Source organism: Hermetia illucens, chromosome 6 (assembly GCF_905115235.1).
Source record: "Hermetia illucens chromosome 6, iHerIll2.2.curated.20191125, whole genome shotgun sequence".
NCBI classification, from domain to species: domain Eukaryota; kingdom Metazoa; phylum Arthropoda; class Insecta; order Diptera; family Stratiomyidae; genus Hermetia; species Hermetia illucens.
This window is the reverse complement of record NC_051854.1, coordinates 32,166,608-32,238,696: the sequence shown is the minus strand read 5'-3', so window position 1 is coordinate 32,238,696 and position 72,089 is coordinate 32,166,608. Positions and strand designations below refer to the sequence as shown.

Here is a 72,089-nt window from a genome sequence, read left to right as displayed (position 1 = left end):
ATCGCAAAGTGTTCCGCTTCGAAATTTGTTTTTCGAACCAAGAAAAAATGAAAGAATATAGTTTTATTTTTTGGATCGATAGAATACAAAATTAACGAAAATTTCGAGCTTAGCCGGACTAAAATGGGCTGAAAAATGGCAATTCTTCTTAATTAAGTACACGAAATAATTTTTTAATTTTTATTAATTTTAAAATTTTCTTCTTTGCTTCTTGTCCGGATGGCTCAAGTGGTTATACATCGATGGGCTGTCGCAATGGAAGGTCGCGGTTTAAATCTCACTGGTGGCAGAGGGATTAATTATCGTAGTTGTGAATAAGTACCTGAGTCAAATTAGGGTAATAATTTCGGGCGAGCGCAATGCTGACAATATTGCTTCCTACAGCGTACTGTAGTGTACCTTTACGGTCTAGAATGAAATGCTCTAACACACTTCAACGCCCTGATCAAATGTGGATTATTGCGCTAATGATTATTATTCTTATTCAGTTTCATAAATGCAGCTTTTGCTTTCTTAATGGTGATTAATTTTTGATAAATCGCTTTAATTGCTGCATCTCCGTATTGTCGGTCCCGGTATTTTAGAAGGAACTTCGACTTAAACTTCATCTCTTTTTTTTCACTTTCATCTTCAAGTGGGAGGAACTGATGCTTACCAACTTCTTTGTATTTCTCTACCAATGCGTTGACATTTCCCATACCCCGACCTTCTGCTTCCCCAAAAAATGATGAACAACATCCCTACATTCTTCCCCTGCTTTAAATTCAAGTTGAAGCAAACAACTCCTGAATGCATTGCCTTTATACAGCGCCCTGATTTGAGGCCCAGCGAAAATGCCACATTCAACTTTGGTAGGTGAAATTTTAAATTTCTGCTTCAGATATAACATCGCTGGTCCATCAGCTGGTAAATTTTTAGCGAAATTCGTCTCGTAGCAGCCAAGTACGTCGATTGTAGTGTTGGAAGCATGGATACTTTGTAATGCCGCCCCAATAGTATGGACACTATTTGAGATTTCCGACAATTTTCCAATCGTGTTGCTCGTAATGGATGTACTCCACCGTGGTTTCCATCGATTCGTAACTTCCCTTCACATCCCCTGCGTTTCCATATATCTCTTTATGGAGTAAGATAGCCTTCAAACTATTTTTGCCTCCATTAATAAAAAGGCGTCATTATACTGAAGAATATTGTTGCCGGAGTGCAAAAAGAAAAAAGATCGGGGATATCGGAACAGTAGTAGTAATTGGGTACCGCAACAAAAAACTTTTTCAGTTCCTTGCTTCGGTTCCAATAGTACATAACTTTTGTATCAGACGAGAAATACCCATACTGCTGCAGTCAAGATATAAGGACTTCTGCTTTCGATTTCGACAAATAGAAATAGCTGACTAGATCATTCAGTGCGTCCTGACTCATCAAGTGCGATTTCTTACTTCAGATTCTCCACTCTATTGACTCTCAGTTTCCAATGTTCTTTGCCATTTGTTTCCAAAGAAGGACCTGCCAGATTCACATTTATCCACTTGAATATCCGGCGTTACCGATAACAAGACATATAGTAGAAATGTGTTAAATGTCATTGCTCATCTGACATATTACATGTTTAAACTTAAGGATAATTCAGAACTTACAACTAAATAATTAATGAACACAAAACAGTACTCCGTATCTCTATACGAGAAGATGAGGATTTTTAGGCACCGATGGACGGGATTGAGCGATAGGATTAGAGTAAAGCGCAGTCCTTTCTTATTGGTGCTAGCATCCCGAGGAAGAGCTACCTTTCATTCAATTTGAGTGCGTACAAGGGCAAGGGCCAAAAGTAGGAAGGGATGTAGAAGATTGAGGCATGCAGGAAACGTGGATTGGAGAGCCTCGTTAGTGGAACGAGTGGCCTTAATTCAAGGAAGAGGTTAACAAAAGAGGTCTCATACTATACCAGCTAAGTGATGTCAACAGAACTACTTTAATCGATACTAAGCAATATGAAACGAAATAGGAAAACCAACACCTGCGGGAGCATTGGCCAAATGCGGTTAGCCTCTGTGAAAGTGTGTATGGAGGCCTTTGATAAAAGGATAGGGAGGGGAAGCGTGATGATTGAGAAGACAATTATTGTCCGAGAGGAGGGCCAGCCCTAACACGTAGTACCTCCACTCGCCCAACGAGACGTTATGTGTAACAAGTTTTCTTGTCAGTGGATTACGGCGGAACAGCCACTTTTTCAATCTGACCGACCTATAACAGTTTGATCATATGCGGAATAATGGGACAAGTACCAGAAAGGGGATAGAAGAGAGATTTTTTGTGGAATTTTAGATTCGGCCTTCTGTATGCGATGCACTTCCTAAGGATGGTTGTTTCGAAGCGTTGAAGGGGTTCAGCTACGTTGGGGGACATGGTAGGCCATGCTGGGAAACCATAGGTCAGAATTGGTCCAACAAGGGTTTTAGCAGCAGGGAACAGGGCCCGAGGGGAGAGGTAGTTTTTTAAGACAACTGAAGCCTTAGAAACTTTTATACGATCTGACATTGTGGTTGCATTTAAGTTTGTTGTTGAGAGAGATTCCCAGGTATTTAATCTTTGATTTTGGTGTCAGAGTGAAGTAGTTGTTTTTTACTTTCTTGCGCTGTGCATCTGTAACACTTCCCGCTGGGGTTTCTGAAGCAAAAGACCTTATACTTATGAGAATTAACGATTAGGTCCCACCCACTGAAATATACTATGACCGGAGGGTTTTTATCGTCGGGGAAGAGGACGGGCGTGGCGTAGCCTGGGCTATCTTTGGCGTTGGGGGATAAATTTACGGGAGGCAGGGGTATATCGTGGAGAAAGATGGTAAAAAGTTAGGAGGAGAAAGTTAGGATGGAGATTTGTGGAACTGCTAAGTCTACAGGGAAGCGAAGTCCGTCAAAGCGTGGAGAGGAAATCCACAAGTATTCTAAATGGCTTGACGATCACACCCTCATTCCAGACAGACTTTCAAAGTCTAAGGCGCAGGCTTCAGTGCATTGTATGTTTTCCAAGTGATTGAGGATGCAGTCTTGCAGATAAAGGGTTGCCTGTTCAGTGGACCTGAGGTTTTCGAAGCCGAATTGATTTATTCGAAAGATAGAGGATTATTGCCTAAAGAGATGAATTACTAACATGCGTTCGAAAATTTTTCCAATATTAGATAGAAGAGATGGGACTAATACCTTGAAGTCGCCAAAACAACCATTCTTAGGAATAGGTATCAGCAGACTTATAGGGAAATGCCCGTTATTGAGGCAGTTTTTGAAGTGAATGGGAAGATGTTCACTGAAGTGGGCGCGCACTTCCTTAGGATAAATTTGGAGATACCTCCAGGACTCGATGATTTTTTATTTTGTTAGATCAAATGATTGCAATATCAACTTCTTCTTGGGAAGTAAAGAGGGGGTCAAACGGGCCAATCCTGACAATGTCGGCTGGGCAGGTGGGATGAAAAAGAACATAGGAAGGACCCTTCCATGTTCACCCTTTTATCGTTGAGTTTGAGTTGGCCAAGATTTAAGCAAGGAGTGCCGCTGACTCCGTGTCGGCGTTGTCTTGGACAGTCAAATGAAGGCAATACCTAAAGGCGTGTGGGGCTGTAGGCGCAATTTGTAGATACGTGAATTCTCTCAGTTGATCCGCTGATACAGAAGGGAACGGAATTGAGAGCTACACGAAAGAAGCTTAAATTGGTATCGTTAGCTCGTAACCACGGGGTGAAGATCCTCGAGAAACGAACCGGGTAACCTGGGTGGAGTCCTTGATTTCCGCTGCTATGTCGTCAGCATTATAGTCGTGAGGGGAGATTCCTCTAAGTATCAGTGTTGGCTTTCTCTCCTCCTTAATGGTGTAAGAGTGGCCTCCTAATTTAGAGACCTTAATTAAGCGGTGTGTGGTAGGGTAGTTAAGCCGGACTTAATTGGTGCACTTTTATCTATACTCCTCATAACTAGACCCAATGACAGTCAAATCGTACAAAAATATTGAAGAGAGGAAACGAATTCATTGTCCGCGGGGAGGTGGTATCGATTTTTGCTGGCCAGTGCTTCGGTGCCCGAGTTGCCAGAAGCCGTTTGTTTGCATTTATGACCCGACACCTGAGCCTAGTCGGAATTGGCCTTGGAGTCTGTGGATAAAATTGAGAGATTTACAACGACGTTCCTGGCGTCCGGAGGGTCCCCCCAATATGAGCTGTGATCATCACCAATGATGATAGATGGACAGTCTTCGGTGCTCATGCCTTGAGCAATTATCGTGTTCCTTTCCGCTGTAAGTGGAGAACGCACATACAGTTGTAATTTCACGCACTATACGCTCAAACTGAGGTTTTTTCAATAAATTGTCAAGACACTATATTGATGGTAGGATTGGAAATTCTGTAAGTGCTGACACAACTTTTTGAAAGTGCCCAGCAAGCAAGAAGGCAAAATTTGAAAACTTGAACTTTGGTGCCCTATAACTTGGCTACTTTCAGATCTCAAAAAATACATTGTTTGAAAGATATTTTAGTTTTCTTTCTAATGCAATGCTAATTGTCGAAAATGGGTTGGATGTTCCTCCTACATGAAATCGTACCAAAAAACATTAATTTACTATTTAAAAGAAAATTGTCGGCCAATGTAATAGATACATACTAAGCTGTTGTTGAGTTGAGCCGATTGCGCGTTAACCTATTTTGCCAGCATTTTCGCTGATCTCTAATAAATCTCTGCATATTGTTTATGAGTAAGGAAATCAATAAATAAGCATCAATTGTTGGGTTTAGAGACTTTTGTTAAAGAAACAATTTTGAATCGGATTTTGGGCAAAAATAGTATATTTTCAAGGGGGCGAAAGAAAATTTGTACTTTATTTTTGTTGACCAAAAAGTCAAAAAGTGAAGAAAAAAAGTAGCAGTGATTCCACTTGAGCCCTCTTTTGAAGAATGCTTTCTAAGTTGGTTAAACTAGGCTTCCAAATTTTATTTGTTTTCTAAACTTTGGATCTGAGTGGATGTACACTTGTTAGCGGAAATTCGTCTTATGATAGGGACCTCGGTTTTTAGTCGAAGCAAAAAGCCAGGCCCTAATCCAATATGGATTCTTTTGGCAAAGATTATTATAAAAAAAACCAAACAAAAAATCAAATATTTCATGTATAAATGATTGTACCATTTATATTTGTCGTTTCAAAGGTTCTTTGGAAAGCAAAACCTTATTAAAAGCGATTCATTTTCTGTTTGACACACGTACTTTTCTCAGAAACGGTTACAGATATTGACATGAATTTTGGTGAAACGGTTGAAACTGAATTTCGACATCAATTGTAAAGGGAGGGAGCACAGGAATTGCGGAGCAGTCATTAATTATAAGAGGCGAAAATTGCTGACTAAAAATCCTGAAAAAATCATAGTGATCTCTATAAGGCACTTCGGCTTGAAAATATCCTGCATATTAATTAACAAATAATTGCCGCTAGCAACCTGCAAACTTCGAATCTTTCTTACTATTGAAAAATCAACTGGATCTCGAATAAGAACTAACCTAACAACTACGATCTTTCTGGGAAAGTGCCCCCAGACTTACCGCTTTCTTCAACTTAAGGGAGAATCTATAGGCACTTCAGTATAGGCTTCATAAAGGTGATATTGTGACCGTGATTTGAATGCCCTAGGACACTATCAAAACTGCTTTTATCTACGTCACGGGTCAAGTCGTCCCTCTTTTCCGATGCGACCGGACAAGAATCTTAACAGTGATATATGGGTCAGCAACATGAGTGGCCAATCCATACGGGATTTTATGAGCAAGTCGTATTTTGAGAGAATTCAATACTTCGATAACATGCTTCGGGAGATTTTTTTTAGGTTTTACGCAGTTGGGCATGGGACTAGCCAACGAGAGATACGAAAAGTTGAAGCTGATCCAATTGGGATGCGCTATTGGTGCAAACATGTCTTAACAGTGAAGATTATTCGCGCCCCATCCCTTAGGCAATTTGATTTCAGCAAGGGAGGGGGAAGGCGCAATGATTGAGGAGTAGAGCGCTAGCATCCCTATCTCGTCGCACTGAGTTCACATCCCAGTCGTTATAGATGTGTGTGTTTGTCGAGCATATGATTTGTACAACATTAAGTGTGAAGATAATGCTAATGAAACACGGTAAATGAAAATGGACAGAAATAAAAGAGAAGACAATAGCAGCAGAGAGATTATGTGGATGGTGTATGGGGCACCACAAGGTAACAAACGGAACACATCCAAGGGACGGAGCTTGTAAGTAACCTACAAAGCCCAAAACCGAAATAACAATAATAGCCGTTGGCGCAACAATCCATATTGGATCAGGGCCTCGAAGTGTGTTAGAGCACTACACTACATTACACTGTAGGAGGCAATGTGGTCAGCATTGCGCTCGCCCGAGATTATTACCCTGATTCTTCTCAGGTACTCATTCACAGCTGAGTCGACCGGTGTCCGACATCCAATCACGATAATTAATCCCTCTCCCGCCAGTAAGATTTGAACCGCGACCTTCCGCTACGATAGCCCAACAGTCTAACCATTTGAGCCATTCGAACACAGTATGATGAAGCACCAACAATAAATGTCTACTTCTGTAGTAGCCTGTTTGTATATTTCGGCCTCAATCTTCGAACCCAGTTTATGGAGTGTCGTTTCACAAAATTCTCCATATTGATAAGCCTTGCAGAAGAATAATATCAGTTCCACTGTCATATGTCTCCTAATCAGTGTCTTGGCAAGGGAAACGGTGGGATTTTTTGGCCTATATGCCGTAATCTGCGTTTTTCACACATTGCCGCTGTTAATTTTGGCTTTTTTGCAAAACCGTATGAGCAGCAGGCTCCCTATTGTTCTTAATTGTAATTTTGAAATGATATTTCTAAACGATAGTCTGTTCACGATTGCATTTCTCACGACTGCGTGCTCGGCTACTGTGTGCCATAATATCGTTCAATTTTTCATGAATTTTTCTTGGTGTTGGTTTTGCCTGTTTCAAAATATCCTAAATTTTCGTTTTTTTCTTCACACTCATATACTTTTTATCTTCCGTTACTGATAATAGCTGCTCTCAAATAGGTCGTCCAATAATGCAAAAGTCACTTTTATCACAAATTTTCACTTTTTAATTCCCACTATTTACATTGGCCGAAGGTTTTGTGTTTTTTTTTATTTGGGAACTTTGAACAGAACAATTCCACTTGTGCATAATTAATAATTTACTATTTTTCAAGAACCACACAACTGTTCTTTTGTTTGAAACTACTGCATCGGTAATAGTTCAAATCGATATGATCCACCCTCGCTGGTCTCACAGTAAGAATTAAGTATTGTTTTGCAGGTATACAGAGATTCGGTTGCTAAAGCAGATATAAAATAAGTTGGGAAACTTGAAGCTAAATTCTTCAACTACGAAAGGTTTTGTGTATTTCTTATATAAAAATATTTGAGTGGACATTTGTCCCATTAGTGCCTAACCCGTAATGTATATGCACATATTATGTCAGAATATTCACTTTTCAGTCTTTGAATTTTCAGTGAAACGAAAATTTTGACCTATTATAAATTGGTTAGAACTAATGCGATTTCCACCAAACTTGGTAGGATCATGCTTTATATTAGTTTATAGTCTTGCAAAATTTCATGATTCTATGACGAAGTTAAGGAGGGACTTGCAGGCAACTACTAAAAATTATAGTAATATACTATTGTTAACTTTGTCGGGATGGGATCTAGCTTGAGCCCTAAAACTCATACAGATGCGTCAACCTGGATTTTTTTCGGATGTTTGGTTTGGGCAGTTCCAGAAAATAAATGTTGCCCCCTTTAAGGAAATTTTCCTATGTGACGGTCTCCATAAATCGATTTTTTTTCTTTTATATATGTTTTGAAAGGAGGATATGCTTGAATTAAAAATACTTACCAAGTTACATCAAATAGAAGGGCACGCGACATGTTGACATGACTACAAAACCAAAAAATTAAACGCGTTTTTCTCGAAACCACATTTTTTCAACTGGTAAGAAGTACAACTAAAATTCTATTCCGATCAGGCTGTAATTTGTACACATTTTTAAGGTTTTGTGTAAAACAAAACCTTATTAAAATCGATTCATTTTCTGTCTGTCTGTCACACGCACTTTTCTCCAAAACCGCTAAACCGATCCGCACGAAATTTGGTCCACATATGGGAACTATGAAATCCCATATACAGTGACATAAATTTACGTGCAGTTTAAAGGGGGGTTCCCCATACATGTAAAGGGTAGATGTAAATTTTTTTCCATCGAATATAGTCATGTGGTACCAAATAAAAAGTCTTAATTAGTACTTTCCGTACGTGTGGTAGGTTAAGTTCTTCCAAATTGCTAATAATATGAAACCACGAGTGTGAAGCGTATGAGATTGACTATAACCAATGCAGTACTTTCCATCAAATTATATATTTAAATCGTTTTCTAAAAAATAGAGGGCGATTTAGTTTTTAACTATGTTGCACACATCCTCCTCACATCTTCTTCTTTTTCCTCAGCCTTTATCCCGTTCACGAGCAGGGCCGGCTAGTCGTGATCGGTTTCGCTTTTTTATTTTATCAAATTGCTTGTTCTGGATGTAATCGCGAAGTTTTTAAATCCCCATCCAGCGTATCAAGCCACCGTTGTCTCGGCCAGCCTTTTTGTCACTTACCATCGATTTCGATGTTCAGACCAATCTTGGCAAGTGAACGTTAACTCGAATTACCTGACCATTCCATCGAAGACGTCTCTCTCGCAGTTTTTCCACGATCGGTGCCACCCCATATCGATTGTGGATACCTTCATATCGCATGTGATGAAAACATGTCACGCCACTAGTCCAACGCAATACAAAAGCCAACATTCAGAACCATACCAACTGCATTATGCTGGTCACATAGGGAAACACAAAACCTTTCATACCTGAAGCGTCCAGTTTCCCGACCCGTTTTTTCTACACATCAGTAGTTCTGGTCCGAACCCGAATTATGTATTTTCTTTAATAATTTCTTTTTGAAGATTTGGTTTCACCACCGCCAATGTCGCCAGTTCAATTTTTAGTAAAGTTATAATCTTGGTTCGTATATAGAGGCAAGTATACAGAATCAGAAAACGTTCAAATTTTTGGAGTCAGTTTACTACAAATCTAGATATTTTTCCCACCAATCATTCAATTTTCTTCAGCAGAGCCTATTTTGATCACAAAAAAAAACAAATACAAATGATCATTAAATTATAACAAGTCGGGAAACCGGAAGCTTGACGCTTCAGGTATAAAAGGTTTTGTGTTTCCCTATGTGAGGAGCATAACGTAGTTCTCCATTGGCTTATAGCATTGACCCGAGATATTGAAATCGTTGAGTTTTGGGCAGGTTACTGCCATTGCCAGAACTGAGCGATTTAAATATCTCGAAGGGCAGGTTACCGACATTGCCAAAACTCAGCGATTTAAATATCTCGAGGGACAGGTTACTCCCATGGACAGAATTCAGCGATTTAAATATCTCGAGTCAATGCTATCTGCCAATGGAGAACTGCGTAATGAAATTATTTCACACATTAACGCAACCTGGATGAAATGGCATTTCCCAACTGGTGTTCTTTGCGCTCGACATATCAAATCTCTCGCTCTCTATAGTTCTGAGTATTGGCCGACTATAAAGGTCAATGAACGGCGTCTTGCGGTAATGCAATGGTGGCGTGACACGTTTTGATTACGTCTGAAATGAGAATATCCGCGATCGAACGGGTTTGCACCGATCGTGGAAAAACTGCAAGAGAGGCGTTTTCGATGGTGTGGTCACGTAATTCACACTAACGAGAATTCAACAATTCAAGCGACGAGTGCACGACAGCTCCGTGTAATATAGCTAAAAATTGCATTGCCCTCTATTTTCTAGAAAGCGATTTAAATAAATCATTTGATGGAAAGCCCTATGTTGATAATGGTCAACCTCATACGCCTCACAGCCTGAGTTTAATATTATTAGCAAATGCCAACAATTTAACCAACATCAAATATAAAAAAAGGGCTAGGGGGAATTAGATTCTTCTTGAATGGAATTTTAACATTTCACTCGAATTTCAATTATTCTCGTTAATTATGACGTCAGCATCTTATTTGTATGGCTTAGGATGCTGTTAATTAGCACGAAATTGATAAGTTTGAATTTCTATAACTTCGACACTAATAGTTTGATTTTCATGGAACTTGGCATGTGTATGCACGAGACTATCCTCTATGTCGGTGCAAAATTTGGTACATCTAGGATGAGTCTAAGGAGAGTTTTTTAGTCAATTTCTAAAAGTTGATAATATACTATTAGTAAGTTTATTTGAGCAGATATCGGAATGGGACATATTTTGAGGCCTAGATTTCATCTAGGCGCACCACCCTGATTTTTTTCGAATTTTTAGGTTGGGCAGTTTCCGAAAATGAGTCCTGTCTCACTTCAAGTGCGTACATTTTGACTCCTTACTCACGCACTTTGCAATTTATGCCAAAACTAATGTCAGTTTCGGAAAGTACAAATCAGTACCTTTCATTTGATACCCCACACAACTATATCCAGTGAAAAAAAATTGTTGAATCCCCCCTTTGCATGTATGGGGAGCCCCCCTTTAAACTCCACTCAAATTTATGCTACTCACTGTATGCGTGAGATTTCATAGCTCCCATCTGCCCACCAAATTTCTTTCGGATCGGTTTAGCCGTTTTGGAGAAAAGTGCGTGTGACAGACAGACAGACAGACATTGAATCGATTTTAATAAGGTTTTGTTTTACACAAAACCTTAAAAATCAAATATCATAATCCAGGACCCCAGTGATAATATATAAAAATATTGAAAAGATTACATTAATTTTTATTCCCAAAAAAATTCTAAATAGAGGTTGAAATAGTATTGAGGGTCACATAGGAAAATTTCCTTGAGTTTGAACTGTTTGACCACATATTCTCATTTTGCATTTAGAGGAAGCCCCTTAAACTCCACTCAAATCAATGCAACTCACTGTATGCTTGGGATTTCGTAGTTCTCATATGTCCTCCAAAATTCTTTTTATTATATGCGTCTGACAAACAGACATTCTTCTGACACAATCACATACATTTAATCTGCTTGTTGTTTGAAGTAGGCATTAGCCTTAAGCGTGGCTGATATGCTAGCTCCACATAAGTGTTTATTGCTACCGCAATAGATTACTTCGATTGCTGGTGGTAATAGGTAGCATCTACCATTTGTGAGTAATGCGATATAGATGTGTGTGTTTCCTTATTTCAGCTGTAAAATCCATAATTTCCGTCGTTGTTTTCCAAGTTTGAAGAATTCTCCGCGTTAATCAAAGAAATTAAGCTACCTTAAGATGCGGCTCAATTAATATGTCCCCAATTAAAACTAAAGTGGATATTTCTTCTTATTTTAGGTGACTTAGCTAAGCGAGCAAAATGAGGGAAGTGAAATCTGTTAAAGTCGACAACTGGGGAGTGTTCTTCCTGCAGAAATTGCAAAATTTCTTTAACAAGACAGACTATTGCGATCTGACATTGCAATTCAACGACAATTCGCAACTGAAGGTGCATCGTTTGGTCTTAAGTGCATGTACCGATTATTTCAATGCACTTGAACAAACATGTGATGTTATCGACGATATAGTCATCATGCCACCGGGTCTTCAGGCCGATGTCATTGTCCCCATAGTTAATTTCATGTATACAGGGACTTTGGAATTCGAGATTGACATGTATGGACGTCTCCTGAAAACCGCTCGGGACATGAATATGACAGTTCTCTTGAAATTATTGGAAGCTCATAAACGTACGGTGGACACCTCGCGATCTCAGGTAAATGAAAAATGTTAACACGTTTTTCAATAAGAAGAAGTTTCTCACGTTTCAGGCTCCGAAGCGTGCACCGAGAAGTTTTCCAATCAGGCGGCCAGCTCCACCACCACAACCAATGCGAGTTGCTAGGACTTACTTGACGCAATCAACGGCTGGAGACCGTAGAGTAGTACCTGTCAGCTCACATCAATTGAAAACTCTTCAAATCAAACCTGTCACGCCATCGACCTCTTATTATACTCCGGGAGTCGCAGAACCAGCTACTCTAGTGGCAAAATATGCACACAGCAGAACTCCCGTAAAAGGGCCATCTCGATTCGAATGCAGTGATGAGACGACTTTACCGCCCGATTCATTTGAACAGTTTGACTCAATCTCTTACGAAAGTAAGCCCCTTATAACTGCCAACCAAGCCTGTAAAGACGACATTGAGGATTATGATAACATGATTCCTACTCACGATACCAGCTCAACGTTTGAACAGCTAAGGAAGAGCTACACCGGCATCAAGCGACCTTTAACCTCAGTTTCTTCACTTGATTCGCCACCAGAAAAGAAACCAAATATCCAAGACGTAAAAGAGTATGCGGAGCAGCAACGGATGCGAAAACAAATAACCGCCGAATATGATGATGATAACGAATATGACGATACCTTGGATGATGAATTCCATCATGACGATGACGATGAAGATTACGTTCCACCTGCGAACGTTCAAAGAGCTTTGAAAAAAGCACCTGCTCCTGCAGCCGTTAAAATAGAGAAGGATCAAAAGCCAACTATTGTCGTGAAGGATACAGTTGGATCAAACGTGAATCATGCCAAAATCATAAGTGAAGTGTTGAAAAAGTATCCCCATCTGGTGAAAAACAACAAAAACATAAAACTGAAAATCATGGCGAAATCTTCAACATCACCTAATCAACAACAAAGCATTGTCATCAAGCAGGAACCAGACACGCAGCAGTCCACTAACACGGAGGGACAAACTGTTTCTCAACGACAACCATACGGCGTCACAATTTCAAAAACAGTAAACACTCAAATTTCACCACAGAAATCATCAACATCGCTGCTAATTCAGCGAACACCCCAAACACAAGCTCCAGCTACTGCATCTGCCCAATCTCAACAGCAGCCACCCCAACCCAGGTCCACGTCCGCCGTAATTGCAACCCAAAAGATTCCAGTTGCAACGAATCCAGCACCACGTCGAATCGACAGTAAAACAATGCATTCGCTCATAGCAATGGGTGCGGAGAACACGACAGGTTAGTGAAGAATTTTTGAATAACGTCAAAAGCAAGAATAGTTTGAAAATAAATTCAACTACCTTCATAAACTTCCCTCCTTACATTCTGAATATATTAAAGAGAGATGTTCAAACGTTGAAGTTGACATTCATATAATTTTTCAAGTTTCTTCAAGATTCAAGTTTTTGAGGAAAATATTAAAAAAAAAATATTTGCGGATTTAATTTTGAAATGTGGAAGATTACTCATTTATAATGAAATGGAGTCGAATAATAGAATAAAAATGATTAAGACAATTGAAATAATTTTAATTAATGCTTAATTTTAAATTTGTTGATAATTCTCGCTACAGGTCCATGGCTATGCTTAAGATGCGGTGTGAATGGTCGACCAATAAGTATCCCATCATATCGCGGTTTCCGTCGCCATCTGGTTAACACACACAAAGAGAAAATTGACGCACGCCTTTGTGAACACTGCGGATGGCGTTCTCGCAATGATACCGAACTACATCACCATTTGAGAGTGCAACATGATATAGAACCTCCAGTGGGTTACGATTTCCCAGTGTGCTCTTACTGTCCATCAATCTTCCTAGATAAAGCTAGTTTCGAACAGCATTTGAAGGATGAGCATGCGGACAAAGCTTATCAACAGCAATGCATGTACTGCGACGAAGTATTCAAAGATGAGAATGAGCTCTTCACTCATATGCAAACTCAGCATAAATCGCAAGCTCAGAAAGATGGACTTATTGATTACACAGACGACGAGGAGAGCACATTTTATAGTTCTGAACAAAATGATGATAAGATCAAGATTCTTTCAAATATTACAATATCTCCACAGCCAGGAATTAAGGAAGCAGCAAGTAAACTAGGCACCGAAGCATTAAGTACAGTGGCTACTGGAATAGCAGCAAGCCTTGGACTAATCGATTCCGCGGACAGCCAAGAGATTCAATATTTAGAAGAAACGGATTTCATCAGTACAAGCACATCTTCTCAAGAGCCGAAATTTGTAAATGCTGATGGACAAATCATGGAGTTAACACCCGAACAACGTGACGAAATCATATCGCAGCTTGGGAGTCAACCACAAGGAGGTGTAGTGATGGTGTTGAATCAAGAATCTTTCACTAGTGGCACGGATGCCGATGGGGATGCTGAAGAATTGCGGAAAGATGAAACCGAAGAACCAGTCGATGAAAGCTTGCTTGCTGCATACGATGGTGAAGCGAAACCCTGTAATGAGGAAGAAAAGCCAACCGCTGAAAGCGCAGAACAAATGGATTGGCAAGATGAGTTGCCAGCATCTAGCGAAGAAACACAAGAAAAAGCCAAGGAAGATGAATCCATTGAACCTGAAGGAGAAAATGGAAAAATTGAAAACGATGTAGAAGTGGTAAGTTTTAATTAGTTGTTTTCCTTTCAGTGATATCTAAGAATTTGTTTCTTCGCATTAAATATAATTTTGAAAGTAGTCGTATCATGACAGAATGATGGAAAAGGCTAAATGGGCTAGGGGAAAATAGTTTTTGGTACGTACCGTGCCTATATGGATTCGATTCATTATATACATTGCGTTGGTAGGGTAGCTATCGATATTTAATTTAATCCTCTGAATTTTGCATTCCTGGTTTGAATCTTGGTTACAATAATGGGTGTTTGTGTTCGATTTTGTGCCTGTCAAGCTTTAGTAAGCTTGTCACTTGCATAGGATTAAAGGGCTCGCCAAACTGAAAGCGGACTGCTGTCCATCGCAAACTGTGTATTATGAAATATTGCACCATCCTGGCAAACAGCAAGCGGTTTATCGCGGAGGACTGCGGGCACGTTGTGACAAATTGCAGAGTTCGCGACGGACAGGAAGAATGGATACCGAAAAAGTAGAAGTTCTTCTTAATCGGACATCATCATGGAAACGAAATTCGCAGCGGTGTATATTCAACCACTTTTCGAATAAAACTAGTCCGATATAAACAGCGTGCTGTTTGACATCACCTGTCCGCGATGGACTGCGGCACGAACGGTCCGCACTTTCTGTTTCGCAAGCCCTTTAGAAGTATGATATGACCACCAAACCATAGTCGCCTTAAAATGCAAGTTGAGAAACGGAAAATAGGATGCTTCCAGTATGAAGCAGTTGCACTCTTCTATTGTAAAAGACGATAGGATTTAGACTGTTCGCTGTATTTCAAGACCCATTTACACGACGAATCAGATCTGAACCACACTGTGTCAGGAATATTCTATTTCTAAGTAATTTAATTTCTTTTATTAATGAATCTTTCATTTACAGAAAATGAAACTCACATTAAGTAATCAAATCTTAAAACTGGGGTATTTAACATGCCTCTTTCCGAAGATCGTGGTATATATGATTGTTAGAAGCTAAGGGAACGTCATGTTCTCATCAAATATCAATATTATTGGATCCTTCTTTCAAAAATTTTAAAATTTTTTGAGTCGTCGAGTTTTGGACTTCCGCAAAAGATCCTTTGCCAAACTGTTAGGACGAGTTGTCAGCTCGTACATGCATTTGTTGATATTAGCTGCAATCTCACTCAAGACTGTGGGTATCTGAAGATTAAGGTTATTATTCACAGACCAAGGCGCCTCCGTAATTGTAAGCAGATTTCTGGATTGCAATAGCTCTATATAAGATATTCTCGCAGAACACCTTAACTGGATCCCAGATCCAGATAAGCTTTATGACTGTCTTGTACAAAAAGACTCTGTACTCCAATTTAAGCATAAAACACTTGTTTAAAAGCCAGTGTAGACTCCTTGCTTTAATGATCATGCCTTTTCCACCTAAGCTGTCTGTTCACGTGCAATCTCAGGTACCATTAAATTGGGGAATTTGGGTTCCATTTAAGTTGATTGGAGGGTTTCTCGAAGGAGCGTGAATGTAATATGGGTGCATTTCGACTGATTGACTTTGATTTTTCAAATGCTCAACCATTCCTCGATCCGATTTAAATTCCGGTGTAGGGCGCAAGATATTAATCGAGATTCGACATAAGTGGACAGAAAAAAAGTATCATCCGCAAATCCAGATGTGACTAGTCTGTTACATAAGAGCGTGGTCACTGTTACACGTCGATAAAAAATCAGAGCGTCCTGTTTCTTTTTCTATGACATAGAGGGCACCTCAGTCCTTCATGCTTTTTGTAAAAAGTCAGCTCTCTGTCAAATTTAGTCTTCAATTAAGTGGTTTTTCGAAATGAGTGCTGTTTACGCCTCTCGCTTTGAGGCAACTTTTCTGTTAGCATGAAAAAGGACCCAAATTAACGCAATCTGCTGCTGCGAAATATATGGGAAAGTCGAAGCAGTTCGTTAGCAAGTGGATAAATCGCTATAAAAAGGTCGGTAATGTTGATGATTTTCCTGATCGCGGAAGTGCAAGCAAAGTCTCAAAAAAAGACGAAATAAAGATTCTCGCATTGTTCTCGAAAGATCCAACTTTGACTTTACGTGGAGCTGCTGTGAAATTGAAAGCAAAAGGTGTTGACAAATCTTACACAACGATTCGCAGGCACTTGCTTGCCAATAAAATGAAATATCGCAGTACTTTGGAAAAATCAATGTTGAGTGCAAAACACGTTGAAAAACGAGTGGAATAGGCGAAGGAAAACTTGGACCGCGATTGGAGCAACGTAATTTTTTCTGATGAATCCTCCTTCTGGGCATTTCCGAGCATCAAACACGCCTGGACAACCTCCACCAGTAGGATGCTTCAACGGACTGTTAAACACCCCGTCAAGGTCCATGTTTGGGGGTGCTTTTCAAACAAAGGTTTCGATACTTTGTTCTTATTTACCGAGAATTTAAATGCCGAAAAAATGAATAAAATATATCAAAAGGCTTTGTTACCATCTGCTAAGCAATGGTATATCAAGAAAAATGACAGCTGGATCCTTCAAGAGGACAACGATCCGAAACATCGGAGTCGAGCGTGTAGCGAGTGGAAGGCGCAAAACGGAGTTGTCACTTTAGATTGGCCATCTCAGTCACCGGATGCAAATCCCATGGAAAATGTGTGGGCTCTGATGAAAATGCAGCTTCGCAGATGCAAGCAATGTAATTTAGATGAACTTTCTCGACAAATTCGGAAAATTTGGAGGTCTTTTCCGGTAGAACATGCAGAAAAACTAGTGGAAAGTATGCCCCGACGGTGCCAGGCCATAATTGACAATGCAAGAGATTGGACTTGCTACTGAGATATTTGCATTGAGTATTGACGACCAAATTATCAACAAATTTGCGAATTTTCGAAAAATCAATTGTTATTATTTAACAGTGACCATGCTCTTATGTAGCAGACTGTATATTATAGCTAATTGGCCTGTCTGATGTGTAGATAAGGTACGGAATCGTTCTTAGTAGGCCTCCTTGCGGTACGCCATGGTTAGCGTTATGCCAAATGCCTTTGCCACGTCCCGGAACACCGCACTCCTTTAATGCTCGGCTGATTTCCGCCACAATTCTATGAATGTGCTCTATCGTAATATGCAAAAAATTTGACACTATGGCTAGCAAACTGGTTGGCCGATATGAACCTACTAGCGTTAACTCCTTACCGGCATTGGGCATCATTGTAATCAGCGATGTTTTCCAGTTCCGTGAGAAGTAACCGAGCTGAATAATCCTATTGAATAACTGGGTGAGATACTTGATAGGCTTAGGTAGGTAACTCTTTGACCAATTTGCCGATAATGTTGTCAAGGCTAGGAGCCTTCTTTGGATTGACTTTCTACAGTACGCAGTTGGGGGCGTTTTTCGTTCTTAAGCAAAACCCGCTTACTGGCCTAACGGGGTAATCTGGGTAAAAGTAGACTACTGCCCGAGAAATTTGGTTGAAAATCGCCCTTCAGATAAGTCGCAAACACTGCTCTTTTATCGGCATCAAACCTCGTCCAGTTTCCATTAATCTTTAATGGTAGCTGATTGCCACCAGGAAGAGTAGCCGTTGCTGTGATAGGAACTGAGTCTGCTCGTGATGTGCTGGAAGTCAGTTTCTATTTCTGCTTTTATAGCATTTTTTAGCTTCTTGATGGGTTTTGCGAGCTCCCACTTCAGAGAGGTTAGATATTGTCTTCTATTTGTAGTAAAGTCTAAACTTGATAGACCAGTAGCTTACTCCAAACTACAATTTTTATTTTACAGTATATATATATTTGTACTGATGAAGGGGGTAAGTTGCTCCCGAAATATATAAACACTGTAAAATAAAAATTGTAGTTTGGGAGTATGCTGCTGGTCTAACAATCTTACTTCAGCCTCAAATTTCATTTACTCCTGTGTAAAGATGAACGCTGAGGTATTTATTATACTTCAACAAGTTTGTACTCTTTTTTATTAGTGTCGGGCCTGTTTAAATTATTTACTTTGCCCGTGATAGTGATTATAACAGGAGAGTGATTTGAAGATAAGTCAAAGTTGGGGGTAGCGCAAATCTAATCTCGAAGGGTGTTTTTTGTAACCCCAAAATCAATAAAATCAGGAATTCTGCACAGGTCAATGAGCCAATACTTAGGCTGCCCTGAAGAAATAACATCGAGCACAGTTGTCTGCCTTTGGAAGAAATTGTTCTTGACCACCAGTGGGTGTGCTTGGCATTACAGTCCCCAGCCGCTAAAAATGTCTTTCTAAGAGCGCTAAAGAAATCAGTTAACTGTTGTGCCGTAATTTTAAACATTGGAGGGCAATATGCGGCAGAAAAGGTGATTTTGTCGTTAGATTCGGTTAGGCGAATAGATGAAGCGTGAAGGTATTCATTGCAGTTCAGAACGAAGTATTTGAGCCGGGATTTGATTAGAATTCTAGTTCCACCGTAAAGCTTGCCGTCTGGGTGCTTGGTGTCGTAAAATGTATATCCTTGCCTCTGGAAGTGATTCTTTTTTTGAAAATTGCTTTTGGAGATCAACAAAATATCTATATAATTGTCGATTAAAAATCGGTACAGTTCAAGTTTGTGTTGACTGATGTATTCCAGTGACAGATGACATGTAAAATTTGTGATTGGTTACGCATAATCTTCTAGAACATGATGTGTATCATAGTTTGCCTCAACTCTACAAGAAGCCTCCCCAAACTTTGCGAAGCGGGGTTTCCTGGTGCTTGACCTTGGGAAGTAAACTTAAGAACAGTTGCATAGCTAACGGCGGGCTGATTGTTAGCTGTTGCGACTGGCATCTGCACAGTTCTGAAAGACGATTTGGTTATTTCATGTCTATTAATGGGTTGCTGACGTGACTAGTACACTGAACAACCTCTGTAGTTAGCAGTATGTAGTCCACCGCAGTTACTGCAACATTTGGCAGTGTGCTCCTTTTTAGTGCAGGCAGCTGTATTGTGTAAACCTCCGCAGATTTAGTTTGCACCATGCTTTTGCATGGCCAAATTCATGGATGGGTCCATTCCTCTTATGAGGTCCTTCAACCAGAATTTTACAATAGAGGAGATATTTCAAGTTCTAGATTCTAGATAATGAGTCTCGCCCTATTTTAGCTTCTTCTGGTCTGGTTTCAGTGCGACACGGTATAGGGGCTACACAATTTTATCCCAGTTAATTATATTGTATACCGAATCAGCCTTGAATGCTTCGACTTCTAATACTTTTTGGATGTCATCCCTGATTCAATGCCCTTCAGTACAACTAAACAACACTTATCAGTTGATAGGTGTAAGGTATAAGTATTGTTTTCTTGCCTTTGGAATTCAACATGACTGTTCTAAAATTGTTTTCGTTGTAAATTTCAATTTTACTTTGTATGTTGTTACCATTGGTGTTTGAGAAGCATTTCGAACGCATTTTTATCCGTCAACTTCTCCAATTTAATACGAGATTTTGGGTGAATATTTCCCAATGATATATCGGTGGCGGCTTGTACTTTGGTGGTTCCATCATGGTTGCCAAGCAAAACAAACCTATTTCCACTGCTAATGCCTTCATTTTTATGCACTTTTTTGTCATTTACTAATTGGGGGCTCCGCTTTCTTTTCGTCACAAAAATATACCTATCGATCCCAGTTTGCATGTGCCGCTTCGCAGATTGTTATTCGCTTTCCTTTCCATTTCCACAACAAAGTAGGGCTTTGAGTAAATGTCGATTCATCATCATCAACGGCACAACAACCGGTATTCGGTCTAGGCCTGCCTCAATAAGGAACTCCAGACATCCCGGTTTTGCGCCGAGGTCCACCAATTCGTTATCCCTATAAATTGTCTGGCGTCCTGACCTACGCCATCGCTCCATCTCAGGCAGGGTCTGCCTCGTCTTCTTTTTCTACCATAGATATTGCCCTTATAGACTTTCCGGGTGGGATCATCCTCATCCATACGGATTAAGTGACCCGCCCACCGTAACCTATTGGGCCGGATTTTATCCACAACCGGACGGTCATGGTATCGCTCATAGATTTCGTCGTTATGTAGGCTACGGAATCGTCCATCCTCATGTAGGGGGCCAAAAATTCTTCGGAGGATTCTTCTCTCGAACGCGGCGAAGAGTTCGCAATTTGTCTTGCTAAGAACCCAACTTTCCGAGGAATACATGAGGACTGGCAAGATCATTGTCTTGTACAGTAAGAGCTTTGACCCTATGGTGACGTTTTGAGCGGAACAGTTTTTGTAAGCTGAAATAGACTGTTGGCTGACAACAACCGTGCGCGGATTTCATCATCGTAGCTGTTATTGGTTGTGATTTTCGACCCTAGATAGGAGAAATTATCAACGGTCTCAAAGTTATATTCTCCTATCCTTATTCTTCCTGTTTGACCAGTGCGGTTTGATGTTGTTGGTTGGTTGGTTTCCGGTGCTGACGTTGCCACCATATACTTTGTTTTGCCTCCATTGATGTGCAGCCCAAGATCTCGCGCCGCCTGCTCGATCTTAATGAAGGCAGTTTGTACGTCTCGGGTGGTTCTTCCCATGATGTCGATATCGTCAGCATAGGCCAGTAATTGGGTGGACTTAAAGAATTTCGTACCGTGTCGATTATCACATAAAAATTATAAAATAACCTGTTAGAATGAAGATGAACTGGAGTCAGCAATTGCGAAAATTTCAAGGACGACAAACGTTGTTCTTAATTTGCATAAAAATCCGTTCAAAAGCATAACAACATTAGTGGACATAGTTGCTACATGCAGGAGCAAACGGGTTCATACTAAGAACATTCGCAGGGTATTTTGAGTAGCAAAAACTCATATCCTTACAATCAGGAGAAAGCTATTCTATCTTCAAAAAGAACGGAGAAAGCAGCTTACCTTTGGGAAAGAAAGTCCTATAAAATTTTAGAGTTCTGGCATTGAGTTCTGTGGTTTGATGGAAGTAAATATAATCTGTTTGGATCTGAGTGCAAGCGGTAAGTCTGGACGATCAGTGGAAACTGATGGGGATCAGAGAAGTCGGTAGTATTACCTCCGGCGTATAAAGACGTACGTGCTTGACACAGGGTACTTTACAGCAACGATCGAAGTAGTCTACATATAGCCTTCTTTTTTTTATGCTCCACCTAGATTATCGAAACCCTCTTCTGTGTCTAATAGAACGACGATAGAATTCATTTTGTGTTGAATGCTGTTGTTATTCTCATTACGGACTGGTGGAAAACTCTCTCGAAAAATTTCCCCGATCGATAAACATACTGATCGATTGCAGAGGATAAGACCTCTCCCTCATGTATTCATCACCAACTTCTCCAAAGTTTTGGCAAGAAAGGAAATTAAACGAATTAACCCATAATCCTTGCCTCAGATCTGGTGCAGTGTATGTGCAAGACTGGCTCTTTATATTTTTAATAATGCTATTCAAAAAATAGAATGCCTTGCATAAGAAGAACGTAGTAGATTCTGTCTGGGGTTGATGAATTGTAGGATTCAGACGAGCTTGCCATTACACTCTTACATTCCGTAAAGTTACAATTGAGTTCACCAATTTCCAGACTCTTTTTTAGTCCCGTTATGGATTTACTTTTATTCTTTCATTAGAAGTCGGCTCCTTTCTCACGTCCGTCGCAAAATTTTCTATACGATTCCCTCATAGCTTTACGGAATCAATTATCGGACTGGGTGAGTTTTCGGTTGTATTCCCTCATCACTCTACCCTTCCGTTCACTAGCCAACCGCGAGGCATAATACATAGCATCTCGGAAAACGCCTGTTCTGAATATGTCGTGAAAACCCGATTTTCCACATGCGATTTTGAGAAAAACGCATTTGAAAATTGAAATGTGATTCTTTCTTTCTTTTTCTTCAGCCTTTGTCCCGTTCACAAACGGGGTCGGCTCGGAAAATTGAAATGTGATTATTAACTATAAAATATACTACACCTGGTCTATAAACCTCTGGTTCCTCAAAAAACACATGTAAAGTCTTGGTTTACTCCATATATGTAGCTACTATTTTCCGGATGGCTAAGTAGTTAGAGCGCTAGGCTATCGTAACAGAAGTTCACTATTCAAATCTCACTGGTGGTAGAGGGATTTGTTATCGTGATTGGATGACGGATACCAGTCGACTCAGCTGTCAATTAGTCCTGAGTCAAATAAGAGTAATAATCTCGTACGAACGCAATGCTGGCCACATTGCCTCCGAGGGGGTAGTGTAGTGTACCGTTACGGTTTTAAATTAAGTTCTCTAACACACTTCAAATCCATGATTCAATTGGATTGTTGCGCCAACGATTATTATTGAAAGTTCGCTGGAATGGTTTTCGCAATTTGCGGTCCTTACTTTACTAATGTTAAATTTCTGATATGACGTCTAGTTAGACTCTATCAATTTGCAAGTTTCCTTGTGATCATTTTTCCACTGTGTTTACTTCCGTCCCTACATTTACCCCGATTTCCGATATATTATATTTCATCTTGTGTACTTCCTATTCCCGGTTTAGCCGGTTGCGGTCCCGATGGACTTCCAAATGTTTTTCTAGAAATATCGAATCTAATCAACTTCACTTTCGATGCTAGTCCTTTTTCAGATTTTATTACCTCCCAATCTACATGCGAATGACTTAATCCTTTTTCTATAAAGTAAGTTTCAATCAAATCTTGACAGGCTTTCTCGGGCGGGGAGAAGCTACAGCTTCTGAGCACTCAGGCCGTGTTGGCCCATTGTACTCGCCTCCCCCGCCTAACGGAATATTCCGGATTCGTTAACGTATCGCAGGATTTCCGTTAGTGGATGTGATGCTACCCGTCGCAACTGGAGAACATCGGCACCAAAGATCTGATGTCTGATGCGTTCATAGACGGGGCATTCACATAGGAAATGCTCCGTGGATTCCGCTTCCACATTACAGGAGGGACACGTATCATCTTCGGTAATTCCTATTCTGAACATATGCCCAGCTAGTGAATTATGGCCAGTCAGAATGCCCACAATACACCTGCAAGTCCTTCTGCTTTTCGACAGGATAAACTTTGCGGTACGTATGTTCGGTTCTGGCAGGAAAAGTTTGGTGTGTCGAGCAGCATTTAGGCTCTGCCACCTGTCATTATGGGAAACTTCTTCCCAGTTTTTTAAAACAGATTTAGCCAATGCTACTGATATTCCAATTGCTGGCTCCGGTCCCCGCATAGGGGAGGTTGACCCCTCTTTCGCTAAAGCGTCCGAAATTTCATTTCCCTCTATGCCACAGTGACCAGGTACCCAGAGTAGTTCCACCGTATTGAATCTAGACAGAGTTCAAACGGTTTCTGCATTCCTGAACGATTTTCGAGGTGATCAAAATACTGCTCAATGCCCTCAATGCAGCTTGACTGTCACTGCAGATTGCGATGCGCCTGCCCTTCAACCGCTCGTCAATCACCCAGTTTGCCACCCTTAGGATTACATAAACTTCGGCTTGAAAAACCGTTGCATATTGTCCCAAAGGAAAAGCTCACTTCTCGTTTTTATTGGAGAGGTAGACTCCGGCTCCAGAACCCTCTTCTATTTTTGAGCCATCGGTGTAGAAGACTTCCGTATATCCCGCCACGCATTCCTCTGGGTCTTCCCAGTCCTCTCTACGCTTCAGGGTAACTTCATATCTTCTACCAAACAGATGTTTGGGGACACGAGAATCGGAAGGCATTGTAAGAACTGGATTCAGTCCTCCCAGTAATGGTACTTTGCCATCAAATTGACACTTAAGGAGGCAACCTACTGTTAAAGTGTTTTTTTAATCGCCAAGTCGGAATATCGGCTTAGTTTTTTTCGGTTAAATTTCTAAATTCTCTGGTAATATATCAGGACGTAATGTATTTTGAGACCTAGATTTTGTCAGATTTTTCGGTTGGAAGGGTTCTGAGAACGATCCTGTGTCATTTTTTAGGATATACGTTTTGAGCACTCACTTCCCTATGTTTCACGCAATATTAGAAACACGTTTCAAAAAGTATTAATTGAGCTCTCTGTGGAAAAAAAGATACTAAGATGGGAGAATACCCTAAAGCCATAACTCATCAGATCACTTAATTTTCGAGCAAACGTTGAAGTGTTTCCATGCGTTTGCAATTAATTTTGACTGCTACCTTTACGCTAACAGCCCATGCATGCACCATCTGTTGGAACCGGAACAATTGGAGGGGCAGAGGGAAAATTAGGAATTGATATTGAATTGTAGGTGCCATCTTTTGAACTTTACACTTTGTGTATTCTTGTATAAAAACAAGGTTGCTATTAATTATGAGTCTAGGGATGTTTTAGGGTATTTTAAGCCAATAAAAAAAATGGAGAATCAAAATTCCAAACTGATATAACCACTTAAGTGAAAATAATTTTGATCTGCAATGAAAAATCTTCCAAATCTTTTCATTTTAGGCTAAACGAAATGCTAATGGCAAAAATATCAAAATTGTTTTGTTTTCTTTTTCAGAAAAACAAAACTGTTGACGAAGTAGAGAAGCAGCCGGAAAAGACCGATGAGCCTGAAGAGAAGAAAGAAGATGACAACGAGAAGATAGAAAAAGCAAAAGAAAAGCTAAAACTTCTTGCTGGCGATTGGAGTGACGATGAGGAAGATGAGAACGAAGAGAATCCAGATAAAGAAGAAGAGAAAAAGTCGACGGAACCTGCTCCAAACGTAACAAAGGAAGATAACAAAAGTGACAAAGAGAAACCGGCAGATGACGAACATGAAGTAATTTTCGAAACGGTAACAGCTGCATGTAAACCCACCACCGAAGCAAGCGTTGCATCTGAGGTTCCAAAGGAAAATGTAGATAAGGCTGCCGAAGATGCGGTAATCCACGAAAATTCAGAAGACACAATTGAGCCGGAAGGAAAAACTGAGCCAAAAGAACAGGAGGCCGCACGTGAAGAAGAAGAAGAGGCCAACAAAGCATCAAAGAGTACAACAAAATCTAACCAAAAAGACAAAGCTAACTCTGAAAATGAGACAAAAAAATCTGGGTCGCCTGAAGACATAACTGAATCCGATAAGAAGGAAACTGAAGAGGAGTTAGAGACAGAAAAGAAAGCGGAGAAAGATGACGATGGAAAGAAAAAGGAAGAAGCCGGTGGCGATCATATTCGCACTCTCATAAGTGAGTGGGGCGACGACGAGGAAGACGAAGATTTGTAAAAAAAATATTCGAAGAGTCTTATATATTTCTACATGCAAGAGTAGTTATAGTTTTCATTAGCCTATAAGATATAATCAATCAAGTTCCCTGAAAGGAATCGAATTGCACATACATACATGAGTTATATGCGTAAGGCAGGAAAGTTGAAAGTTAAATTGTATAAGTTTAAAGCAGATTCGTTACAGAATGGTGTTAACCCGATTAAATATTGGCAAGTTAAAAATATATAGCGATTTGTTCTTAGAAGGCCATAGATCTTTTTTATTTATTCCTCACTTCTTTTTGCATAACTTCTTCAGTATATTTTAATCAAAATGAACATTTGGAAATTATTTCAAGTAGTAAATTGATGTCCTCAGGACACAAAACAATAGAAAATGTAATAAAGAATACATCCCAATGCATATAATGTGTAATTTTTTATTTAGTTTTATTTAACGTTTTTCCACAGAGATTCCAGTTAGCAATTGGAAATAACTGCCGGATATCTTTGAAATGGAATTTACGGGCTCTATATCCTTCTAATTTTTTTCACAAGATTGCTAATTTATGAGACACGAATAAATGTAATAGTAATCACTGAGTTGATTGTACTCTTTTTCCTTTAAAGAAGCTTGGTCAGAAGTCCTATCAACGTGTTCGCTGTGTATTAAAGGTTGGCCGCGCATCTCATTCGCTGATTATAAGTGAGCAGCAAATAGTAAAGTGAAAACAGATTTTGTATTGTTAATGCATGTAGCAAGATCAAATTCACTGTCGCCGCCGCCGAAACAACGCTACTCAAATATTCAAATTGTTTGGCGCCTGCTTTGTTCTGCCCATTGATGCAAATGGGAAGAGTGCGATGAGGGGTCAGACTGGGAACCTTGGTTTTGTTGGTCTTTATCTTTAATCTGAATCGGTGAGAGGGCAAACAGATGTCATCAGCGTAATCGAGTTGTTTGATAATGAAGAGCAAGTGAGGAAGTGATTTAAGCTCCGCACATTGCTCCACAATGATCCGAAGGGTGGTATAGCAGGATTCAAAACGAAAACCGGCCAAGGAATAGTTTGATGTGTTTCAGAATTATTTTGTCTGCATTATTTGGCCACTGAGAAAGATCTCAGTTTGCCAGGATTTACGGATGAGTGAAAGTGACAACACTGTAAACACTGCTTACAGTTCAGCGGATACACGGTCAAGGCCGGCGACTTTACTCCGTTTGCGGGCGTTAATGGCAAAGATAATTTCGCTTCTCTGTCAATTAAACTGACAGGATCAGTGAAGAATATCTTGACGACAGCAGGAAGCAAATGCCTGGCGGTTCATTTTATTGTTGTGTTGTGTGTTGTCCGACTTGTTTTTAGTTAGAAAAGCAAAAGAACCTTTTCTCATGAAATACTGGAAATTCTTTTTAAGGTTTTATTGCCTCAATTAGTATTTTCCGAAATTGGTATTAGTTTCAAAATGTAAGAGTAAAGAGGCAAAATGTGCACACTTAAAGTGAGCCAGGACTCATTTTCGGAAATTACCCACCCCAAAAAAATCAGGGCGGTGTGCTTATACGAAATCTAGATCTCAAAATATATCCCATTCTAACTTTTTGAAGTTGTTTGGAAAACCACCTTAAGTTGATCTCAGGAGTGTCATATTGGGCAACAAAAATCCGCCAAATCTGATTGTTACTATCAAAGTTATACCAATTCAAACTTATCAATTTCGTCACAATTAGCGAAAATAATTGACATTCGAGTGAAAAACATTAACATTCCATTCATGAAGAATCCACTTTTCCCCGTCACTTTTTAAAGTTTTGTGTAAAACAAAGTGGTAATATCTTTAACGGACCTATTCTCAGAAACTATCCAACCGAAGAATCTGAAAAAAATCAAGAAGCCCTCCAGAATGATATCCTTTCAAATAAAGTAAATAATAGTATACTACTATAATTTTTAGTAATTGGCTGCAGATCTCCCCTTAAGTTCATGTTACGTGCTACGTACTAATGGGACAAATGCATACTCAAATGTTTTGGAAGAAATTCACAAAACCTTTCATATCTGAAGCGTCCAGTTTACGGTTTCCCGACTTGTTTATAGCTGGTCTAGGTTGTCTTCTTCACATTTGTTAATAATATTGAACTCCTAACGTGATGCATATGAGCTTGACTGCTGTCAATACAATGCTTCCCAGATCAAATTATTTGTATAAATGGCTTTTTAAAATGTAAAAGGCAATTGAATTTTTAACTATGTACACACGCAACTGTCATGCATTCATCATTCCCAACATAAGGAAACACAAAACCTATTAAACCTAAAGCGTCTAGCTGCCGGTATCCCGACTTGTTTATTTATCATATCATTTCGATATTTTAAAGACCAGTTGCCCTCTTCCGCAGTGAGTTTTAGTCTGACTGAGGAAGAGGACAAGTGGTCCTTGGAATATCGATATATTTAATAAATAACCACTTTTCAATTTCAGGAAAATTGAATTTTTCTTTCTGGTTTTTCTAACGCCTTAGTTGTTGCACTTTACGCTGGTGCCCTTTTTGAAATCTTAAAGATGACCCCTTTCTTCCATCCGTTTCCGCGGTCAACTAGATCTTGCAAAGTCCTTTTTGGACACGATTGATAAATTCATCCGTACCAGAGATGAAGGCACTTCTGATGACCGCCCAATCTTCATCAATATTTTCGGACGTCTTGTGCGGGGCAAACCGCAGAATGACAACCGGATCTCAGAAACGGCTCGTATTAAATTTGGATGGGCAACGTTTTGTTCCCTTATAGGGAGATTCCGTTTCAAGTCCGAAGTTAATACTCTTAATTCTGGAGTAAAATAACCCAACCCAACCCAATTTGTTCGCGGGACTGCAGTTACAGCAGTATTTCATTTAGTTTAATTCTTAAATACAAGAGCTGAGAGAGAGTGTGAGAACATTAATAAAGATATTTGCTAGTGAAGCGTCTAGGATATTGAATTTTCCACATATTATTTATGTGGAACCAGCCTTCGAAAATATGTGCTAGGTTTGAATTACACGCAGTCTAATTACATGTACAGTGCATGTACATAACGGTGATGTTTTGGAACTATATGGATTTTAAGAAGCTTTGAGTGCTGTTACGCTAAGAGATTGAAATTCGCACCATTACCCGCCCACTATGGAGTGCTAGTTCTTAACATGCTGTGTCAGTCGATGATTTGTACCATTTGGATGATATGACTTCTTCGAATGGTGAATTTCCTTGATGACTAGCAGGCAAATCAAACAACAAGAGGTAAGAACGGCAATACTGATACACGTTCCATGCTATCGAATTATTGTTCATGTAAGGGATATTTGGACTTCAAGTAAGCCCCCTTCTTATCGAATATACGACTTAAAATATCCGAATGACTTGAATAAACCATTTCAGACTAATGGTGTAATCTTCTGAATGACGATTGTCTGATTTATTTGAACTACATTGGATAGCTAAGTGGTTAGAGCACAAGGCTGTCGTACGGAAGGTCACGGTTCATATTCCACTGGTGGCATTGGGATTTGTATCGTGATTTGACGTCGGATACCAGTCGACTCAGCTGTGAATGAGTACCTGAGTCAAATCAAGGTAATAATCTCGGGCGAGCGCAATGCTGACCACATTGCCCGTGTACTACTGTAGTGTACGGTTACGGTCTTGAATGAAGTGCTCTAACACACTTCAATGCCCTGATCCAATATGGATTGTTGCGCCAACGATTATTATTATTATTATATATTGGTGTCGAGGTACAATTCTTCAGTCAATTTAGTACAGTATAAATTCGATACCTCAAAATATTGTTGGAAATTGTAATTGACGGTAATACGATGAAGGATCTGTTCCCAATATACTCTGGCATGGTTGTTGGTTTTATCAAGTCATATTTTTGAGTGTAACTGATGGAAAGGAAGCGTCTACTTGTCCTGTGATGTTGCTGAGTCTTTTAGCTACTTGAAGCATATTTTTTCTATGGGTATCCATTAATCAATTGATTTTTTTCTGGTTATCAGCAAAGGTTGTTGATATCATTGTACACTTCTTCACGTACACCGAATATTGCTGTTAACAATGTTCCAAAAATGCCTCGTCTATGCCTTGAATGAAGGAAGTGTTTTTGTTCATTGAAGGGTTCAACATGATGTTGACATTCGGGTTTTTCTGGTTATCACCTTTTCTATACTAGCTTTATTGAATTCCAAATTGTTCCCCAGGACTTAAAGGTTAACTTGTAAACCACCTCTTCGTAGATGCGCTGAACCTAAGTGTTAAATGTACAGGCTATTTGTTAACTATAGTTAAAGCTTCACAGTCGCCTGGATCGTTGGTCACTTCATATAAAGGTCGTGAATTCAAACAAGCCTCTATCTGCGGCACTAAAATATACAGTTCTCAATGTTCAAAAGCGGCTGATTGATTGCTTTTCCTAATTGCCGTTTCGTAGATTTTACTCCAGCTCCCCACAGCCTACCGAAATGTGTACTACCGGGAGCGATATACTTCCATTATATTTTTTCGTTGAGGAGGAACTCTTTGCAATTTTTTGTCGCTTCAGCAAATGTCTTTCTCAGTTCATTGCCGCTCCCTACAAAGTTAGAGCTGTATATAGGGTGATATTTCCATCGTCGCGCTATAAGTCGTCGGAGTGTTGCTACGCATGCCGGAGTCGATTGATCACTGACGGCTTCTAGGTGAAATGCTTTAATAGCTAAGCAGACAGAAACGGCAATGTATGGCTTTGTTGTTTTATCACCCTGTTCTATACTCCATTTTATAGTAATAAGTTATGAGTAATCCAAACTGGTTGTGGCAAAGTGTTTTTCCATATGCAGCCGAAATGGTGGTAGGTGATCCATCAACTATTTGTTGGGTTAAAGGTGAATTTTGCAGTCTTCCCCGTACCATGTATTGAGCATTTGTTTTTACTATCATATGAAATGTTTACCTTCCGTTGTAATGAGTTCAGATTGGAATGAGTGTTGCTGAGAAATAAGTATGCACCGAGCTTTTGCGGCTTGTCCGTCCTCGTACGTTAAAGGGCCTCTTTATTTAGACATACTGTCCTTGTATTGTGAATGAATCGCATCACATACCCCAAGACTCGGTGACTTCCACAGTGACGAATACCCGGTAAAGAGGTCTAGTTCGTTAATCAGCTCTGTTGATACCGTTAACATCAAACGCATTTTATCTACGATAATCTCTTGATTAGCTGTTGTGAGACCATGCTGAGCTTTCGAAGCATAGGATTTTGCGTCAGCCAATGTGTCTTCCAAAAGCCAGTGCGGATCATTCCACCATAAAGTGCTGTCGACGAGATCCTCAGGTAATATGCCTCTGAAAGCGATATCGGCGGGATTGTGCTTCGTCGGTATATGATTCCACTCATCTGTTATGGAATCTTGATGAATGAATCTTACCCGATTTGCAACGAATATCTTACAACTTGTAGCTGGTGTTTGAGTCCACGCCAGCACTATTTCGGGATCAACCAGTAAAATGTTTTTACACTGTCCCAACTATATGTTTCCTTTATATTCTTCATTGTCTCCATCAACAGAACAGCGCTACTAAGACGCAACCTTTGTTTTGGCTCTTATAATTGGGTTGAACTAGATCCATGTACATCGATCACTCTTAAATGGATTGAAGCAGCAAAGGCCACGCTGGATGCGCCGTAGATCTTCGGGACGACGTAGCTGGTTTCTGGTATTCCACCAGAGTTTGACCTTCTTCTTTGATATTTCATCGTCCCACTCGATTGTGTTGTTGAAGGATATAGCCAACCCAATGAATCGTATAGTTTTGCTGCTTCTGATAGAATGAGACGGTTAGTTGCCTCCATGTCCCCTGTCCTATACGCCATTGTAAACCTAGTGTTTTTAGTTTTTCGGTTAATGCCAAAACTAATTGCAGGTGAATTTGTCCATCTTCCGGGGTGATTAGCTGTCCATGCCTTAAGTTACGGTTTTCAATCTGTATTGGTCGATTCGTCCCTTTTTTGCCTTTTTTTAAAAATCGCCATAAAATGCGTTGATACTTGCGGTCATTTTCATGTAATTCTATCTGCTGATACATTTTTTTTATATCAACAGCAATAACAAACCATGACTCCTCCATCTCAACAGCAAATGCAGGAGATTATTCTGGATGATGATAATGTAGTACTTTTCAACTAAAAGAATTTTGGGACGTATTATAGGCAACTGGTTGTTAAACTGCTTTCAGTAACGACCTCCTGGTGCGGAAGATAAAAGCATTCTTCAATTTGTAGCTGACTCTCTGAAATATTTTCTCATGTCGGCAAGTCGAAAATCTTCCTCAATTAACTGATGATGTTGCTGTTTTCTGTTATCATCTTTTCCTAGACGCTTTTCCAATTAACTGAATGTTCTGCAAGGAAATCGTACAGAGCCTGTCAAATCCTGCCCTCGGCTGACGACATTGATGAACGGTATTTCCACAGCATAATGTCCATTAGGCTTCCGTACGGTATGATCGGAGTAATCCTGACCTGAAGATCTGCAGGTAATGCTACCTTTGATCTTGTGGCTGGTTCGTCTATTTCCAAAAATTGACAGAGATTCTTCGCTTGTTATCTGCTGGTAATCGTTTGCAAGACCCAAACGACACCCATCTAAACTTAGTATTTTGTGCACAGGATATCCATCTTTAAATCCATTATCAAAATGCTTCTATAAATATCGGCGCCAAGTAATAGGTCAATTTGAGATGGTTTGTTAAACCCGAATCAGCGAACTGTCCGCGGTGTATATTACTGGGCATTGGGACGTGGATCAGCTTGGCCGGCACTACCGATGTAAAGATTGGTATGATCAATGCTGAAAGTGGAAGTGATTCCTCCACATGTTTTCACTAATAATAACATCTATGTCAACGATACCGTTTCTTGTGACAGGTTCCTGGGATTCGATGCCTCCAATAGAAATTTTGGAGTGGCTACTCCATAAGTCCAAGGATTCAACTTCTGATTCCCCGATGAAAGACCTTTGGGAGCCAATGTTTAATAAGGCTCCTAAGGTATCATTTCTCTTCTAGGGGACTTATAGCAAGCAGCACCTGATCATCAAGTGCATGGGCTTAAACGCACTGGAGACTGGCTTCTGCTGCTTCCGACATGCCGCTCGATTCGACCTGTAGGAATATGTTTTATCTTGCAACGTTTGGATGTCTTCTTTGAAGGGTACTGCTTCACATCGTGGCTGATGGACAAACAATTAGAACAAATTTTACTGAATTTAACAACGTGAAGCCTCGTCTGTACATCAGTCTTCTTGGATCTTTCGCATTCAAAAAGACGATGTTGTTCGTTGTTGCACATACACTCTAGCATTGTGAACCTTTGAGTGAGAAACTTGATAAATTCCGGCAATGTAGAAACTTCCTTGGAGTCGCTGATTGATTTTTGCCACTCTGATCTTGACTCGTTATCAAGTTTTGCATTAAGTATAAAGACCAACGGGAGATCGAAGTCGTTGATCTTCAAGTTCTATGCACTGCTGATGAGTTGATTGGTGTTGCCCACTATCTGCTTAAGGACACTTGAATCGTTGGCCTGACAACGTTGAATCACTTGTTGGGTTATATCCCTCTTATTGCCGTATCGGATACATAGCAATTCCCAAGTTGACTGATAATTGCTATGGACCAAGCTTAAATGGCTAATGAACTGACTCGCTGCTGGATGGGAGCCACATCGCGGTATCCATACATCTTTTTCCTTGAAAAGCCTAGAAGCTCTAGGAATACCTACTACGAGTGAACTCCTTTATAAGATGTTGGTCTTCTTGCTGAACGAAGTGTGCGTATATTGCATGCCGCTCCTAACACGCATTCCACCGCTCTTCCAAATGGCGCAGCCTCAGCAACAGTGACTGTATTTCATTTAGTTGAGTTCTTAAATACAAATACACTTAGTAAATGATTTCATTTGGGGTGGGAACATTAAAGAAGATATTGTCTGACCTAGCGGGAACAGTTTTTGAAAATATGTGCTAGTGGTTAATTACACACGGTTTAATTACGTATACAATGCAAATGTGGAATGGTGATATTTTAGAACTTTATAGATAGAAATATGCGAATAGATGCAATTTCAAGGAGTTTTGAGTGCTGTTGCACTCAGAGATAAAAATTCACATCATCTCCTTGTATTCCGCACATTCAAAGGACAAATTATAGATAAAGTTAATTGTTCAAGCAAGCAAGCATTCAATATACTATTGACACTACTATGAATAAAAGTTTCGTAAAGGCGCCCACAAACGAGGCAACGTGGTGGCCAACTAAGTTGTAATTCATTTGCCGCAGCCCATGTAACTTAATCAGCAACTCCCATTAAGTTTCAAGACGCTGGAGAGTAAATCTCTTGAGATGAGCGATTGCTAAAGTTGCAAACCACGCTATCAGCATAAAGCTTGGCTAAAAGATTCATTGAACCTAATACTATAATATTTCCCTTTACTTCTGACGATAGACAGTATACGAGGTGATTGATAGGCAGTATATTATGAAGACTGCATTGAATACATTTCGTGACAAGGCAACTCCTGTTTCTCCGGCTTATTGCCTTTGTCGAGGAGCATATTCCGCGCCATATCAGCTTCTAGAGATCTTAACTCTTTGCGTTTAATGATCTCCTACTATGTTGCCGTCCTCGGCCTTTTCAAACATTATTGTTGAAGCATATTTATATAATTCCAATTAGATCAGGGCCCAGAAGTGTGTTAGAGCACTTCACTCAAGTCCGTAACGGTACACTACAGGCAATGTGGTCAGCTTTGCACCCACCCGAGATTATAACCCTGATTTAACTCAGGTACTCATTCACAGCTGAGTCGACTGGTATCCGACGTCAAATCGCGATACAATTTCCACTGTCCCCAGTGAGATTTTTTAGGAAAGAAACTTATTTTTCATAAAAAAACAAATTCTCACGGGGCCCCGAAACAATTTGTAAAAAAACTGGAACAAAAAACGAAGAAATGCAGCACTACCGGTATGTGAAATGCCAAAATGGCTTTCAATCAACTGTTAGCTGATCATTAAAAATCGTGGTTAAAACAATGCTGAAAAAATCATTATTCGTACTATAAGGGTATAACAACTACTTATTTTAACAAGTACTATTTCGGCGGTTCTTCCTCCCAAGGCCGAGGACCTCGCTTCTGCTCCCAATTGTCAATGTCAATCCCCTTAATCTTCTCATATTCACTCTCCAGCGTGACTTCAGTGTGCTTCTTCATATTCACTCCAAACTTTTTCATTTCTTCTGGATCCACCGGCTGCTTCTTTGAATACTCATATCTAGAACGGGATTGGGTTAACCTCAAATACGTGCACCAATTTAACTTCCAAAGGTCTACCGTAAGGAAGTGAAGTGTTTAAGGCCAAAGGAGCCTCCGACTATCAGAATTAGGAATGGTAATCCGTACTTTACCGACTTCCGCTTCTTTAAGTAGTTAAACTTCTCCACTATATGCGACATGACAGATGATTGTTTTCACTACCCTCTAAATGACAGCTTATCCACTGATATCAGATGATTGCATGAATGAAATTGTTTTGAAATAAAAGGCTACATAGTAACGGCTGATGGTGTGTGGTGGAAGATTAACTTGTATTTAAGATATAAATAAAGTGTTCTTGAAAATAAGCAGACGATGCATAGAAAATGAAGAAGCATGCTAGAATATATGTACCAACATATTTGGGGTACCTTGAATTGAGTGGCTATTAAACATTTCAATTGTGCACTATTTTCCAAGATTTACACAACTGGACTTTTTTGGAAGTTTTATATCAATAATAGCCTATTTGCGTAGAATTTTTGGGTCCGCAACTGCTACATTTGTGCGTAGATTGTAATGTATGAATTTCATACACATTAGACTATCTACTTCAATATTCAATTTAGTGAAATGCTGGCATTCTGTCTTGAGTGGTAGAAAATTTACACGAACGTGGCAATTATGAACTACTGTAAAATTTGCTGCATATTTTGGTCTATATTGTCGCAATTTGAAGATTATAGAATAAACTAAAGCGGGATCAGTCCAATTTCCAGAAAATATAGAAATTGGTATTACTCCATCAGCTTTATTCAAACAGATTTCCATATGAAAGATATTTTGAGGCCTAGCTATCATATAGAGCAAGATTCAGGTTTTTCCAAAAATTTTGTTTAGTTTCTTTCCAAGAATGGATCTTTTCCCGTTTTCACTTTCAATAAAAAGGAATTGGAAAAAGGTAGTCATTGTCTATATGAGTTTTAGTGCACAAAAGCCTAAAAGAAATAGTTTTAAGGACGCAGTCATCCCATCATTTTATTTTTTAAAAATCTAAAAAAAGTTGTGGAAAGTTGGGACTTGTGAATCCCTCTTGCATGCGGTTAGTAAATGTTACTAACCGTTCTACGTTGAATTTAATTTTACATGCAAAAAGGGGGTGTACATTTTTTTTTCACTCTCTAATTTTTTGACATTTGATGCAAGAAATTTAAAGCGGAGACGATGATAATTTCTTTCACAGACGTGTTCTTAGAAACTGCTCAACCAAAAAATTTGAAAAAAAATAACAAAGCCGCTACTACTACATGGTATCTAGGTTTCAAAATATCCTCCGTACAAATAAAGATTTACAAATACTATATTTATTAGAAATTGACTGAATCCCTTAAGTTCATCCCAGTTAATGTAGGCTAACAAGTTTGGTGAGAATCACACTATTACTAGCAAGTAGGTCACTTTTGCGGAAATTTACTGCAGTTAAAGGCTGAGTCTCAGTATCACGCTAAAGTAAATAGTTTGACATACTAAATACAAAAACATCACGAGTTAGATGCAAATGCGGCCAAAGTACATTAAAATTTCCCTACATAAGAAATATACAAAACTCGTTATTCCTGAAGCGCCGAACTTTTGTTTATCGAATTGTTTATAATGAATTCTGAAAAATAATCAGAAATTTACTACATTCAAGATGATATTACCTATATTATGCTCCCACTCGGACACCACCTTTTCATGGTGGGGGAACCTGTGGTAGTTTACTACTACACTAAGGGTGCCCAAAAACACATGAAGATGGAAACAAAGGAATACTCTCCAAGTGGTAAGAAGTCACAGACTTCGAATCCACTCGCGACTTTGAGAAATCAGGTCGTGGCCGATGCGCGGATTTTGGAGGCCTCCAAAATTGCATGCTCCCTCAGGGAGAAATCTGTGGAAGACAGGCTCCCCACTTCAGTGGAATACCTAAACCTGGTGTATGCAGCGCGGTCAGCTAGAAAGGATAGTACAGCAACTCTCTTAATGAGAGGAACTGGAAACCTGACTACGGCCATCCTGTGGGTGACACCGTTGCTTAACTCTTCCAAAAAAGCGGCGGCAAGGCTGGCAAAGTTCCGGCACTGCTCTTATATATTTCTGGGCCCATGGGTTTGTTTTTACAAAATCTGTGATATTGGATCAGTCAAGAGGACTAAGATCTTCTTTGATGAAAGATCCTTGAGACCGAGAGCCTGCGTGCTGATATCAAAATTGTTATAGGCAACCATGCTGAAACATTTCTGTTTCCACGAACTTGCTACGGTCAATTTACAACACCAGGTTAACGGTAAAAGGAGAAACGTCGTATTTGCCTCTGTTTACTTACCCTTTGATTCTTTGTGTCCTCCGCCGTCGCAAGAACTAAGGGATCTGGTAGTGTATGTTGAATCAAGTAGCCTTGAACTCTTAATTGGTTCTGATGAGAACGCCCAGTATATTTGTTGGGGCTGTAGCAAATGCCATCCTAAGGGAGAGAAGCTGTTTGATTTTACCACTTCAGTTAGTCTGATGACCACGAATGTAGGGTGACAATCTGAACTTCAAAGTTGTTAGAGTTAATTAGATACTGGCAAATGAAACTTCCATTAAGTGGATCTGCTCCACTTCTGTGGAGTATGTTGATCGACTCACTACTATACGAACTGCAAAATCTGCCAAAACACGCTCAAGCTCATGTGAATGATTTGGCTGTGGTCGAGATCTCGGAACGGTGTATAGAAATACATGACGCGCCGTTGATTTTATTGACTCAGGCCTCAGGCATGGAGTTTCAGTAAATGCAACAAAACCACAATGGCATTTTTTACAAAAAGAGGAAAACTGAATGGTTTTTGCCTTTCAGAGATGCGGCTTACAACCCTTCAACTCTCCGAAGAATTGAAATATCTGGCAGTTACTCTAGATAAGCAGCTTCTTTGGAACAAACATATAGAGGTAAAGATGAAACAAGCTCTCACAACTTATGGGCTGTGTAGGCGGACCTTTGCTTCGACAGACGAATGCGTGTCAAGATATTCTGATATCATATACACCGATGGATCAAAAACAGAGCGGGGTTCTGGAGCAGGAGTCTACCTCTCGAATAAAAACGAGAGTGGGCTTTCCCCTTGGGACAATATACAACGGCCTGTCAAACTGAATTATTAGCGATCCTAAGGTCGGCAACTTGGATGATTGACGAACGGTTGAAGGGCAGGCGCATCCCAATCAATAGCGATAATCAAGCTGCATTGAGGGCGTTGAGCAGCCCTTTGATCACTTCAAAAATCTTTCAGAAATGTAGAAATTGATTGAACTGTGTTTCTAGATTCTATACGAAACTACTCTAGGTAATCGGTCATTTTGGTGTAGAGGCAAATGAATTCTCCGATGCGTTAGCAAAAGGGCGTTCAATTTCCTCCATGCGTGAACTAGAACCTGCAATTGGGGTGTCAGTAGCATTGGGTAGTGCTGCTAGCAAGAACTGGGAACAAGTTTCTCATAATGCCAGGTGGCGGAAATTTAATGCTGCTAAACACACCAAACTTTTCCTGCCAGAACCAAACAAACATACAACAAAGTTTATCCTGTCGAAAAGCAGGAAGACTTGCAGAAGTATTGTGGATGTTCTGACAATGGACCACCAGAGTCTGAGTGCTCAGAGGCTTTGCCTCTCCCCCACCTTAAACACACACACATACACCCATATTATGATTCAATTGTGCAGACACTAATATGAGAGAAGTTTTGTCCGTTTAAAACACATTACCTCAAATTTTCTAGCATCTTGCAGCTGCTAGTAATTTTGAAAATCTAAATAATTCAGCATTGATGGAACCTCGCACAATAAGCTATGTAATCATAGACATTTTTGAGGGTTAATCTATGTTTTACACAACTACAGGTAAATAATTCATTAACTCTATACTCGAGTTTTTATTAAATAAAACCAATTTTAACAAAAAAAAAACTATTTCGAAATCTTTTTTATTCGATCTTCGATTTTCTACAGTTAGGAGTAATTTAAATTGCTCAAAGTAGAACACTGTTAAAAAAACAATTGTTAAAGGAAAAGCTTTCTTAATCAATAAAAGCAGATACTGCTTTGTTGAAGAATCTGATTTTATTTAGAACAAACAACTTAGTTTATATGAAACAAACAGTGCATACAGCTACAACAACAACAATGAAGAAGTGAATATCCAGAAAATTGTTTGTTGATAAAAATATATATACATGTGAAAGCAGAAAGCTTAAATAGAAAAAAATTACTTATTCGTAATATTATACAAAAATGTCACCTGTACATTAAATTTAAATTATGAAATATGGATCAAATGAATTCAATTTAATATTTCAGACAGTTCCTTTTAGTGTAATACTGGCATTGTATGCTGTCTTAGGGAAGGGTAACTTCACACGAAATAACAAACTTTAATAATAATAATTCTATTAATATTTAATAGTACGATTCCCATCAAAATTTTCAACATTATGCCCTTAATCGTGCTTTATGCGTTTGTTTCCTAGGATGAATTTAACAGAAGGCGACTTCCAGGACAATAAAAAAATATAGTAGTATAGTACTATTAACTTTATTTGAACTGATATCGATGTTAGATGTATTTTGAGGCCTACTTTGTTATAGACTCATATTCTTGATTTTCGACTCTGCAGGACGAGCCCCGAGCCTGAAAAATAAGCAAGGGTTTTTCACGCATGGACGATATCAGCGCGTGAGCAAATTTTTTCGAGCCAAATAATTCTGTGTCTGCACACTAAAACTAAAACAGTAAGACGGGGAAACTGCTTGTGGTTACGCGATTCTTCCCCTTTTGTCAATGTTGAGGCCGTAATCGAGGAACTATCAAATTTCCGCAATTTCCGCCTGCTCAGCTTCCTTCGGTAAAGAGGAGCACCAAGAGGCCTCCTTATTTCTTTCCCCGCGTTCTTCCCTACTTTGCGTTGAGAAGGTCTTACCTGCGTTTCTAGTGTGACTTTGCCACAGTACGTTTATGCATTTTCTCTACTGCCCTAATGAAAGAAGAAATATTTAATTAGTACATTTAAAAGATTTATTTGTATATTCTGAACGAAGAAGAGATTTTTAATTAGTTTTTTTAAAATTTTTATAAGTTTTTTTAAATAACTTTAAATAGCAATTGCATAGATTTGATTTCAATCTAGTGTCTACCGGCTGTTTGCTAATGAATAAACTTTCGTAGGCGTTCAGCTGTTTAATTTTTCTTACCTGTTTTAACACTTTCAAATCGTCGGTGCTTATTTTATGACCGCATTTTACCATATGCTTAGCCTCCATAGATTTTGTGAGTTTTCGGGAGTACTTGATAGCCAACTGCCATTTTCATATGCTCCTTAAATCTAGTGGTTACCAGCCTTTTTGTTCGTCCGATATACGCCTTCGGACAATCTGAGCAAGCGATTTTATATATACCGCTCACCTCCTCTACCGTTTTTCGAACCTTTTCTCTAGCCAGCTGAGATTTTAGCTGCTAGATACGACTTGATCCTACCAGTTGTATGTCGAACATTTTTATGTCCGTTTTAATGTTTGAACAGATTTGAGAAGGTGATGATTAATCTTTTTATTGCGGTAGAAGTCGATTACTATAATTAAAAATCTCTTCTTGTTTCAGGATATAAAAACAAGTCTTCTTCCTTTTCAGGATTTAGGTATAAGTCTTTTAAAAACTAATTTAGCCATATAATTAATTAGAATAGTACTATAGATTTAGATTAGTATAAAAGTAGTTAATAAACCCACTGATGAGCAGACTTGTTAGAACTGATGAAGGGAACAAGTGGTTCCCGAAATATCGGAATTTGCAAGACCAATAAATTAACACTAGTGCATAGGAAAAACAAGTTTTTATTACTTCAAATAAGCTTACATGGTTCATTTATGCGATTTCCTAGTGAAAGAAACGTTATTTCAGTTTGCTGCCTTCTATGTTCATTTTTTTCAATAGCAGTTTTAATGTCGATCCGTGGACTATCCATATTCCTTCCCGACCCCGCGACGAATCTCGATAGCCGAGGGGTAACGTTATCTTCGCTGGTGATCATCCAAGCTTCAGGCTCGTATGAAAAGGATCTGATGTGGACCTCACTTCCTTTCTCGCAGCATTAGACGCCGGGAGCCCGTTTTCCCAATCCCAAAAACCAGGTTTCCGAAGCCCTGCACCCCTTGTTTGATTTCTAGGTATCCTTCCCCTAGCCAACTTTAGCGTTTCACCATCATCAACGGCGCAACAACCGATATCCAGTCTAGGCCTGCCTTAATAAGGAAGTCCAGGCATCCCGGTTTTGCGACGAGGTCCACCAATTCGATATTCCTAAAAGCTGTCTGGCGTCCTGACCTACGCCATCGCTCCATCTCAAGCAGGGTCTGCCTCGTCTTCTTTTTCTACCATAGATATTGCCCTTATAGACTTTTCGGGCTGGATCATCCTCATCCATACGGATTAAGTGACCCGCTCACCGCAACCTGTTGAGCCGGATTTTATCCACAACCTGACGATCGTGGCATCGCTCATAGATTTCGTCGTTATGTAGACTAGGGATTCGTCCATTCTCATATAGGGAGGCAAAAATTCTTCAGAGGATTCTTCTCTCGAACGAGAGAAGTTTCCGAGGAATACATGAGGATTGGGAAGATCATTGTCTTGTACAGTAAGAGCTTTGACCCTATGGTGAGACGTTTTGAGCGGAACAGTTTTCGTAAGCTGAAATAGGCTCTGTTGGCTGCCAACAATCATGCGCGGATTTCATCATCGTAGCTCGGTTGTGATTTGCGACCCTAGAAAGGAGACATTATCAACGGTTTTAAAGTTGTATTCTCCTATCTTTATTCTTCCCGTTTGACCAGTGCGGTTTGTTGTTGTTGGTTGGTTGGTTTTCGGCGCTGACGTTGCCACCATATACTTTGTCTAGTCTTCATTGATGTGCAGCCCAAGATCTCGCCCGCCTGCACATTGGTCAAGGTCAGCCTAGTCAGTTTTATCAATTTCGTCGAGATACCGAATTCTCTCGTGGCCGTGTACAGTTTTACCCTGGTTATGATATCACAGGCGGCCTTAAAGTCGATGAATAGATGGTGCAACTGGTGTCCATATTCCAACAATTTTTCCATCGCTTGCCGCAAAGAGAAAATCTGATATCTTGCTGATTTGCCTGGAGTGAAACCTCTTTAGTATGGGCCAATAATGTTCTGGGCGTATGGGGCTATCCGGCCTTGCAAGATAGCGGAGAATATCTTATAGATGGTACTCAGCAACATGATACCTCTATAATGGCTGCACTATGTGATATCTCCATTTTTAAGGTTTTGTGTAAACACAAAACCTTATTAAAATCGGTTTACCGTCTGTCTGTCTGTCTGTCTGTCCTTCTGTCTGTCTGTCTGTCTGTCTGTCTGTTCGTCACACGCATTTTTCTCGGAGACGGTTATAGCGATTGACACCAAATTTGGAAGAAAGGTGGGAACTGTGAACGCTCACACATACAGTGAGTTACATACTTTTACGTCGAATTTAAGGGGGGGGGTCCCCATACATGCAAAAGGGGGGTGTAAATTTTTTTTTCATCAAATATAGTCATGTGGGGTATCAAATTAAAGGTCTCGATTAGTACTTTTCGAAGCCGGTCTTAGTTTTGACATTTCTTGGAAACGTGGGGAGTGCGGGGGGTTGAAAGTGATCATTTCTTTAAGGGGGCCATCAGAAACTACCAAACCGAAAAATCTGAAAAAAATCAGGAGGCTGCCACTATATGGTGCCTTGGCTCCGAAATATTAGGTTGTTGCAAATGAAATGTCGGATTTTTCAATGAAGTGAAGTTAGTTATGATTTTAATGTTTAAAACTGCCGCAAGGTGACTCTGGTGGTATGGGATAATTGAGTATAAATAGTCGTTCGTTCGATCAAGGAGTCATTTCAGTTTCAATCGTCATTGAAGTTCCAAGTAAAACTCAAAGAAAAAAGCATGGAAGGGAGTCAAAAACGTCTACTTTTTCTATATGAATTTAAACTTGGTCACAACGCAGCGGAGGCAACCAGAAACATTTGCAGAGCATTTGGAGCTGACGCAGCAAACGAACGAACGACACAGCGGTGGTTCGAAAAATTCCGATCAGGCGACATGACCCTCCAAAGTGAACCTCGTGGACACCCAGGACCATCGATCGACAACGACGAGTTGCGTTTGATAGTGGAATCTGATCCCCGATCATCGATTCGTGACATTGCAGAGAAAATAGGCGTACACTATTCGACAGTATCTCGGCACTTACAACAGCTTGGAAAGGTGAAGAAGCTTGATAAGTGGGTTCCGCATGAACTCAACGAGCAAAACATGGCGCTGCGAATGGAAATATCCAGTTCTCTACTCAACCGCAACAGGAACAATCCCTTTTTGCGCAGAATAGTGACATGCGATGAAAAGTGGATATTGTACGACAACCGTCGCAGATCAGCGCAATGCCGATCAGCCTCCACAACACATGCCAAAACCGAGCCTTCACCCGAAGAAGGTAATGGTAACTGTTTGGTGGTCTGCATCTGGAATTATTCATTATTCGTTTTTGGAGCGTGGTGAAACAATTAATGCAGAGAAATATTGTGCCGAACTTGATGAAATGCACGAGAAATTACGTGTTCAGCGGCCTAGATTGGTCAACAGAGATGGAGTGATACTGCTCCATGATAACGCCCGACCTCATGTTTCCAAAATGACGGTCCAAAAATTAAATGAATTACGATATGAGACTCTTCCTCATCCACCATATTCACCCGACCTCTCGCCAACCGACTACCACTTTTTTAAGCATTTGGATCACTTTTTGGCGGGGAAACAATTCAGCAATGAAGTAGCTGTCAAAAGTGCCTTTGAAGAATTTCTTAGCTCTAGAAACCCAGACTTTTACGAAACTGGAATAAATGCCCTTGTATCTCGTTGGGAGAAGTGCATTGAAGCTGCTGGTTCTTATTTTGACTAATAAAATTAATTTTCATAAAAGTTATACTTTTTTGAAATTTTACTCAAATATCCGACATTTCATTTGCAACAACCTAATACCTCTCATACCGATATCTGTTCAAATAAAGTTAATAATAGTATATTACTATAATTTTTTGTAATTGGCTGGAAACCCCCCTTAAATTCATCCTAGCGGCACGAAATTCTGCAGTGATGTAGGCTATAACGTAGAGCATGATCGTACCAGGTTTGATGGAAATCGCACTATTACTAACAAATTTATAATACGTTGAAATTGTTGCTTCTTTGAAAATTGAAGACTATCAATGTCAATATCACCCGAAAGGGGACATATGCAAATATTAGGTGCTACGTACTAAGAAATACACAAAACCTTTCGTACCTGAAGCGTCCAGCTTCCGGTTTCCCGACTTGTTATGTATGAGACAGATAATGCCTCTTTGTCAGTCGTCAGGCATTCATTCGCTGTCCCATACCTTGAGCACAAGTTGATGAACCACTTGGTGTAATTGGTTGCCTCCATATTTAACCAATTCGGCCATAATTCCATCGGCTCCTGGTAACTTATGATTTTTAAGCTCTCTCTGCTTGCTGCTCAGCAGCATTCGGTCTGTACAGGGAGCGCACGTTCCATGAGAAAATGCGCAAATCGTTATTCCTTTGTCTTTGCCGTTGTATTGTCCGTCAAGTCCGACGCCCCTGTTGTGACTTCGTAACAAGTTGTTTTCCGTGTAGGGTTGTCCGCCCTAACGTTTGACCATATGCCACACAAATTCATCTGCAATGCAAGAGGGTAACATTTAGTGGCATTGGATCTTGTGCAGTGGATTAAACTGCCCTACCGTGATCCGGAGAACAAAGTTCGCGATTTGACACGTATACTAAAACTGCTTCGTGTCATGTCGATGTGAATCGAAGAAGCACATCCTCACCAATCCTTTTTGTGCTCGCCATGGACATCCAACGTCCAGTACCCTTCACATTACTCTTTGATGTATCAACGAACTAAAAATGAACATCAACGTGTCCAGTATATCCAGCACTTCTGCTCAGCTATTGCCAAACACCAAAACTTGCTTATCGGTTGGCTTGAATATTTCGAGCTGATATCAACGGAAGAATTTTTTACAATCAACTTCCGTTCCGAAAAAATTGGCACGACATGAGTGCGAATTATATTGAAGTGAAATCCGTCGTATGTTCAGACCTAAACTAGGCCGAAGTAAATTTTTTGTTGAGGATGCAGGGAGTCCCAAGTCCGCGTCCACTTAATGACGACCGTGGACGAAACCGTCAGTCAACCTCTTTCAAAACCTTAAGTGGTCAACTCAAAATGATGGGTCCGTGGACCACAAGAGAGGAAGTAAATTGTTTGTGTGTGGTCCGGTTATCAAGTGACTATTAACGTTCTAAAGAAGGAAACCGATAATGGAAAAATGCCCGGAATTTCGATCCATCCATTGATTTCAAAGGTTTTCAAGACCGTTAACAAGTACGATATAAGAGACTCGCTAGGGCTACATTTTGTCGTCGACACTATTTCTCCTCGTGATTGGTGTCGTTCTTTAACTTATTTTGGCAGGAAAACTGCCCAAATGATATGTGTTTAGTCTCACATCTTGGATCTGGGCAAAGGCAAACGAAATTAGACTAAAGATTAACTCCAGTTACTCCAGCTAACTACAGTTACGCTGTATGGATGGAACACGGAATTTGGAAACTCCGAACTTTCATCAAGTTTGGCAACATGTTATGGGGGTAGTCGAGACGAGAAGGAAGAGCGGTAGTTCCATTAATTGTTATGCCATTTACTGGAATTCCCTCTGGATGATAAGCGGGTGGATCAGCTTAAACAAGTTCCTAGCATCTTGGGAAGCCCTAGAGAGAGCTGGGCACATCATAACAAGCTGCCAGTGATAGTACGTAAGCAAACTACTACTACTACTTTCGTAAGAAAATTAATAGTTTTTTGTGATAGTTAATAATCACTTTTGTTTATATCATGATTTCTTTGATTTGTACTATAATTGTATTTTACCGTAGTAAAATATAAGGTTGATCAAGAAAGCCGCTTTACATTTAAAAATGCGTTTTATTAATGCTACTTCCTAAGTGGTACGTAATGTCATAAAATTCTACAAACTTGGAGACATTTTGACGAATAAATAGTTCTTGATAAAAATCTGACGTCCGTGAACTTCGTTTGAACGTCTCTAGTGGGGACAGACATCTTCTAAAAACAAGTTACTGGAAACGCTCGAAGTCGGGCGGGAGCTTGCGAATTTTTAGTGGTTTCTGTGAATTTTTAAATGATTGAGTCCACTCTATCGTTAAGTTACGGAAAAAGTAGCAGCGTGTGTTAACAAAGTGCCGCGGTAACGGGCATTTGGTTGCCTGGTGTTTGTCAGGGACCCAAGCAGAAGAATACGCATTCGGAGTGAGTTGACAATTCGGGAATAGTTCTGTGCGGCAGGTCTCCGGTTCGCGCGTTGCATGCTAGTGCATGTTATATTTATTGTGGGTCGGGGAAAAACCTCAAGTTTATCCATTAGTGGGCCAAAGTGTGAGGGACGTGTATAGAATTTGTACCGTTGGATGGTTCCCAGTCGCGTACGCGGAAAATTGTGTTCTTGTGCGAGACGAGGGTGTATCTGGCGAATAGGAAAATCCCAGTGTCAGTGAGTTGCAAAACGAGTGGAATTGTGTTCGTCGCCGGGACGCGAAGTCTTGATCGGGCATTAGAGTCCCTGTCCGTGTTCGCGATGCGGATCACTAGTGAGCTTGCAATCAGTTCTAAGAGACCGCCTCAGCAGGAACTAGACTTGCTCGCGATTCGTGCGTGAAATCACGGAAATATGTCACGCCAGTAGAATTGCATCGAGTTGCGTTCTGCGCCAAAGTTGACAGACGGGGCCATTTTGGGCTTCAGTTGTTTTTGCTCTTGACTTTTTGCTTTCCGCATTAAATGTGTGGCTGCGGTTGTGACCGCTCTATATGTAATTTGCACAACTTTCTCCAAAGGGATATCCGCTGTTCGGGGAGAAATTGGACTCGTTGAAGGAAGGTACGTATATGAGAGGCATCTGAAGCCTGTCAGTCTGTTTTGTTTTGGTCGGAGAAATTCGATAAGTTGATGGTCGAAATCAGGGCGAGAATAATTGGCTAACCCCACCGCTCTCCTGAGTAACCCATGCTCTGTTTCGATTCTGAATTTGCAGTGTAATTTCACCATACTTATAAGATCAGTAATGTGCAGACATTCCATTTCGGCAATGGGTTCAGGATATAATGGAAGATGGGCGGGACAGTCTGTGTCGGTAATATATACTAGCGCTGGCGCAAGCTCTCCTCGCAACCGGTTTGCGAAGGGATTGTTTACGTTTTGTCTGCTTTGCTACACGAGTAAACAAGAAGGTGGGGTAAATTTACAGAAAGTAGGGCATCAGATTACCATAAATTCCGTGTTTTTGACGCCTGAACAATGATTTTATACACATTCCCTTTTTACAACACGCATATTAGCTTTTTTTTTGTTAAAAAAGGAAAGAATATCCAATCCCCATTTATATATGTTGAGCTTAAAACATATTTTCCCTTAAGTTTCAATCGCGCTAGTGTAATGTTCGGTGAACTCAAACCTAACCTATTTGGGTCGCTGGTACAGCTGATGCTAGGTGCGAGAAGACTTGATAATACTTTAGAGGATGTCTTGAGTTTTCAGTAAGTCTTCTTGTAACTTGCTCAAGGAAATTTTGAGCTATCCGCACAATTTCAATATAACTCGCTTGAGGAAATCTTCGGCTCTCCGCAAGAGTTAAATATAACTCACTTCGTCGACTCTTTTCTTCTGGGTTACAGCTTGGTAGCGATAAAATGGTTTTGATCGGTCCACGCTTCTAGATTTCACCAATCCTTTAATTAAATCTACAGACTTTTGGTTTTGAGGTAAAACACAGAAAGAAACAATCATAAAACTTTATTTTATCTAAGAATGTAAATTAGTTTATTATATAAGAGGAACTAAAGCTTTTCGTAAATTCTCTTTCTTAAAAACTGACATTAAACTAATTCATTTTTCGAAATTCATTATTTTTCTCAAATCACGGCCTGTTTCGCCACGGAGAACACCGATGGTGACCACTGTCAATCGAACTAACGAAATTTATTTCGAATGTTGTTAACCCCGCTGCGCCACATCACTCCGCCCCCAGATGAAACCTAGTGACTGAACTCGGAACTGCGTTCCCCATCATACGGCGAATTGAACGCGACGTTGATAAGGAGAGCCGTTTTCTGTCCACCGATCTCGATGTGGAAGAAATGCTCTCCCCGCTCGAAAACACGGTGCGGGCCTTCGTATGAAGGCTGCAGCGGTTTTTGGACAGCATCCGTCCTGACCAAGACGTGTGTGCACGTTTCCAGCTCATTGGGCGCGCAGGCAGGTGCGGATGAGCGTCGTATGGGAGATGTGGCTTTCATGTGGCGAAGGTTGTCTTTCAGCAGGCGCTGCGCCTCTGTGAGACCCGACCTCTTGTCGAAGACTGGATCACTTAGGAGTGTTGGGTTCTCCCCGTATACCAGCTCCGCCTGACTGGCAGCAAATTCCTATCTTCGGGTTGCTCGTAGGCCGGGTAGGATGAGAGGCAAGACCTGAGTCCAGGGCGGATCATCGCGCCCATAATGGCGGCTTTCAGCGTCCGGTGCCAACGTTCTAGCGTCCCATTGGATTGAGCGTGGTAAACCGTAGTTCGCTGGCGTTTGAATCCCAGGAGTTTGGCTAACTCCGAGAAAATGGTGGACTCAAATTGCATTCCCTGGTCAGTGGGAGTCACCACTTTAGAGGATATCTTGAGTTTTCAGTAAGTCTTCATGTAACTTGCTCGAGGAAATCTTGAGCTATTCACACGATTTCAATATAACTCGCTTGAGGAAATGTTGAGCTTTCCGCAAGAGTTAAATGTAACTCGCTTCGTCAAACCTTTGATGTGGCGCAGTGACTTGATTAATGCACTACGTTCGCTGGAAGAGCTGTCAGGGTCTTATATTTATAGTATTAAAAATTTCATATTTTGTAGATTCCCATGGTTAACCATCAGAAATACTAATTGAGCACCCCAAGTTTGCGGCCCTCTAGGGGATAATTGGATGTCTACAGATCTGACAGAGAGATCATTCCTTAAATTTGGTCAACTCTATACAGGTCATAATTGACTTCCTGGTGTACCTAGGATCCAACTCCTTATTGAAAGGACGTCGTACATGAGGTCTGCACGAGACCCGCCTAGATTGAACTTTGATTTATCACTCCAAATCACGGAATAGCAAAAAGGGAGATGATTGTCAATATGACTTCTAGCGAACGCCAGCCGTTTTTTCCGGTTACCATGTGTAACTTTTGGATTTCTCAGATTTTGACATCCTCTGAGGTTATTCTTCAGAAGTCGATGGCTTATCGTTCTGGCAGAAATATTTACACCATAATCTTCTTCCTCTTATTTGCGTGGAAGTAGCGAAAGGATCGTACAATGATTATCGAACAAACAAGGAATCTTCTCTTTCTGTAGTTTTTCTTGCCCTAAAACATCTTGTATTGACAAAACTGATTAAACACTATCAGGAAAATAAAAGTTTTGCATTTGTTCACGCGAACACCGGCATTAGCAATTTTGCTTTCTTCCACAGAACCCTTCTTGCGTCTCATTTTGATTCTTTTGTATGATTTACACTTGAAATCATGTTTTCGATAAAAACGAAACACTTTTAAGACTTTCACAAACAACAAATTGCATCACAAACAACATAGTGTGCTAATTAAAATGCCAAGCAAAAAGAGAGCACACACCTTTATTTATTTTTTTTTTTATTAATTTTTTTTAGTGATTTCCACTGCACTCTATACGAGAGGCAAACAAACTCTACTGTTGAGGATAATATACCGCTTTTTCTGGACATTTCAGCAGTACATTGATCCAAAATTCTAAAAGTTTATTGGAAACCCCTTTGTCCAGACATCTGCCCTATTTAAAACAAATCGTAGTTACATAAAAATATTCAAAAAGTTTGGAGTAATATTTCTGTATATAACTATTCCAATTTGGCATGGTGCGTGCCCCGAAAAATCAAAAAAAGAATCGTCAATAATAATGACGAACGTTTAGGGCGTTCTACATAATTCAGTGCAAAACGGGTCTATAACGAAATTTTCATTTTAATTACTAAGTTTGTTGGGCACACTCATTCTGAGCAGTCGAAAATTCCTGTAATTTCTAGATGGTTGCAATAAACCCTTATGAGTAATTTATTAGATCGTTAATCTATCCATACAACGAATTTCTTTCGTGAAAAATACTTCAATATTACTGCAGAGTCAACCAAAATTTCAAATAGAGAAGTTTTGTAACTGTAACTCAAAGTAACGATATCAACAAACTTGAAGCTCGGTGCTTGACGCATGAACGGTTTTGTTTATTTTATATGTAAGATTAAAAAGTTGATAATTGGTTTGGTAAATTCTGAGGACAGATCCTTGAAGTAATCGACTCATTTCCGCCCCTCACTTCTCTGTGCTGCAAAAAAACAAAACTAATACTTGCTTCGAAAATTACTAACCGAGACTTTTCTTTGATAAAAATTTTGACCTATCATTTAGGTATGCAGTTGTCTTAAAGACGGCGCAGTCGGAATGCCAAGTCAGTGTGCAACCTAGCGTCCTTAATTTTAATCTAAAAAAATCCAAAATTTTACAAATTGTTGTAAACATGTATAGTTTCTATTTGAACTTAGTAAATGTTGAAAACTTTGAAATTTTATCAAAATAAAAAAACTACGAATTTTTAGTTAAAACAGCTAGACCGATTGTCACGAAAATTGGTGAGAGTATGTAATCTGGTGTTCTCTTTACATGCAGTATGTGGCGCCATCTTGCGTTCATTTTAAGGGGGGCTCCCCATACATGTGAATAGAGGGTGCAAATTTTTTACACAGAATGTAGCCATGTGGGGTATCAAATGAAAGGTGTCAATTAGTATTTTTTGAAACTGGTTCAATATTTGGTTTTGGGTGAAACATAGGGGAGTGAGGGCTTAAAATATGAACCACAGAAAGTGTAACAGGTCTCGTTCTGAGAACCTGTCCAACCGAAGAATCTGAAAAAAAAATCACAGTGGTGCAACTATGCGAAATCTAGGCCTCCAAATATACATGGTTCCGATATCTGTACAAATAAAGTTAATAATAGTATATTTCCACATTTTAGAAATTTACCCGGCAACCCCCTTATGTTTATCCCAGAAGTACAAAATTTGGCATGCGTGTAGTGAAGATCATAATGCACAGTTTGGTCAAGTTTGAAGAAAGAAAATATTTTTAACAAAGTTATAGGGGGTGAAACTTTACAATTTTTTGTGAATTTTGCGCACTCTACAACCTGCATGACGTCATCATCACATATCAATTCGTCAATACCACAAAGAAATGAGTTCTTGTCAATTGGGCCGCAGAGAATTATTTTGTTTTAGTTTTTTAGTTATTTGTCAACCAGACATGTGTGTATGTAGGTATAAAGTATATGCGTGCTAATGAACTTTGCGGGTAGTGCCTAAATCAAATAGATATAAGAAGTAAATCGGAAATATGGGTACGATCAATTTATATATGTGTACAGTATTCGGAAATATGCAGTTTGTTTAGGGTGAGGGTAATATCTATGGCTGTAATATGTACGTATATCTCGTAGTTTGGAAAAATATGAAGGATTATGTTGGATTTGTAGCTATATACGAATAGAAAAATGTGCGTTAAAATTTCTTACATAAGATGAACACAATACCTTTATACCCCCCCGGTATTCCGACTTGTTTGTTTTTTAAATAGGTTCAACTAGAAAGTGGTAGCATATGAAACGTTTACTATTGGTTTCACTTTTCCATTCGGTAAAAGTAAAAAAGTATGTCCTATAAGTGGGAAAATAATTTCCAATTTATTATGTGATGTTGGCTCACACTGCACCAAATCATTAACAATTTCCACACATGATTTTTCTCTACATAATTGGGTTTTTGTTTAGCCTAGATAAATAAGTTTTTGGCAGTCGAAACTTAGATATGTAGCACATTGTTTTGGGATTTCATCAAGTTTGAAAAAGCTGTTGTTGATTTCTGCAGCTTCCTCCGCCTCCTTACTGGCGGCACATTGTTCGAGCACAGAGCCTGCCATCGCAAAGGAAATTAAAGAAATTCTAGAACGTATCAAAGAGCACCTCGACAGAGAGTAGAATAGCTTCCGCTTTACCTCATCTTCATTGATTTGGCAAAGCTTCCATGTGTGAATTGCGAGTGTATTTAGAATGCTCTATGCAGGAAGGACATTCTGGTTAAACTAACAGCAGCCTGACATATGACAATATCGTGGCGTTAAATGTCACGTATTGCATAGAGGTAAGATTTGGAAGGGATTTGAATTCTAAAGCTGAGCCAAGTAGGACTACATCATGTCCCCGATATCATTCTCTGTTATCGATGACGTTTTCCATGCAACCTTGCGCGCAGGATATGGAAGGCTTCACGATAAAGCAACCATTTAATGAGCCATGTATTAAAGCCAGTACAAGGTCGTGGTTGCAAGATCAACAATAATAAACCGTAATGACGACAGTCATCGATATGCACTTCCAGGCTTTTGCGTTGACTAGTTGCCAGAAGAGTGTTTTTCGGCATCAAAAAATGGATCATCAGCTGGGATAATAGTGGTCTTCATTCACCGATCATTAAATCGATCGACTCTTGTAATGGCATTATAAGTGAATATTAGAGACAGCAGGCTGAAATCAATTTCAATATTTATTTCATTGTCTGAATATATTTATTGTTGTTAAATCTACTATAATGGTTCACGTGTTTAGTTTTATTTATATTAAAACACATTAAAAAAGGGGATGTATTTTATACAATTAAACATCCTAACCATCCAAAATTTACGTTTTCGAGTAGCAACAGAATAACATCTGCAATACCCTCAGCATACCCTCGGCATCAGTCCAACCAGACTGACAGATTTTATTTAAAAATTCGTCTATCAGGTTTATCAGTCATTGCTACAAATGATCAGATTGACATTCTGACTGATGCCAGACTTATGGGGAAGTGACCGTGCAATCCCTGAATTCAAATTACTAATAAAATTGCCTTAAATGCCCTGTGCCAAGAAATTACTCATCAAAACGAGCAAAATTTGCGTTTTATAAATACAACCTTGCAAGATTTTATTGCAGGTCATTTTATCGAGTAACAAATCCTACAAGCAATAATGTCCAACACCCCCAAAAAGATTGAGCCTATTCTCTAATAAAACTTACAGAATTGTTTAAAAAACAAAACATCGCCATCGACGATAAAAGCAAGATTTCGCCCTTATTCTTCTTGTGTGTTTGGCGGAATATTCAAGGATTGTTCAGTGCGAACTGTTAGCATGCAACTAAACCCTAAATGCTTGGTATACTCTGTCGACCCGGCTAGGTCGTCTGGAGGCAGCTCCATGAAAATGCTAGGTCCCACACTGCTAGACGTTTCGGATATAAAGGTTTTATGTTCGCATTATGTGAGAAACTTCCTGTGCACGTTTTTCCATTCGTATATAGCTAAAATTTCAAAATATTGCATCACACATTTCCAAACTCTGAGACATATGTACTTATTGGTCCGGATAGCTGAGTAGTTTGAGCATAAGGCTGTCGTGCGGAAGGTCGCGGTTCAGATCTCACTGTTGACAGTGAACTTTGCATCGTGATTTGTCGTCGGATACCAGTCAACTCAGCTGTAAATGAGTACCTGAGTCAAATTAGGGTAATAATCTCGGGCAAGCGCAATGCGGACCACATTGCCTCCTACAGGTTATTGTGATCCTTTAGTGAAAATTGGTGAGAGTATGTAATCTGGTGTTCCCTTTACATACATCTTGTGTTACGTTCAAGGGGGGGGGGGCTCCACATACATGTGAATGGAGAGTGCAAATTTTTTTTTTCACAGAATGTAGCCATGTGGGGTATCAAATGAAAGGTTTCAATTACTACTTTTCGAACCGGGTTCAATATTTGATATTGGGTGAAACATAGGGGAGTGAGGGCTTAAAATATGAACCACAGAAAGTGTAACAGGATTCGTTCTCAGAACCTATCCAACCGAAAAATCTGAAAAAAATCACGGTAGTGCATCTCTACGAAATCTAGGCCTCAAAATATATCTGGTTCCGATATCTGTACAAATAAAGTTAATAATAGTATATTTCCACATTTTGGAAATTTACCCATATATGCGTGCTAATGAATTTTGGGGGTAGTGCCTAATTCAAATAGAACTAAGAAGTAAATGGGAAATATGGGTACGATCAATTTATATACGTGCATATATTGTACAGTATTCGGAAATAGGTAGTTTGTTTGTTTAGGGTGAACGTAATATCTATGGCTGTAATATGTACGTATGTCTCGTAGTTTGGAAGAATGTGAAGGAATATGTTGGATTTTTAGCTATATACGAATAGAAAAATGTGCATTGAAATTTCTTACATAAGATGAACACAAAACCTTTATACCTGAAGCGTGAGCTTCCGGTAATGCAGTAATTTTTCCAGCTCGATAGCATAGTTCATTATTGAAATACAGAGCAATTTATACGATCATCTCCAAAAAAGGGTGTTTTTCTGTTGCCACGCTAGAGAGCGCTGCGATCATCTTGAAAAAAAGTAAACGGTATTTTAACGTGCAGACTTAACTACAGTCCGGATTATTAAAAAATGTTAAAACCTAAATTTTTGGCGCCTAGTTAAATTTTTTTTTTGTGAATTTTGGCATTTTTAAGTCTTCTTTAATGAATAAAAAAAACTACTTTTTAAGCCTTTGTCCTAGTTTGCGGACCGTAGAAATATGTTCTGAATAAGTAGTGAAAATTTTAAAGAATTTCGTTGGATAGATTTTGGGCTATGGTGGCAGCAGATTTTCAATATGCAATTTCGAGAAAAACGCATTTAAAAGTTAGAATGTGATTTTAAGCCATAAAGCCTTAACTGATCACTAATTTGCTATACCTAGTCCATAAACCTTAGGTTTCTTCAAGAAACACAAGCGTAGCCTTGGCTTCAATTCTTGTCCTTTTAGCAAAGTTACTCGAACGTCATTCGGACCGATAAATACGCGCTTTATTACGGCGATCGACATAAATCTGGCATGTGACTTATTACCTATTTAACACTATAATTTCCGAACGACTTCGAATATCAAAAAATCACTTTACACCATATATTCTACATTATATCTAGATTCAATTGATGCCAAAAAATCGATTCCGCGGATCCGATACACGGGATGACCCCCTTAAAGACAAAATGACCTTGTTAAGAGATCCTAAGCCTCGGAGAAATGCTAGAATCTCCACCTCAGTCGAAGCGGCAAGACGCGCCTCGGTTCTGCTGAGAAATGGACAAGGATTCTTGACCCATGGACACAAATACTTGTGCATTGATATTTGCGCCCTACGAGAAACCCGACAGTCTGGCGCCAAAAAAACTTCTTTATTTTGGTAGCCCATACACTCAATACGGTCATCACTGAGTTTCCGTGGTGCCATTAAAGAAGTCGAGCGATTTGATAACCGACTGATAAAGCTCAGCCGATCGCACTATTCACTTCTTCACTGCATACGCACCACAGACAGGTCGACCTGGTCCCGAGAGAAAGGTGCCTTCTGGAAACTTTTCAATGAAAAAACGTGTAACGTCCCTGCTGATGAATATTGGGTTGGGGAAAAAGAAATGTGGTATTTTGTCAATAGATGGCGACAGTTAAACATATCTTGTGTTGTACTCATCGCATTGGGTCATAATATACGGCGATTTGAAGACAACAATCTGTGCTACAAGTGTCTCTTTGACAGTGCTGTGATCGTACGTTTCAGTCTCAAGTTATAGCGCGTTTTACTACCTGAGAGGTAAAAATGCAACGAAGGCGGCCGAAAAAATTTGTGAAGTTCATGGGCCCGATACTGTAACGATTCACAAAGCACAACGTTTGTTTAATCGATTTCGTTTTGGTGTAGTGGATGTCGAAGCTACACCCCGTATATCTTCTTCTGGTAGGCCAATCGTCGTAGAAACCGATAAAATCGACAAAATCATTCAAGTAGACCGGCATGTGAGCATTCGCTCGATAGACCATAAAATCGTTTGGAACCATTTGCAGAAGATTGGATTCCAAAAAAAGCTGGATGTTTGGCTGCCACACGAGTTGACGCCTGCGATGCATTGGTGAAACGGAACGAATTCGACCCATTTTTGAAGCGAATAGTGAGTGGTGATGAAAAGTGGATCACGTACGACAATCTCAAGCGAAAAAGATCGTGGTCGAAGCGTGGCGAGCCGGCCCAACCTATCGCCAAGCCCGGATTGACGGCCAGGAAGGTTTCGCTGTGTGTTGGGTGGGATTGGAAAGGAATCATCCACTATGAGCTGCTCAACTGTGGCCAGATCCTCAATTTGGTCTTCTACTGTGAGCAACTCGACGGTTTGAAGCAGGCAATTGAGCAGAAGCGGCCAGAATTGGTCAATAGGAATGGTGTTGTGTTCCACCAGGACAACACTCGGCCTCACACATCTTTGATGACCCGCCAGAAGCTACGGAAGCTCGGGTGGGATCGCCACCATCGCACCCACCGTATAGTCCGGACCTGGCACCAAGTGATTACCATCTCTTTCGGTCCACTACGCTCTACTAAGTTGGCCTCAAAAGAGGCTTGCGAAAACTGGCTATCTGAGTTTTTTGCAAATAAGGAAGGGAGGATAATGAAGTTGTCTTCTAAATGGCAACAAATTTGCGAACAAAACGACGCATATTTGATTTAAATCGGATAATTCTAGGTATGTTAAATAAAGCGTCAAATTTCGACCACAAATACCACATTACTTTTTCCCCAACCCAATATATCATCGTTGTAGGCGACTTTAATGGTCATGTGTGTGAAAAGGCATGGGGGAAAAGTGTTTCGAGCATGCAATATAGTTCAACGATGTTCAAATGAAACTCCGTGAAAAAAACGCTCTCGTATCTCAACGATAAAACGGTAAACACACCCGCATTTCAAAAATGCCAACTAAGCAAAGACAGCGATCGCTGTTACCCAAGCGATCAGTTACAACGATTTTTACGATAGACTAGACACTCGAAAACAACGCACACAGGATATCGGGTACTTTTGTTGCGTTAATGATAAAAACGGCATTTTGCTTATCGACCGACGAGCCCCGACGGAAAATTTAGAGGAAGAGTTTGTTCATTCTCCACTTCCACAAGCTTGCCAACATTTGGAACAATTCCACCTGCCAGCGCCACTGAAGAGGAAGCAATTTAAATGAATGGAAAGGAACCAAGACCTGACGACATCGCATCTGACCTCTGGAAAGCGGAGAATTGAGACCCAACACTGTGACTCAGTGAAACATTCAATCAGGTTATTGAGGAAGATGGAAACCATCTAACTGTCAAGAAAGCTCCACAGTTCCAATATGGAAAACAAAAGGTTGTCCAGATGAATATTCAAATTAGCGTTTCATCCCGGTGCTATCCCAAACCATGAAGACTTTGAATACATTCTTGACAATCGTATTCGGGACATCGTCCAAATAGCCGTGAATCAAGGGGTTTTTGCCAAGAACTACTGACGCAATGCACCCTGCTCGGTTACTCATGGAGAAACATCGCCCTCTTTACATTGCATTTCTTGATCTGGACCATCATACGAACTCATCTGGTATGACAACACCTAACACCAGAACAATCCAAGCGCTGCTATCATGATCCGAACAGTAATGTCCGCAGTGTGACATGTGTAACAAAATCGCTTCGTTTTTCTGCCAGTGTTCATCAAGGAAGGACTCTCTCACCACAATTCTTTGTACTTGTTATTTATACTGAGACATCCGACGATCAACGCCTTATACATTGCTTTATGTAGATGATGTTTTGCTAGCGTCTAATAGCAAAGATGGTCTCGGGCAACTTGATGGATGATGGATGATTTCATTCCGTGTTGCCTCATGACACAATGTCTCAGACTGAATTTGAATAAAACAGAATTTTTATCGATCGATCCCCATGAAATAGGCACTATAACTGTCGACGGCGGTGATCTAAACCTAAAATTTACGGCAGCGTCGCTCGCTCTATCGTCCTCTATGGCTCTGAGTGTTGACCAACTACAAAAAACAATGAACGGTATTTCGCCTTAATGGAGACGAAGATGTTGGGTTGTACTAGTGGCGTGAAACGCCTTGATCACATCCGAAATGAGGATACCCATGATCGATATGGTGTTGCACCGGAAAAATTGCAAGGCAGGCGTCTTTGATGGTATGATCACGTAATTTGCCCTAACGAGAATTCACTTGTCAGGATTGGCCTGAACATCGAAGTCGATGGTAAGCTACCAAAAGGGCGGCCGAAACAACGGCTTGATACGCTGGATGAAGATTTGTAAACCTCGTGACTGCATCCAGATCAGACCTTTGACAGAACAAAATGCCGCTACCGATTACGACGAACCAATTCTGCTTGTGAAAATAAACAACCAGCATCAACATCAACGGCGCAACCACCGGTATCCGGTCTAGGCCTGCCTTAATAAGGAACTCCAGATACTTCAGTTTTGTGCCGAGGTCCACCAATTCCATATGGATTAAGTGCCCCGCCAACCGCAATTTATTGAACCAATCATGGAGTTGCTCATAGATTTCGTCGTTATGGAGGCTACAGAACCAGAATCGTCCATCCTCATGTAGGCGGCCAAAAATTGTTCGGAGGATTCTTCTCTCGAACGCAGTTAATAGTTCATAATTTTTCTTGCTGAGAACCAAAGTTTCCGAGAAATACATGAGGACTAGAAAGATCATTGTTTTGTACAGTAAATTCTTGGACCCTAAGGCGAGACGTTTCAAAGGGAACAGTTTTTGTAAGCTGAAATAGACTCTGTTGACTTGTGATTTTCGACTCTAGACAGGAGAAATTATTAACGGTCTGAAAGTTGTAGTCTCTTATCTTTATTGTTCTCGTTTCATCTCGCGCTTGATCCTGCTTGATCTTGATGACAGTTTGTACGTTTCGGGACGTTCTGCCTATGATGTCGATATTGTCGGCATAGGCCATTGGTTGGGTACACTTAAAGAAGATGGTGCTTCTCGCATTTGTGTCAGCATCACGGATCACTTGTTCCAGAACGGCTGGAAAGGGTGCCCGATAGGGCATTTCCTTGTCGTTGATGTCGAATGGTCTTAGCAGGATGATCATCGAGGTGTATAAGGCTTCATCCTGCTGATTGCTGATGATTTTGATATCATACATGAGACAGGCTTCGAGGGTTAGCTCTAGAAGGTATCATTAATGAAGCTTATAATTGTAAATTTTCATTGCAAGCGCAGAGTGAGCTTATGTTTTCAAAGCCGATAACATTAGGTTTCATTTTTTGGCTGACTAAGAAACCTACTCCGAGCACGGTTTACTGGCCACTATAATATTTGGTGTAGTGGCTCTTCTCCGAGAGATCGGCCCTGTCCATTGCATCTCTTGGCTGTTGAAACAGCCCTATATTGGGATAGGATATCGGCCAGCATTCGATCTGTACAGGGAGCGAACGTTCCATGTGAAAACGCGCAAATCATTCTTCCGTTTTCGTTGCTAAATGAATGAATAAATGAACAATACAATTAGCAAATAGAAAAGGAATATTTTCTTAAATTTCTTAATAAATTTTAATTTAAAATTTTTTGTCGATAAGTTTTACACCACCATAATTTCTTATTATATACATATATTTATCCTTTTTTTATTTAAAATTACTATTCTATACTCATCCCATGAAGATCCACACTGATCTGGTCAAGGAAGATGAATACTTTATTATTTCAACCAAAGAAGTGGGTTCTCGAAAAATTTTGCACCGGACTATATTAATATTTTTCTGTTAAGGTGAAGTCGCACTGCACTACTATTTTACAACTTTTACTTATTAACTATAGTATGTCAAACAAGCCTATAAGCGTTAGGCATTTTAGTATATTCTCTACTTTCAAGTCTTTCAACTTTGCATCTGGTATTAAGTATTCTCTCAGGTGCCTCGACCTATTTCGCACAAGTGCCGAACACAGTCCCGGAACGTGTATAGAGGTTTCGACACACTCCTAGGTGATAATTTTGTCGGCTTGTAACCAGAGAAAATCCCGACTTTAATTTGAAGATTCTTCTTGGTGAGGTTTAAACGGTCCTTTGTGCGGTTGGTTTCGTATCCCCAATAAGCACTCTGGACTGCTCCATTCCTGTTAGGCTCGCCCAGTTAAGTTCCCTCAGTGGTTCCTCTTAATTTTTTAATTTCATAGCTATGAAGCCGCTCCCGATTCCACAGAAGGGTTCTGGCCTGTGTAAAGGCGCCCCTACTCCCTTCTTAGCCAGTTCCTCCGCTGCCTCATTGCCTTTCAACTAAAAATGGCCTGGAACCCAAAGTATCCAGAGCCGAGCTTATTCAGTCAGTTCATACCAGTTTAAAGTTCACCTGGTTGGACCTAAGTGCCTTGATCGCCGCCTGACTCTCAGCCAGAATAGCAATGTTCTGCACCCTGTAGTTCTTTTGAAGATTAAAGGAGGCACATTTGACTATCGCGCATATTTCCGCCAGAAATATACTAGTGTGCTTACCCATTTGCTCCAAATACATTTTTCTGGGACCAATGACTCCTGGCGCTCCCTCTGTGTGAGGGATCCGTCAGTATACCAAGTAGTCCGTTACTGGTTTCAGCCGTATGTCACAGCCCCTTTCTTTCAAACCTCGTTGTCATGTTATCTCTTCTAGAGAGAGTATCAATCTTCCTTCCTGACCATCCTGAAGATTGTGCTTACTGCCTACATCTATATGTGCAGATGGAGAGGAGTTAATCCCAGGACCTCCAGGGATGTCGTTTGGGATGTCCTCATTACCCCACTGATCCACACCTAAGACAGACTTTTGGAGTTTTTGTAACTCCTTGGCTTGTATGCTGAGTTCAGTTCTTACTGCCCAGATTACCGCCCTATATGTAATTATTGGCCTTACTATTGCAGTAGTTTTTTTTTACCTGGGTCAGTCCTCGGTTGAAGAGTTGTCGTATCTCTGTTCTCATTTTGGTTAGGTTCTTATTGCACCAGGGTACATCCCTTGATGACTTAACTGTCTTAGCCGGACAGCTGGCCTTATATATGTCAATGACGCCTTTGTTGATGTTTTCCACCGCAGTTTCTAGTCGCAGTTCGCACTATATACAGCAGGGGTAAGAAAAATTAAAAAAACTGACAGATATGAAATCAAATGCTTATAAAAGGGTATTATGTAATTCTTTTTCTATTCGTTTTTAAGAGTTTCTGTAAAATAAGGCCTTATTTTTGTTTGTCTATCATACGTCTTTTTCTCCAAAACGGCTACACCAATTCAAACGAAATTTCGTGGACAAAAGAACTATAAAAATGCACGTATGCAGCGAGTGACCTTAATTTTGGTGAACACTTAAAGTGAGGCAGGTTTCATTTTCAACCCAAAAATCTGAAAAAAACCAGAGAGGTGCGCTTATACGCTCAAAATATGTCCCATTCTGATATCTGCTTAAATAAACTTACTAATAGTCCATTGCCAACTCTTACAAATTAATTAAAAACCCATCTTAAGTTCATTCTAGGAGTACTAAATTGCACCGACATAGAAGAAAGTATCGCTCGCGTTATAGGTGTCCAAACTTATCAATTTCTCGCAAATTTACTGCATCCCAAGTCATGCAGATAAGATGCTGACATCATAATTAACGAGAATAATTGAAATTCCAGTGAAATTCCAAAGACTGGACATTAAAGCTTTCAACATCCGAATTCTTTCAGTCAAGACCCATTAACATGAAATTTGGGATGAGGGTAGAGAGTAGCATAAACAAGAGTTACATAGCGCCGATTTGAGCCTAATTTCATTATCTTTCATAAAAAAGAACTACCAACTGTTTTTCTAAATTTAATCAAAGGACGGGGGTGAAATGGAAAAAAACTCTCTATTGAGTATTTATTGTGTTTATTTTAGATGTCTAAGAACGAAATCTTGTCAAATGGTGTGAAAATGTTTATTGTAGAGGAAAATAAAAAAGGAGAAAATTTGAAAGACTTTGGGGAACGGTATGGGGTCTCACTTGTAGCTGTATAGAGAATCACACAAAATGGAGAATTACTGGTAGCAAAGATAGGCAAAAAAGAAAAGGACGGCTATTAAAATTCGAAGAAAGGCTTTAGGCGACCTCTAGCACGAATTATCTAGAAAAATCCGCCCAAAAGAAATACAGATATTCGAAAAGCATTGGCCGAAATTCACAATATTCTGGTGTCGAAATCTACGGCCCAGCGAAGGCCAAAACAATCCTTTATTTCTATGAAAAATGTGCGGTTCCTTTTTAAATTTGCTTCCGAGCAACAACATTGATCCGTTGCAGATGGGGTCGCGCTTTTGCGATTAAGAAAGGTAAATCCAATTTGTTCCTCAACGTATTTGGTACAAAAGACTTTCAAAGGATTAACGATTCCATCTGAAATGCTAAGTACAATAGATAAGCCACGAAGAAAGAAGTGATACTATCTGAAATGACTTAAAAATTTCCCTCATTTCCTGATTTATTCAATATTCATCGTAGTGTAGTGCTAGCTGGCACAAACAATCACTTAGGAGTACTTAGAATTACATTTCGACTCCGAGTTAAAGTGCAAGTACCATGACGAGGAACAATATCAGAAATCCTGCAGATTGCTCTGGTGCTGTAGGAATGCGATAGGTAAGACCCTGGGGACCTTCACCCCACTGGACATCCATAATAAAACCCATTTTGATGTATACTTGCATGTCTGGTAGCCAAGACTGAACTTTGATAACACCAGGAAGCTGCTAACGCAGATTCAGAGACTTGGTTGCTTAAGTATTACTGGAGCAGTGAGTACTACACCGACTGCGGTACTTGAAGTTATCCTGAATTTACCCCACTTGGGAAAGGAAACGGAAAGCAGCCAATGACGCATATAGGCTTCATACCATTGGGGTGTGGAAAGGCGGCCAATCACACGATTATGCGTCTATCTGGAAATTCATGGGCAAACATCCGGTAGTCCTGACGCCGACCGATCATATGGTTTCCAGATTCGTCTTTGAAAAGACATACACGGTCGTAATCACCGAAAGAGAAGAATGGTCGACAAATTGCCATGAGTCTTTTCAGATTACAGACTAATAATCTTCATCGACGGGTCAGTCATGGAGGGTGGATCGGGCGCAGGGGTGTTCTCGGAGAATCCGATTATAGAACTGGCCCGACCCCTCGAAAAAATAACGACTATATTCCAGGCGGAGATATATGCCATTTCTTTGGCAGCAGAAGAATGTCTGCGAGAAAAATGGAGGGGTTGGACCATTCGAATCTGTTCCGACAGTCGGGCGGCATTATCAGCACTAAATAGCAACGATATATCAAGCCAGTTTGTGTGGAGTTGTCATCAGGTGCTGCTGAAACTTGCCCGACTGAACCAAACATTCCTAATGTGAGTGCCGGGGCACTTTAACATCGCTGGTAATGAGGAGGCTGACAGACTGGCTCGCCGAGGGTCTGAATCCACGATGGTGGGGCCAGAACCAGCTCTTGGAATCCGACCATCTACTGTCAAGTCTACTCTGAAGGGTGAAATTGCAAGGATTCACGCAGCCGAGTGGAGAAATTTGGGCTCTTGCTGGCAGGCGAAAGTCCTTGTGAAAGCGCCTAGGACCACTAGCGCAGCATTTATTGTCCCTTAAGAATTGGGACAGGAAAAACTTAGTAGGGCTTTTAACAGGACACTGCTCCTTAAACTATCATATGGAAAAGATTGGGGTGATGGTTTCGGCTATCTGCAGTCAATATGAGGAGGAGACGGCCCTGCACTTTTATGCCGCTGCCCGGCCTCCTCAGATCTCAGACGAAGACACCTAACTAAGGTTGCTTTACGGAACATGGGTTTAGTTTTTCAATGCAATTTGGTGGCATCAACTATCACAGTCAAAACTTACTGTCATATTTTTGAACAAGATATGTTCCCGTGTTCTCATTGAAAATTAACTGCGCATTAGATCTTTCAAGATGCTCATGGATCATGCGTGGTTATTGCCAATGGTAGGCCAGCCTATTTGCGCCAAAGCTCTAATACAAGTGCACGCAACAGTGTAGTTTTTATTGTAATGGTTAACCATTGGTTGAGACATTTCCAAAACAAATTATTTGTTAATTAGCTCACTGTTGTGTAGCTGATTGTAAAAAGTTCTACAGTAAAAGTGATTCATTTTTAGCCAACTTTTAACATGCAAACCTTATAAAATCTTTCTTCATTGTATGGGTGAAAGGTAGAAGACCTCGTTAAAAACAGTTCAAAAAACTCTAAACGGCCAAACTAACTTTTCTATTATAAATGATATTTTAGGTGGTAGTTCCTTCGAAATCTCGATTATCTTCATATATAGTTGATGAGTATTCAAATTTTGTATATTATATTTCTTCAGAATTAAGTAACTTCCGTAACCATGGCGGTGAAGGTGCTTTTTGAAGTTGGCCACACTTCTAAGCTGAAAAGTAAACTAACCCCCGACGGGTTCACTCACGATTGGGAGCTTTACGTACGTGGGACTGACAAAAATGATATTAGTCACTTTGTGGAGAAAGTGGTATTTAATTTACATGAATCGTTTCCAAAGCCGAAGCGTGGTAAGTACTTATTTTCAAATTATTTCCGATTTCCTAAATATTTTACTAAGAACATAAGTAAATCACACCTTCATTTCGTCTCGTTTCAGTACTAAAGGAAGCACCCTATGTCCTAAAAGAATCTGGATATGCAGGATTTTTGGTTCCTACGGAAATTCACTTTAAAAATCGTGATCAACCAAAAGTTATGACTTTTACGTATGATTTGTCACTACAAAATGCGGGGCCGCCTGTGCATCGAAGTGAAATTAAAAAATTTACTTTCAATGCTCCATCAGAAGAATTTCGACGTAAACTATTAAAAGGTGGCGGGATATCTCTCGTGAACAATGCAGTTGATGATAAAAGCCGTGATTCTCTCGACGACCGGTCGCAACCAATGAGTAAGCAGAAAATCAGTGGCGATGAAGCTGCTAAAAAACACCGAATTCGACCAGAAGAATCAAAACTACAGACTTTTGCAAAGCTTTTTGGGCCGCCCATAACTAAAACCACTCCAAAAGTGTCTCCTGATGCAAAAAATAAATCAAGTCCAAATACGGTAGTATCCGGAGTGGCAAACAAAAGCAGCAAAAGTTCAGAGAAGGAAAAGTCATCGTCCGCACCTTCAGTGATAAAGGAAAAACCTGAAAAGACTAAAGATAAACACAAGCATAGCCCACACAAAGAGAAGTATGAAAATAAGGAAAAGAAAAGTGAAGAAAAGCATGAACGAAAGGAGGAAAAGAAAAAAGACAAAACGCATTCAAAGGAACGCGAAAGAAACCATGATAAGAGCTCAAAGCGACCAAGCAGCCCGAAAAGGCCATCGAGTCCTAAACGATCTAGTCCAGTTCGAAGTTCTTCAACAGCAAGCAAATCAGAAACAAATGGATACAAGGCATCCTCAAAGGCTCATTCGGATACTGTAGGTCTCAACAACAATGCGGAGAAAGTGCCGACGAACAGTAGTAGCAGCAGCAAGAAGTCCAAAAAGGAAAAAAAATCTTATGATAAAGACCGAGGTCGTGAGAAAGTCAAAGAAAAGGAGCGGGAAAGGAAAGAAAAACCAGATGATCGTTCTAGCAATAACAGTACACCTGTAGCTCCAGCAACTGCAGTTGTGAATCATGGACTAGGCTCTTCACAAGCAGTTGCTGCTCCAAAACCGACTAGCATTGACGTGAAAGCCACACCTGATTACAACAAAAGCAAGGACAAGGAACTTGTGAATTCAACTAGTTCTAAAGATGTAGTCAAAGAGTCGGTGAAAAAGGGCGGAGTGGAAACAAACAGTAATTTAAATGAAGCAAGAAAAGCTACGGAGAAACATGATAAAGATACTGAGAAACGGCATAAGCATAAGAAAAAAGACAAAAGCAAGGAGAAAGAAAAAGAGAAAGAGCATACGGCAACTGGTAAAGATTCGAAAAAGAAAGAAAAAGTTGTTAAAAAGGATGAATTGAAGAAGACTCCACAACCTACCAGTGATTTGCCTCCGATAATATCACAAAAGTCTAATTCCACTCCCCTCAGTAGATTATCACATGGAATTAGTGACGATGAAGAGACGCGAGATAGTATTTCTGAGAGTGTATCTGCCTCCGTGTCCGAGAGGCACGAAAGTTTTGCAGAAAGCTCTAACAGTAGTGTGGTTGATATTGCTGCCAAAACTGCATCTGCGCCCGTAGTGGCACAACAGTCACTTGCCTCCGCACCCGTCTCAGAGGAAACTAAGTCGGACAAAAAGGAACGAAAAAATCGCGATAAGGTGAAAACAGAAAAGGATGAGAAGAAGCGAAAACGGAAAAGTAAAGATGATATTGATACCTCACACAAATCTACACCGCCAGCGCCTGCATTAATCCCTGAACCTCCATTGAAGCAAATAAAGAAAGAAGAGTTAATCGTGAAAAATGGTGACCGATCCAATTCGCCGCATTTGTCACAAATAAATTCGACTAGTGCAGTCCCGAACCCTTCGCCGAAGGGGCAAATTATGGATGATTCAAAAGCGTTTCGTACACCAAACGCTGCGAACGTCCCGTTGCCTTCAACCTCCTCATCGACGAACACCAGCAGCAATGTGAACCAGTTAGCAAGTCACTCAGATAGATCGTTTACCGTGGACTACATCTCAGAGTTGCGGGATCTTCAGCAGAAGATTATGACATTGCAGGACAGTAATGATCTTCAGCAAGTGGTTGAATTGATTGCCCCGACTGGTCGCTTTGAAATCACAAGTAAATCATTTGATTTCGACTTGTGCACACTTGACCGCAACACGGTTCAAAAGTTGCAAGACTTTTTCGCGACATCGTGCTCATGACAGAAAGTTGTGTATAATTCGTTTACAAGGTAAAGGAGCAGAGACCAAATTATCCTTAATTAATCATTGATGGACATTTGATTCGAATGTAAAAAATAAGTAGTTAAGTTTATGACCTTGGACTGCTAGATCGGTATTCCGTTTGTTTTCGGATAATTCAATTGGTCGCTATTGTTCGTGGGGCTATCATTTTCATCGGATGAGAATCATCAAATCAAACACCTGAAGTGAATGGCTCGCTTCGTAGATATTGAGCGCGGTTAATCTTCATTCGGATTGGGATCAAGTTTGGCTTATATTAAAGTGATGTGTTGAATGATATTTACGGAGGGAACAACTGGCTTGCTTCATGCTAGGAATGCTATACAAATTCCAATATTTCTTAGCTAATTTGAGAAATAAAATAAAGAAATCTTCATGCTTGCATGGTTGCATATTAATGTAGATTTGATACTCCTTATTCGAATGAAGGAGGCGCGGCATATTGTAAAGTACTGATGAAAATAAGGGAGACACGTTAACCGAGTGTTTTCCTTCCTCTTATATATATTTCTACTTTGAAGCAATTAAGCACACAGATGATAGGGCAATGTCTGGAAATCTGATTTTATTATGAAAGATGATCACAGTAGATATAATTGTGTACAAAGACTGCATGCGGAGTTATTTGAAAATCACACAAAGTATGAAACAAGGAAAACCATTCAAATTTATTTATAAAAAGTCAAATATTGTATAACTAATGACGATAAAAAATATAAATATAGAACTATAGAAAGTATAAATTGATAGCTGGAATATAAAATATTATTTATGTATTTAACAAAGTAATAAGAGAAAGAATATGTGGAGTTTATTAACTAGTTTTTAGTGTCGTTTTTATTGGTACTATGCACCAAAAACCGTAAATAAGTTGGCAATTCTTGTATTTTATATTTCGAGAAAGTGTGGTTTCTCGATGAAAATTTTTAATTTTCTTTTTTTTTTCGTTTTGAAATGTGGTTAGTTGTCATTTTAAAACTAAACAGTTGAAATAAAACTAAGAAATCTGAAAACCTGTATGTATTTTTTCTCATGTAAATAATTGCTTCACATTAAGGCGTCTGCTTGGCATCAATGTCTTCCGACGAATTTCCACCCATCTGACGTATGACCAAACATGTTACACCTGCATTTTCATCTAACGTCAACCATACTCTGAAGTTAACGACGGTGTCCTTTCCGGGAGAAGGAAAACGTGATTTTTCTAAAATTTTCCCAGTTATTTAGAGCTTCCTAAAAACAGCAACCAATGACGACTGGGTTTCCTCCTAATACCCGACTGCCCGCACTAGTTATCCCTTGTGTACTTTTAGTTTTGGGATGATGTACAGATAAAGTATAGTAATAGAATTGAATCACTGCCTTTGCTTTCAAGTACTTTTTCTACATAAAATAATTGTTCAGACTTGGAAATATCTTTCGACTTTATATGTGCATACTTTTTATTTACAATTGCAATGTACAATATGATCAGACCTTAAAGGCACTGATATCCTCTATCCAGGCGAATACAAACATTTGAATAAAAAAATGCGTATTCGCCCTTGGGAAAAGGAATACAACCGATCTGGTATTCACACTCGTAAATGTGAATAGATTTTTTTTTCACGCTTGAAAGTATGGGTACAGTAGTATTGTCGAAGGAAAGCAGCAGCTTTCTCACCTTGCAACTAGAGATCTGGCTGATGTCCTCAAAGAATGGCTTACCCAGTGCCCGTAGCCTGGCTCTGGCTAGTGTTGGGCAATCAGGAAGTGCCCCCTCTAAAAAATATGACGTGGATTTTTTTTCAATCACCGCTTTTTTTTTAGTAGTAGTTACTATAATAAGAATAAAGCGTTTCACCAAAAGTATATAAAAAATTACAATTTGTGAACTGAAATGTGGAACACAACTTAATTAGTGCTTACAGCAAAGGATAAAACTACTCTTTAACACCAACCAAAGTACGATATCAATATTGAAATTTGGTTGATTTGTGATGCACTATATAAAGGAAGTGGTCGTGGATGCTTTTAGTAAATATTGGGGACGTAGACATTAAATATTGCTACAAAGCTGAAATTTGGTCATTGACAATGCACTCCTGACGCTGCAGGAAATGATGGCGAAAAGTAGAACCAAAAAGTAACTTATATGTCACACACGAGCGCACTTCATCGACATTGAGAAGCTTTTCGGCAGCATGAACAGGCAGTGTATATGGCGTTATCTACGTAGGAGGGGCGTCCGCAGAAACTAATAACTACTATCAGAACGGCATCGTGGTAGAATGTCAGAGGACGGGTTGATCAGAAGGCGGAAGTGGCAATAGATAGGTCACACATTAAAGAAGAGCGACCCATCAAGCGTGACTGGCAATCATATATCATACTAAAGCTCGAAAGTTGATAAGGAAAGTACTTCGCAAATACTTTGACATGAGCTCGAAGAAAAACGCTAATTAATTTTAAAAATTATGCGCTGAATTTATCACTAAATCTTCTTTAGCCTTTGAATTGCTTAGACGTGGGGCTGGTCTTGATCAGTTGCGCCATTTTGTTCGGCCAAAGGCTTGGTCTGGATGCAGCCAAGAGACTTTCAAACCACCATCTAGCCTAACAGGCTGTGGATCGCTACTTCATCCAATTTACAATGATGCGTGGGCAATTTCTTAACGTGATTGGCTGATAGCATTGAACCGAGATATTTAAATCGCGCAGCAGCCAACTGCAAGCAACTACATATTTTGACGTTTTAACGGGTGGATACAAACCAAAAACGAAACCTGCTGAATGTCTACTGCCTACAAAACCATATAAGGATATTTTGGCAGGCAGTGCAGCGTGTGGCCGCGTAGCGTAGATAGGTCGTGCTTCTAAGGTATTTACGCTAGGTGCGCGTCATGCCTATATTGAAATAACGCGGCAGTCAAGTACAAAAACTACATATTTTGACATTTTAACAGGTGGACAGGAAACAAAACTAAATCGTAGCAGTGACCTGAGTCCATATGGAAATAACACGCGGCATTGCACAATATTTTCTGCCAAGCAATTCGGCCGGGTCGCGTCACTTAACTGATTATCGCGCCGCGCAATGTCGCTCAAGTGTGTGTTCCTGCCTAGAAAACCATATAAAGATATTTTGACGGACAGTGTATTTTGTGGCCCCGTAGCGTATATGAGACTGTTGCATGAGGCGGTCACTCCATTTTTGAACAAGTTGCTCTAGTATAGGTTACCGGCCGTCGGTAGAGAGATCTATTTTTATTTTTTTCTTATTTTTACGTGCTTTCTACAAAATGCCGAGCTAAGTTTCAATATTTGACCGTAAAAAAGTGTAATAAAAAAATTTTTTTGTTTTAACCAATGAGTCAATTGGGTTGCTTTTCAATTTTTTCACCCGTATGTACTGAAATAGGTTTTTCAAATATTTTTGAAGCAAAAGTAAATTAGCTATTAAACGGGTAAATATATTTTAAAGTGAAATACCAAACATTTCACTAAAGTGTTGACCCCATCAATGAATCATCGAATGCTGCGTAGCAAATATTCTATTGAATAAACTCAATACCATTGACGAAAAACAGGGTGAAGAAGTTTAGCGTTGTGTTGCGTGGAGTGTTCAAACACATCAATGAGCACTGCGATGAAGAGTAGCTGTCCATGAACCTCGATCGCATTCTAAAAATTTGGGAGGATCGCGGTGTGACATCGACATTGTCAAAGAATCCAGGAAAGATCTGTTCAAAACGAACGAACGCAGAAATTCAGGTGTACAAATACCGCCAATTCTCTTCCTCCCACTTCTGAGACCTGTTCTCCGGGTGGTGTACTTTCAAAAGAGAGAGAGAGCCTGTATAGACTCAACCCTGGAGTTCGTGAAAGTACCATTTTTCTAAGAGAGTCCAACTTGGCCGACTCATCCTTATTAAGGACTCTACACAGCCTGGAAGTCTCCCTTTCACCTTCCAGTTCCTCACAGTATTTTCTAAAAGAGTCTCGTTTCGAACGTCTTACGAGCCTTTTATATTCACGCTAAGAGTTCCGGAAGTTTAGCCAGTCTTCTTCCTTATTGCTTTTGTAAGCACGATTTAGAATTCGCCTGGTTGATTTCATCGTCAAAGGAGTCCCTAGTCTCCTAGGGAGCTCCACTTTGTCGCCAAGAAGTTCATTGAATTTTGTCCAATCCGTTTGCCTAGGATTTTTATATTTATATTACAGACTGTTCGCCTGAAATAGTCAGATTAAATTCTAAGTAACGGTGATCTGAGAGTGAGACTTCATCTAGCACTCGCCAGTCTCTAATCAACTCTAACAACTTTGAAGTACAGATTGTTAGGTCAATTATTTCACTTCTTGGTATCACGAGCTGAGTAGACACTCCGGGGTTCCCCCCGACGAAACCCCTCGGCTTCCGCACAATAGCAGATTTTATAATCATGTATGACCAAAGTTCTTAAACTAATAAAAGAATAAATATATTTTAGAGCGAAATATCAAATAGTTTTTCTCTAAACGAAAACACATCTTACTAGGAATCACGGAAAATTCAGAGATGCCCAACACCATATTGAGTGTGTGGTCTACCAAAATAGGGAAGTTTGCGTTCGCGTTCTACACCACATCATCGAGTTTCTTGTGTAGCGAAAATATCAATGTGGCTTTTCCGAAGGGGTCTTGTGAGTTACTCCTCTACCTTAAAACCTCTAGACACCGGGAATATATTGAAAAAAAAATTCTAATGAAATACGAGAAACAATGATCAATAAGCGAAGACACACACTGCTCATGCTTACGTAAATGACGCCAGGGATTCAACCACACAAAAAGGTATATTGACCTTGAATCATCTAAATGTTCCAACAACAATGCAAATTGTAGCGAT

General features: G+C 39.9%; 3 protein-coding genes across 6 annotated transcripts in view; 2 read left to right on the top strand and 1 right to left on the bottom strand.

Annotated features, from left to right (window-relative positions):
• The window catches only part of LOC119658891 (centrosome-associated zinc finger protein CP190), a 27,991-nt gene extending 1,882 nt beyond the window's left edge, over positions 1–26,109 (top strand). For 3 of the 4 annotated variants that reach the window (XM_038066691.1, XM_038066693.1, XM_038066692.1), the window contains exons 2-5: positions 11,458–11,875; positions 11,931–13,146; positions 13,481–14,532; positions 24,997–26,109. In XM_038066691.1, the coding sequence (XP_037922619.1) occupies positions 11,480–11,875; positions 11,931–13,146; positions 13,481–14,532; positions 24,997–25,704 (3,372 nt within the window). In that variant the 5' untranslated portion in view covers positions 11,458–11,479 and the 3' untranslated portion in view covers positions 25,705–26,109. The remainder of the gene's footprint in view (positions 1–11,457; positions 11,876–11,930; positions 13,147–13,480; positions 14,533–24,996) is intronic. The other variant, XM_038066694.1, reaches the window with a different exon arrangement.
• An 8,683-nt stretch (positions 26,110–34,792) lies between these two features.
• On the bottom strand, positions 34,793–35,285 carry LOC119659642 (cytochrome c oxidase assembly protein COX16 homolog, mitochondrial). The gene is made up of 2 exons (XM_038067844.1): positions 35,101–35,285; positions 34,793–35,041 (listed from the first exon to the last, which is right to left on the bottom strand). Exons 1-2 carry the CDS (start codon positions 35,220–35,222, stop codon positions 34,861–34,863), a joined length of 303 nt encoding a protein of 100 aa, XP_037923772.1. The 5' UTR covers positions 35,223–35,285; the 3' UTR covers positions 34,793–34,860.
• A 10,975-nt stretch (positions 35,286–46,260) lies between these two features.
• Positions 46,261–68,233, top strand: LOC119659713 (protein AF-9). The gene is made up of 3 exons (XM_038067967.1): positions 46,261–47,125; positions 64,671–64,872; positions 64,962–68,233. Exons 2-3 carry the CDS (start codon positions 64,692–64,694, stop codon positions 67,178–67,180), a joined length of 2,400 nt encoding a protein of 799 aa, XP_037923895.1. The 5' UTR covers positions 46,261–47,125; positions 64,671–64,691; the 3' UTR covers positions 67,181–68,233.
• Positions 68,234–72,089: the final 3,856 nt, after the last annotated feature.

Bases quoted from the DNA above. Each gene is read 5' to 3' on its own strand.
- LOC119659642 (XM_038067844.1), bottom strand. From the start codon at position 35,222: ATGTCGCATATAGTGGAGAAGTTTAACTACTTAAAGAAGCGGAAGTCG. The intron at 35,042-35,100 runs GTAGACCTTTGG...ATCCCGTTCTAG, and splicing joins AAACACTTCACTTCCTTACG to ATATGAGTATTCAAAGAAGC.
- LOC119659713 (XM_038067967.1), top strand. From the start codon at position 64,692: ATGGCGGTGAAGGTGCTTTTTGAAGTTGGCCACACTTCTAAGCTGAAA. The intron at 64,873-64,961 runs GTAAGTACTTAT...GTCTCGTTTCAG, and splicing joins GTTTCCAAAGCCGAAGCGTG to TACTAAAGGAAGCACCCTAT.